Here is a 72,089-nt window from a genome sequence, read left to right on the forward strand (position 1 = left end):
TTTCTTAGCTAATTCCTTAGCTAATTGTTCAGTTTTGGAATAAGGAGAGGTGCAAGTTGCAAATTTACACAACTTTCATTGTATTGCTCCGTGAAGTTAAAAAACCGACAGTGTTATCTATGCATCTAAGACACTCTGAGCATGCTTGTTGGACCAATAAATGATTATACAATACAATATGATATTCTCTCCCTTTTCTGTGCAAAATTGTGAAATATTGGCTTTGAAATACAAGTGTTACTTTTTTCTCAGTGTGAACAAGTCAGAATTACTTCCCTGTCTCCAGTTTTAGGGAGTTTTATTTGAGCAAAATTCAAGCAAGAATTAGATACCTTCCCTTTTGCCTCTCCTTTTAGTTCTGAAACTATAGAACAGAGGCAAGAAACCAAATACAGAGGCACACATTGCTTAAGTGTCACTTCAGCAGCACCCCAGCCAGATGCAAACAATTGAAGACATAATAAGACTGAGGACAGTAAACATTAGAGGCATGCTGTGGATGTTTATTCCCTCTGCCATCATTTATATTTCTGTAGTGAAGATTCAGGTCAGTCACCATTTAGACAACTCCCTGTAAACAATACTCACAATTAATGCTGCACCAGGATCACAGGAATTCCTTTGGTGAGCTCCAAGAGATTGGTAACAATACCTCCTAAAGGGCCACGTTGCTAGGTAACAGCTTGTTTCCTTGGTCAGAGCGAATCCATGGAAGACCCCCAAAAGTGGACAGCTCTCCTATCCCCTCCTGGGAATGTGATGAAAAACGTCTTCAGAAAAATAGCCTTATCAGAGCGAGAGGAAAGTTTTTTCACCAGCAAGACATGTCTGAAAGGTAAGAAAATGAGATTAAAAGTAACCTTAGTCTTTATTTGACAGAGAGGGGGAAAGGGGCCAAAGAAACGTAGATAGTATTACCAGATTAAATTTCATTTAAAGATGTCAAGTCATAGGACATGTATTACCAATGAAGGCTGCTTGACAGAGAAACAAACCTAAACATAACCTCTCTCCTTATACTATGCAGATGGCTACAAACACAATGCAGTTTTTTGTACTAAAGAGAGGTGGGCTTGCTCTCCTAATGATGGTGTGTCTATAGATACACAGGACTCCTTAAAATAGTCTATATAAATTTCAGGGGGGAAATAGACAAGACTCATAAATGCAGTATCTATTAATGTTAGCTAGACAGGTTTAAATGAAACTACTACTACCACAAGAAAAGACACAGCTCATTAAAGCCACAGAGCAGATTAAGAGGCCAAAACCTAATCTTACATTTCATAGCTGTCCCATAAGTGTTTCTCAAAGCATGCTGATAAACAGCATATAATCATGGGGTTTGTGGGCTCCTTGAATTTGGAGGGGGCTACTTTATATTGCTGTGTAACCTGGCACTTATCTTTTAAAAAATAAGATTTGTACCTTTCATTTTTAAGAGTAAGTATACCACAGCTTCATAAAAGTATAAAACTTACTTGTAGTTTTCCATTTACTGCCTATAGTTAAGAGAAAAATTATGCTTAGGGAGGGGATTGAGGCCAAAGGAGTGTTAAAAGTTCTATTTTTGTTAGCCAACCGTGTATTTCTCAAGCAATGTCCAAATATTATGTTGATGTTAATGTTAAAATCTAAATGGGTCATAATTTGAGAAGTCTCCATGTAATATATTACTTTTTAGTGAGTAGGAGTTCTGTGCAGAATTATGAAATTCATTTTTGCCTAGTTGCTAAAACCTTTTAATACACTACACAAGAGGAGGTTTATTTGTGAGCTCTGTATAAAATGATTTTTTACTATTAGTATTGCTATCAACCAGCAAACCTATATAAAACAGTTTAGAGACAGTGTGCAAGGTGATACAACTTAAATCTCACTCTTCAAATTTTGAAAGGGAAAGAAAGAAAATAGGAAGGGAATGGTGAAGGAGAAAGAAAAAGAGGGAGCAAAGAAAGGAAAAGAAAGAAAACTAAAAAGCTTTCTCTGCACCAGTATTTTACTAATAACATTGCTGAGTATTGTGAAACAAGAATCTCATTCATTCAACCTTCCTAGAATACAGTTGGAACTTTATAGGTGTATCTTTGTTCACAAGGCCTAAAGCACATATTTTCTTTTAGTGTCTATATTCTTCTCTATTGCAGTGTAGTATGCAGTTAAATGTTCAAAGTTTTAACAATACAGGGAGTAGCACAGGTTCCTCCAGTATTTATTAAAAACCTAAGTAGCAGCTATGTGCATTGTTACAATTAAGTTGTATAAATTTCTACATATAATTCCTATAGGGAACATAGAGATACTCAGCTCCTCTGTCTTCATTGTTTTGGTATTTGGATATGACTTTTGCTTTTATAAATGTCAGTGAACTCAGTAATAGACGTGAAAGCTTACTAACCTCTTTTGGAGAAGGATTATACTTGTTGTTTTACTTTTTTTGTACTTTAATTTGTGACCTTTTGGTGTTTATAAGACTGAGCATAGGGCTAGGGTAATGAGCACATGCAAATTTTATAAAAGTAAAAAGTGGGTCACATAAAATTAAAATCTGACTCACTCAGATTAAAGTACAAAAAAATCTAATTGCAGTTGTATATTTTTCAAAATTAAAATTTATTGTATGGTAGCAATCTAATTTAAGGCTTATCTGTTAAAATCCTACACTTTATGATAATTGACATATTTTTGGAATTTCTTCAAAACACTTTTTCAGAAGAAAATGTGACCCGGTTTCTTTTATACGAGAAACTCAAAATATAAATAAAGACCAAAGTAAAAGATAGATAATGGGCAGTAGGGAGATAGATCATTCTCAAGGGGAAAAGAATCAAGACATAGGGAGGGTTGGGGGATGAAAAAAGTAATTAAGATGAGTTATGTACTTGTACATGTCCCCACAAGGAATGGAAACAGTACGTACTGCAAATGTGTACCAAAGGAAAAAACCTAAAGAGATCAGGAGATGGGGAGGTGAGAAGGGAAGGGCCTGGAAGAAGGAATTAAGATGTATTATATACCTGTGCCAACTCCCCACCAGGACTGTAAACATTATGGACTACACACATGTACTAATAAAAAATTACTTTCCTAGAAAGAAATTCATTGATTAATTATTATTTATTTAATTTAAGGTTTTATTTCTAGAAAATTTAGAACTGTCAGAAAGTAATCATAATATTCAAATTAAAACCCCAGTATATTTTATTTGCTATTTGAGCAATTAATAACTTACATTATCAAATTTCTTCTTGATTCTATGACAGCTCAGTTGAGAAAAGTTTCTGTTATTTCATTACCATCTGCAGCATATAGATCACACAATCATTATGAGTTTACAAATAAATAAAATAGAAGCATAGAGAGGACAGAAATTCTTAAAAATGATCTATAAATAAATAAATAGAAGAGGCCAAATTTATATCTCCTTTCACTCAAATGTAATGCTTTAGAGGTAACAGTAATTTTCTGCTACTCTAAGTCTCAGAATTGCCTAGTCTTAGCACTGGATTTGAAAACCTCGCTTGATATTCTTTCAGAGGAGAAGAGGTGTTTGAAAGCTCAGGAAGAATGCCCTTTGCTAAGACAAAAATAAAATTGAACCTCATTTCTTTCCTTCTTTCTTAAATACAAAGCTCTTATGACAAAGCAATGAATATGCATAGCACAGTTAAAAACTGAGTCATATTTGGGATTGTTTTGCTGACCCTGCATGACTCACAGGAGCCCACTGGCCTGCTGTATGATGTGTGCCCAGCACACCTTCCTCCCACTCAAGAGCCCGGTTCACCTTGGAAACTAGGCCATCTGCCACTTCCTCCTTCCCTCACATTACAAAGTTACATAATCACCAACTTGACATTTTAATTAAATAGACAGCACCCCTTGCTGCAGACAATTTATGAGGCTTATAAATTTGTGATTGTAAAAGGACATTGCAATCTTCTGATGAAAGGTTCTCATGAATTGATGTTATATTATTGTTCCTTTTTTATCCAGCAATCTCAACTCACCTGATTCCTTCTTGTTAGTCATTCTACCTTAAAAAAAAAAAAAAAAGAATAGATAGCCAATTCAGATAACACCACCTATTTTAAAGACCCTGTAAATCATGGCTGATGAATGCTGTACAGTTTTAACCATTGCACCTTCTCCGTGGCAGCTTTATATTAGAACATTAATAAAAGTAATTCCTCTTTCATAAAAGCTCAGATTTGTAATTTATGATAACTGTTTGTTCACTGCAGGCAGAAAGATTAAAAATGTGTAAGCCAATATACCAATTAAACTGCGTGTGCCTGGTTTTATTGGGGGTGTGGGGAGTTAGAAGAGGTTTTTAAAACTAGTATGATATTATCTAGGATAGTATTCTTCATAGATTCAACTACTGAAGGTGTAATTTTTTGTTTTCAGTAAATAAGAACTGCTCAGATTTACAGGTTCTCTTCACCAGTGAAATTATTTCTACTTGGTTAAGTGGAGCAATAAGAATAAGAAAATCAGTACTAGTAGTTGTCCCTAATAGCAACTCCATCTTAGAGCTTATAGTTATTTAAAGCACCACAGTACCTTATCTGAATCTTATTTGAATCCTAGTGATTAACACATGGTCATTTGCCTGTGTCTTGAGTAAGTTACCCTACCTCTCTGTACCTCAGCTTCCTCATCCACTTCATCAAGTGAATGGCATGGTAAATGAGTTCCATGTAAAGCTCTTAGTATAGTGTCTAGCATATGGTGTGTGCTCAATAAATGTTAGCTATAATTATTATGCTAGTAATAGTAGTAGCAAGAATGTTACACAACAAAAGAAAAATCTATCACTCAGAGTTTACACTATCTTCTAAATATCAAAGATAAAAAAACCAGTGATCAGAGGTTCTCACTATTTTGTCCAGTATCATAGCAGATTCTAATCCTCTTCCTAAGCAAATATTACAATTTTGCCCTCAGTGTTGTGCACATTAAAATAGTGGTAGATGCAGCAAAGGTTTGGGTTAATTATGTTACTGGAAGATCCTTTTCTTTTAACTTACGTTTTTTAACTAGAGAATCAGAGTTTACTTATTTTGGTGAGATTTCTCAAAAAAAAAAAAGCAAAATGAAGAAAAATTCCATCAGTGGTTCCGCCACCTGCCTCGCAAGCGCAAAGACCCGATTTTGATCCCCGGTACCAAAAAAAAAAAAAAAAAAAAAAATGGAATTGGCAATAGAAGTAACTAACATAGACTTTGAGAATATCTCGAGGTTTTACCAGGATTGTTCCAGCACCCCGCCCCTTGTCATTGCTCCCTGACATGGTGCCCAGGAGTAACAGAAGATTGTGAAGGCAGAAAGCCAGAGATTTCACACAAAGAAAAACTAGTCATCTACTAGTTAGCATCTCCTTAGCTAAAACTCTTGACTATTCTTCATTTGATTCTTTTAAAAAGATAGAAAGAGAAATGAAGGAGAATGTGAGCTGTGTACTTAATTATATTGCCAAAATTTTAATTGCTTTCTAATATTAATAAATACCTACGTATTATCAGATGTTATCACAAAAAGTTCTAGTTTGAACCAGGAAAAACATAGCTAGGAACATAGCTTAGTGTAAAAGCACATGCTTAACATGGCCAACATCCTGCATCTGTTCCACAAATAAATAAATTACTTAATAAAGCAGAGAAAAACCTAATGTAAGGTAAGACAATAACTTTCACTCACTCTGAAACACTCTTACTTTGTAACTGTTGTACATGGTCTTGTAGAATTACACAAGAAGATGTGATGTAAACTCACTCAACTGGATCTTCTTACCAGATCTTTTATGTATGTGAACTCTTTTTTCTATATCTTACTGTGGTGAGATTATGTAAGTAGAGCATTTCTCATACTTTAGATTTAAAAAATAGAGACTTCTAGGGTATTAACTCAGTCCCTAATTGTGTAACCATCACTGGAGTGAAAAATCTCAAGACAACTCTCAAGACACAATTTGCCATGTTCATTATCCTTGTTTTAATCTGATTTTGTATTGGAAGAAAATAGCTACTATACTTTAATAAAGACAAGTCAGTTAAAAAGCCATTTAACTATCCCCTGCGCATCTCCCAAAATATTATTCTATTAATTTTAAATTTTTCTTAAAGTTGTTGACTAAAATTTTGCTTATAGATAGCAGAATTAATTCACTTTAGGAATAATACAATTTAAGGAATTTAATATTTTACTTCTAAAATTGTTAATTTTTAACAAAAATTTAGTCTTTAGTAATATCAAGAAGCAATATCCAAACTAATCAAATGGAAGCAATATGAAAACATATATTTTCTGAATTTTTTACATAATTAAGAAACAATTTTTGACTTTTAAATTTAGTGGCAGATGGAGAAATAATTTTTTTCTTGATAATAAAGTGTGGTTTTGTTTTATTTTTAATGATATGGTAATGCTATTTTTATACTAGGAAATTATTTTTAGAATATAATGTAATTTAGAAAATAATGGCTGTGTAGACTTATGATATCAGCTCAGTCTTTAAGTAAAAAATGAAAGACATCTCAGTACTTTATTTCATGAATGTGAGCTCAATATACAACAATTACATATTTCCTTGTTAGAAAAGCTTCTACAGAGGTTTAGTAACTGTACTATAAAATATATAATGCTATTTAAGAATCTTGAAGCCTAAAAAAATCTATCAAGAGAAAAAAAGAGGACAGAAAGAGTACCATGATTTCTAGGTTTACTAAAGACAAATCATCTTTAGATATTGTTTTTAAATTATTGGCTTAAAATCATGCATAGCTTCAATTACAGAAAGAGAAAAATAACTATTGCTGAGGAAGAAGAGAAAATAGTAAGAATAACAATGAATAATAAACCAGAGGTTAGTATAGAAGAGCAAAAAAGACATTTTCTATCTTAGTGTCGTAAAAATGGGAATATAGGAATAACTGAACTGTTGAGAAAAATTGATTAAAGAACCTGGCTTTTTCATTTGTTTGCCACTAAATTTTTAAATTTTTTTTCTTAGCACATGTTTGCCATACATAATGATTACCAATATTTAGAGGAACTCTCAGAAAACATTTAAGGCCCAGATTCATGAGCACCAACAGAGTTTAAGAATGTATATATACCAAATCTCCAGCTATAGCTACACTAGGAATGACATTCCAATATGAGACTGAGCTCCTTAGTATCATATAGGTATGTATGTGGCGGTGTGTGTGTGTGTGTGTGTGTGTGTGTGTGTAGCAGATTAATTTTCCTGTGACACATAGTTCCTGTACAGCCCTTAATAATGCGGGGAATTTGTCTTATATGACTATTAACCGGAAAAAAAATAGTATTATGACAAGATGGGAAAGTCCTTTTAAGATCTAGGTAATCCTACAGTATAATTTATTTCTCTTCCAAATGGAAAAGTTTGTGCTTATAATTTATTGTTATTTTTAAACAAAGGCATTGACAATCAAAGACTTTAGAAGAGATGCATCAACACTATAAGCATTTTATTTGATTCAGCTCCTCAGATCAAAACACAAGTAGTCAAGAGATTTGTCCATCTAATTCAGCATACTACTCTGATCCAAGTGAGACTCATATTCTGTCAGCTCTGTCAAGGAACCGAAGAACGTTATATTCACTTTCAGATTCTGGAATATCATCCTCGGTAAATAGTTTTCATTATCCCTTTACCTAAACATGTTATCTTATATTTAATATTTTAAAATAACACCCGATATACATCTCTTCCTCTTTCCCATCATCTGTAATTGTTCACTTATCCCACTGGCTTAAGATGAGTTATTCATATATCTGCTTTGAAAATTACAGAAAGTTGGTTTCGAAGCAAAATTAGCACATTTTATTCCTAATGTCTTACACAGCTCACAGATCTCATAGCTAGGGTACAATACATATTTTTGAATGAATGAATGCATTGAAATGAAGCATATTGTTGGCCGTATACAAACAAATCAACCAGAATATATGTTTTGAAAAATTCAGAGCTAATGAGACTCTAGATTAGTTAACTGGATCATTAAAATCAAGAAGGGAAAAAGAATAGGGCAAAACACAAGTATTCATTATTCCTTTAGAAAGAAACAATAGTCATACAACATTCAAAACCTTGCATAGAAATTAAACAAAGATGCGCAGTGTCTTATTTTCCTACAATGCCAGAAGCTCTAAATTAACCATGTAACTCCTTTTATAAAGAGGTTTTCTGTACAAAATTAGATGTTGTGTAAAAAAATGAAAGCTTTACTCTCAAATACAGCTTTAACTTAGATTTGTTTCTTTTTCCAGTATGAGTCTCATAACATAGTACAAAGAAGCAAAGGGATGTAGCAGACCCAGGGAACTTAACTTGCAAAAAATGTTTATTTTGTAATAGAAGTGAGAAAAGAAAAATTCTAAGAACACATTATGATAGGAAAGAAGCTTCTATAAACAGGAAAGTTAATCAACAATAGACCTGTTCACTATATTTTGTAGTAATCAAAATATATTTTTGTTTATTGGTTGTTGTAAAAAACAGGTCACAAGGATAAGTTAATTATTTGAAAGCCCATTAGCAAATTCTCAGACTATCTCAAGAAAATTTATTAAATTTTAGAGTTATTGTTAATAAGCCAGGGAGCTTCTCTTGCTAGCTCTACTTTTATAGTGGGATATTAATTGGAACAATCAATGTCATTTAATAACTATTACAGTTAAAAGTTAATAAGTACTACAATTAAGTATACCTTTTTCCCATTTACTTTGTGGCAGCCTTTTCCCATTTCTATTCTATGGTATGCTCTAGTCACATGTATTGCACCAAGAATAAAAGTTTTTATGATCCAAATATCTGGAAGAATACTTGAAAGCATGGACTAACAATGTATATCACCATACTAAAGGTCCTGAGACATCCTTCCTGAAAGAAAATTGTTTAACTTTCTTAATTAAAGAAAGGTTTCATCCAGAGCCTCATAGGCTTATCTAATGACGGAAATAGTTTCAGTGTTTTTATGAGTGAGACAAATTTACAGGTGAAAGAAAACATAATCTACATGAAAAACTAGTCAATAAGATGAAGATAACTGTTTCAAATATGTTAATGATATTTCATTTAATATTCCAGGTTGGTGTGCTTATATATGTGTACAACACTGGTTAACAGAGGAATGAATCTATGTCATATGTATGTATTTAACATACTATTCTTTTCAAGAAATATGACTAATGTTTATGTTAACCTCTAAAGCATCATAGGCTCTATAAAATACTGGGGACTTTGAGCAACTAAAACTTTACTGTTAGGAAACAGTATAAAAGTGCCCCAAATGTGATCTCAGCACATGTTTTGAGAGATAATATACTGTCCAGAACAAGAAAAACAGCCAGGTCAGAAGTATTTAATTCAGTACTGCCCACACATTTTGAAGAATGTTTATAAATTGGGACTTTCCCCAGGAAGAATCACTAGGATATTTACTAATTTATAAACCATGATCTGTGAGTAATAATTGAATGACTTCGGGAGATGACAAATATTACCAAACCTATGTTTGCACATCCATGTTTATAGAAGCACAGTTCATTATAGCTGCGTTTTGGAAGTACCTTACATGTCCTTCAACAGATGAGTGGATAAAGAAAATGTAGTTTTTAAACACTACTACTGTGTCATACTACTGTGCCATAAAGAAATATAAATTTGAATCATTTGTAGGAAAATGGATGTAACTTGAGACCGTAATGATAAATGCAATAAATTAGACACATAAGCTTAAATATCACATTGTTTCTCTTACATGAGAAATCCAAATTATAAATAAAGAGCAAAATAAAAGATAACAGGAAATAGGGAGATAGATCTTTCTCAAATGGGAAGAGGTTAAGAGATGAAGGGCAAGAGGAAAGGAGAGTAGGAAAAGGGGATGGAAAAAGGAATTAAAATGTGTTATATATATGTATCAACTCAAAATATAGTGAATACAAGCATTATGTACTGTACTGCAAGCATGTACTAACAAAAAATAAAAATAAATAAAATAGTAGTCCATATAGAGGGATTCTTTTACGTAACTTGCAAGGGCAGTCATGAACAATTGGAGCAAGACAGATGAATTATAATAATGAAAAAGACTTGCATAATGAAGACATCTTAATTAGAACCATTCTAAATTGGAATGAGATGCCTCATGAAATATTCAATAAATATTAAAGGATGATTTATCAGGGCTGGTGTAAGTGGAATAATGAGGCAGACATTTATTTAGTTATGTCATTTGCCATCAAACATAAATCAGTTGCAGGTGTTGTGAATACAGTGTTGAATAGGAACATATAATTTAGAATGGACTAAAATGACTTCCACAAGGACATCATTGGATATTTGGAATCCAATTTGCCTGAATTCTTAGCATGGATTTGTACTACTTTTACTCAAAGAATAATAAATAAATTATATATTGCCAGATGATATTTCTCTTCTTTCTTATTTAAAGCTTCCATCAGATTCTTGCAAGTACCTCACTTGGCACAAGATAGAACAACATGACATTCAAGGAAGTCAACTGCATTGCCCAAGAGTAAGAGAAGGTAAAATAATCAATGTATATATTCTTTGTGTACATACTCTGAGAAGTTATTTTATTTTATGGATTAAAACACAATACTTAAAGGTAGAAAATATTCCTTTTTCAATACCATGGAACTGGTAGAGTAAAATCACCTTATAAGGAATATTCTTGAAACTGATTACATAATTACATAAACAATATATTGTGTGAAATATTGAAAAAATAGAAAGATAAAGAGAAACCTGTAAACCAACTATTTAAAATAGCCACTGTGAATTTTAGTTCCACAGTCATTTATTATAAAATATTCATACCCCATCCATATACTTCAATGTCAACATAATTGCCTGATCCATTAGAAGGATCCTATCCTTGTGAGACTTACAAAGCAAATAGGACTGTTAGACACTAACGCATTGCACTGGGTCAAAATACACTAATCACCAACAGAGAGGTAACAGGAAAACTTGTATTTTAAAACCCATCTGAGAATATATTCAACACTTCACAACCACCCAATATCCTAGAACACACTATCAGGAGAAGGCTGTTCCAGAGAAAGGCCCTTATAAAAAAATAGGCAAGATATCCAATCTAAATATGTTCAACTTTCAGCATAGAAATAAAGGAAATGTGAAAAAACAAAGAAACATGAGTCCTTCAAAAATTTATAATTCTCTAGTTACTGACTTCAATGATATTGAAGTAGATGAAAATTCAGATAAAGAATTAAAAGAATAATTCTTTAAAAGATCAATGAATTTTAAGAGCATGAAGAAAAATATCTGAATGAATTAAGGAAGACAATGTAGGGTAGGAATGAAAAAATTCCATAAAGCGATAGAGATTGTGAAAAATAATGAAGCAGAAATCTTGCAAAGGAAAATCTCAATGAGTCAAATAAAAATCTCAGTGGAAAGTCTCACTAATAGACTAGATTAAATGGGAGAAATATTTCAGGGCTTGAAAAGAATTGATTTATTCAGATAGTAATAAAAAATAAGAAATTATGCACATAATATGCAAGAACATTGGCTCACAATTAAAATACCGTATCATGAATTTTTGGAACCAATGGATGTCAATAAAGTCAGAAAATCTATTTAGTGAAATAATAAAAAATTTCCCAAATCTTGAGAAAGTTGCAGACACCTAAGTACAGGAGGCTTCTAGAGCCTCAGATAGATATGACTAGAAAATAACATCCCCACATCATAGTATAGTTAAAAGGCTAAGAATACAAAACCAAGAGCAATTACATTGCAAGCTTCAAGATGGAAACACCAAGTTATCTCTGAAGACAAACTCATCAGAATAACAGCAAATTACTTAGGACACACTGTAAATGTCAGAAGGGCATGGAATGATGCATGTCAAGACCTTAAAACAAATAACTCCACCCTAGATTACTATATCTAGAAAACCTCTCCTTCAAAATGAAGGAGAAATAAACACCTTCCAAGTAAGCAAGAAGTAATTTATGCCCACTAAGCCAGCATTGCAGAAGATATATAAAGGAATGCTATGTACATAAGAGGAAGAATGGATAAGCAAATGAGAATTAGGAAAGAATCAAACATAAAGGCCAACAAACTGACAATAATTAGCATATGCCTTTCTACTATAACCCTGTATAAAAATGGTCTTCATTTTCCGATTAAAAGACACAGACTGCAAGAAACATACCTCCGTAACAAAGACACAGATAGACTGAAAGTGAAAGGATGCCAAATGGTATTTCACGCAATTGAAATAAAAAAAAAAAACAACAATCAGGAATAGCTATATTCATATCCAACAGAGCAGACTTCAAGGTAAATTTGGTCAGAAAAGACAGAGAAGGTAACTATATATGGGTAAAGGAAAAAATCCACCTAGAAAATATAATGATTGAAAAAATATTTACACCAAAATTGGCACACTGAATTTCATTAAAAAAAACTATTCTGCAAAAGGGAAAGATAATCCCCAATACCACAATAGTAAATGATTTCAATTCCCCACTCTCACAAACAAATAAATAAGACCAAAAAAATCAACAAAGAGGTTTGTTTGAGTGAATTGGAAAGGAGACAGCAGCCATGTTGGGGGAGCTGCTCCGAAGTTCCACCTCACAAGGGCTCCCCCTTTCCTCGCCCCCTCCCCCGACCCTTTTCCCTTCCCGGGCCCACCATTCGCCCAGCTCCCCGAGGAGCAGAGCACCAGAGTTCCTCTTGTTTTATAGTCAACAAGTACAATGTTCTAAGCACATTTTGTCCTCAGTAAAAGAGGGCCCTTGGACAAAATTTGGCTGGCGCCCCATTGGGATAAGAAGCTAACCAAAGCCCATGTGTTTGAATGTAACTTAGAGAGCAGTGTGGAGAGTATCATCTCACCAAACGTGAAGATGGCGCTGCGAACATCAGGACATCTCTTACTGGAAGTAGTGTGAATCTATCACAAGAAAGCCAATACCTTCTCACAGACTGTAATAAAGCATTCATTAAGATAAAGATGGCCTTTTGGCCAGGTGTTGTTGACCTGCCTGAGGAAAATCGAGAAGCAACCTATAATGCCATCACAGTACCTGAAGAATTTCATGACTTTGATCAGCCACTGCCTGACTTAGATGACATTGATGTAGCCCAGCAGTTCAGCCTGAACCAGAGTAGAGTGGAAGAGATAACCATGAGAGAAGTTGGGAACATCAGTATCCTGCAGGGAAATGACTTCGGTGACTTTGGAATGGATGATCATGAGATCATGAGAGAAGGCAGTGCTTTTGACGATGATGGCTTGTTAGTCAGCACTAGTGCGTCTAACCTTCTCCTGGAGCCCGAACAGAGCACCAGCAATCTGAATGAGAAAATCAAAATGGGCTCGTCGACAATGTCATTCTGCTGATGCTCCTGCAGCTGGTCTTCTCTGAGAATTTCTGGGTTTTCAAATTCTCTGAGGACCTCATCCAGGTTGTCTGCCTCGCCTCCTTTCCTCCTTTTCTTAAGATCTTCTGGTACATGTGGTGTAAGACAGCAGCTGCTGGATTGATTTCTCATGGTCCCTTACAATTTTAAAGCTATTTTCTTTTCCTGGTCACTAATTGCAATCTTATCTTCTTATATCTGAAATTCTGTCCTCATATTGGCTCATTCTGCTGCTTAGACTTTCAGTGGAGTTTTTAACCTCCTGGAAATCTGTTTGCATCTGTTTTATGAATTCCATTTGTTTCCTATGTTAGGATTCCATTGAATTCCTGAGCTCCTCTCTACATTTATTAATCATGTCTTGCACCATGAGCACAGTCTCTGCTGTTATCTAAGAAATTATTTCGGATTTCATTTTTTCCAGATCCTCTTTTGTTGCCAGTTCAGAGAGTCCAGGTAGTTGAGAATCAGATTGTTCCATCTCATTTCCCTTTAGGGTTGCTGTAGGTGATTGGGAAGTCTGGTTCTGAGACTTGTTTACGTGTCTTCTCATTTTGATGGGGTTGGGGGTGCTGCTGGCACCTGTGCAGCTCACCTCCTGTGTGCTGGTGGGGGTGGTATGGTGGCCAAGAACCCTTCTCTTGTGCACTGGGAGTGGCTCACCTCCTGTGTGCTCTACAATCTACCAAAATTAAATCAAGGATATGAAAAAACAAATATCAACATGAAATTAGTTTGAGGCAGTAATAATAGTGTCTCCCAACAAATAAAAACATTGGATTGGGTTGATTAACTGCTACATTTTGCCAGACCTTCAAAGAAGAGCTAATAGCAGTGCTCTCCAAACTATTCTATGAAATAGAAAGAGAAGGAGTGTTTCTAAACTTATATACAAAGCAAGTGTCACCGTGATAGCAAAACTGGCCACAACAAAAACATTATAGGCCAATATCCTTGATGAACATAGACACAAAAATCCTCAATACTGCAAACTAAATGGACAAACATATTAAAAGGATTATATACCATGATCAAGTAAGTTTAATTCCAGGAAAAAAGGATGATTTGATATACCCAAATTGATAAATGTAATACAGCATATAAATGGAGGATAAAAATCAAATGATTATCTCATTTGAGGCAGAAAATTTTTTTGAAAAATTCAATATCGCTGTCCTAAAAACCCTGAAGAAATTACATATAGAAACAGCTTACCTTGACATAATAAAGGCTATATATGACATAACCATGGCCAACATCATGCTGAATAGAGAAAATTTAATGATTCTTAAAATCAGGAATGAGACAAGGATAAACACTCTGACGACTCTTCTTTAAAATAGTCCTTGAAATTTAAGCCAGAATAATTAGGTAAATAAAAGAAATAAAAGACACACCAATTAGAAAGTATAAAGTTCAATTACCTGTGTTTACTGGTGATATGATCCTATATTAAAAGACTCTAAATCTAAAGACTCTTCTAGAAAAGTTTTAGTTCTGATAGACAAAATCAGCAAAGTAGCAAATTATAAAATCAACATAAAAGTCAATAACTTCTAAATGAAACTATTGATAAAGAAATCAGCAAAAACAATTCAATTAACAGCTTTTAAAAGTAACTAGAAACAAACCTAATCAAGGAAGTGAAATATCTCTATAATACAAGTTATAGAACTCTGAAGAAATAATTTGAAGAAGACACTAGAAGATGAAAAAATTGCCCAAGTTCATGTGTCTGGGGAATTAATACTGTTAGAATGATCATGTTACTGAAAGTGATCTATAGACATAGTGCAACCCTCACAAAAATGATCATGATATTCTTCACTGAACTAGGAAAAAGAACCTTAAAATTCATATGGGAACACAAAAGACCAAGAACAGACAAGAAATCCTCAGCAGAAAGAGCAAAGCTGAAAGTATCACAATACCTGAATTCGATATATACTACAGAGAAGTAGGATAGCTTGTATATCAGTAAGATAGCATGGTACTGACGTCAAAACACATACTTATAGCCTAGGTGTTCATCAGTGGACGAATAGATACAAAAATGTGGTATATGTGCACAAGAATGAAATCATGTCATTTGCAGGAAAATAGATAGAACTGGGAATCATCATGTAAAGCAAAAAAAGCTAGACTCAGAAAGATAAATACCATATATTTCTATATTATATGTGGAATCTAGAGGAAAAACAAAAGATGACATAAAAGTACAGTGATACTATTAGAGAAGAGGAAGAGGAACAAGGAGGGGTAAGAAAAAGGTGGATAATGAATGTAGATATGCTGAAAATATGTAATGTACATTTGAAAATACTAAAATGTAGTCCATTATCAGTATAATTAATATGCAATAAGAAAAAGAAATTTAGTTTATTTACTATTTTTCATGGCTATGAATTACAGTGTCACTTCAACTGATGATTTCAGGCTGATTTATCTATTTTTTAAAATCCTTAGGAGAAAATCTTAAATATATTCATCAAACTTCTCCAAAGAAACAAAACCAATAGACTAGTTATTATCTCTATAATACTGATAATTGGCTCACACAATTATGGAGAATGAAAATCCCACAATATGCTATCAGATTATGCCATCAAAAATTGGTGGTATAATTCAGTTGGAGTCTGAAGGCCTAAGATCCAGAGGAGTGGATGATGTAATTCTCAGTATAAGGCCAGAGGCTAAACAACCCAGGAGTCTACTTGTATATGTCCTGCCTCTAAAAGCCAGGGCCCCTGCAGTTCTGATTTTCAAAGGCAGCAGGAGATGGGTGCCCCAGCTCCAAAAGAGAGAGTGAATTCACCCTACACCTTTTTTTTCCTCTCTGAGCCCTCCACATATTAGATGATGCCAGTCTACATGGGGTAACAAAAAACATTTTTTTTTCTTAAATTCTTTTATTGATACATTTTATGTATGCAGTATGTTTACACTTATCATTGGGTACTGGTACCCGTACATGATGCATCTTGGTTCTTATTTATTCCCCATTCCCTGTATTCCCTTCACTCCCTCCACCCTTCCCTATGTACAAAGGCTTTGAATTTTTTTCTTTTCTCATAAATGTTCCTTTCCATTCTTTTCTTTCCCCTTCCTCTCCCACATCCCCTACTCCTTTGGATCTTTTCTTCCTATTTCAAAATATCAATTATTCATTTTAATCATTTTAATCTCTGTTTATATTTTCAGTTTCTCACACCAGACAAACTATTCGGTATTTACACGTGTGTCCTATTTACTTCACCTAAGAGTATGTCCTAAATATGCGTCCTTATAGTTATAAATGTCTCTAGTTTCTCATTCTTTATGGCTGAGTAGTACTCCACTTTATTAAAAAAATACATCTTCTTTATCCAGTTTCCAGTTTATGGGCACTTGGGCTGTTTCCAAGCTTTCACTATTACAAACTGTGCTGCTATAAACATGGGTGCACATATATCGCTGTGCTATGATCCTTTTAATTCTTTTGGGAAAATACCCAGCAGGGAAAAAGCTGGGTCAAATGGTACCTCTAGTCCTAGTTCTTTGAGGTACCTCCATAGTGATTTCCACAGTGGTTGCATCAGTCTGCACTCCCACCAACAATGGAGAAGGGTTCCTTTCTCTCCACACCCCTGCCAGCATTTGTTATTGTTTGATTTCTGGATAGCAGCCATTCTTTCTGGAGTGAGGTGGAATCTTAGTGTTGTTTTCATCTGCATCTCTCGAATGACCAGTGATGTTGAGCATTTTTCATATGTTTATTTGCTGCTTTTACTTCTTTGTCTGAGAAATGCCTGTTCATTTCAGATGCCCATTTTTGAATTGGATCTTCTAATTTTTGGGGGGTCTGATTTTTTTAAGTTCTTTATATATTCTAGATAGTAGTCCTTTGTCTGAGGTATGGCTGGTAACAATTTTTCCCCACATTGTAGGTTGTCTCTTAGCTCTGTTGGCAGTTTCACTTGCACTGCAGAAGCTTTTTAATAAGATGAAATGCCAGTTGTTGATTCTTTTTGCTAGTTCCTGTGCTACTGAGGTTTTATTCATAAAGTCTTTTCCTATGCCAATGTCTTCAAGATTTCTACCTGACTTATCTTCCAGTAAGTTTAGTGTTTCCATTTTAGTATTTAGATCTTTAATCCACTTTGATCTTAGTTTAGTGCATGGTGATAGATATGGGTCTAGTTTTAATCCTTGGCACATTGAAATCCAGTTTTTCCAACACCATTTATTAAAGAGGCTATCTTTCCTCCAGTGAGGGTAGTTGGCTCCTTTGTCAAAGATGAGGTGGCTGAGTATGTCTGTAATTGTTTCTGCATCTTCTAATCTATTCCACTGATCCTCTGGTCTGTTTCTTTGCAATTACCATGCTGTTTTTATCACCATGGCTTTGTAGTATAGTTTCAAGTTGGGGATTGTGATATCTCCTGCCATGTCTCTGTTGCCTAGAATTGCTTTTACTATTACAGGTCTCTTCTAGTCCCAAATGAATTTTTGTATTGTTTTCTCCAGTTCTGTGAAATATATTGGAATTTCAATTGGCATTGCATTAAATCTATATAGCAGATTTGGAAGAATGACCATTTTCACTATATTGGTTTTTCCTACCCAGGAGCAAAGGATGTCTTTCCATTTTCTCATATCCTCTGTGATCTTTTTTTTCAGAGTGATGTAGTTTTCAGTGTAGAGGTCTTTTGCTTCCTTTGTTAGATTGATTCCTAGATATCTCACTTTTTTGGATGCTATTGTAAAAGGAATTGTTTCTCTAATTTCTCTCTCAATGAGTCTGTTATTTGTGTATAAGAAGGCTATTGTGTTTTGACTGTTGACCTTGAATCCAGCTATTCTACTGAATCTTTCAATTAAGTCTAAAGTCTTTTGGCAGAGTTTTTTGGGTCTTCTATGTAAAGTATCATATCGTCAGCAAATAATGACAGTTTAACTTCTTCCTTTCCTATCTTTACTCCTTTTATTTCTTTCCCTTGTCTAATTGCTGTGGCTAATATTTATGGAACTATATTGAACAGGAGTGGCGAGAGTGGGCATCCTTGTCTTGTTTCTTATTTTAGCATTAAAGTTTTCAGTTTTTGACCATTTAGTATGATATTGGGTGGGTTTTTTTCATAGATAGCTTTAATCAGGTTGAGATAAAGACCTTCTATTCCAATTTTCTCTAGGATTTTTATCATAAATGGGTGTTGGATTTTGTTGAACGCTTTTTCTGCATCTATGGAGATGATCATATGGTTTTTGCCCTTGGCTCTATTAATACAGTGTATTATATTTATTGATTTAGGTATGTTGAATCATCCTTGCATCCTTGGGATAAATCTGACTTGGTCAGGCTGTATGATCTTCTTGATGACCCTCTGTATTTTGTTTGCCAGTATCTTATTCAGGATTTTTGCATCTATGTTTGTTAGGAAGATTGGCCTGTAGTTGTCTTTTTTCGTTGAGTTTTTCCCTGGTTTTGAAATAAAAATAACACTTGCTTCCAGGAATGAATTTGGAAGTATTGCTTCCCTTTCAATTTCATTGATTAGTTTAAAGAGTAATGTTAGTAATTCTTCTTTAAATGTCTTGTAAATTCAGCAGTGAAGCCATCAGGACCTGGGCTTTTCTTTGTTGGTAAATTTTTTATTACATTTTCAATTTCATTCATTGTAATTGGAGTGTTTAGAATTTTTATATCTTCTTCATTTAACTTGGGCAATTTGTATGTATCTAGGAATCTGCCCATTTCTTCTATGTTTTCCATTTTGTAAGAGTACAGGTTCTTGAAGTAGGTATTGATGATCCTCTGGATTTTTGCTGGAACTGTTGTGATTTCACCTTTTTCATTCTTAATTCCATGGATTTGAGACTTTTCTTTCCTTTTTTTTTGATAAGATCAGCTAAAGGTTTATTGATTTTCTTTATTCTTTTGAAAAAACAACTCTTTGATTCATTGATTTTTGTATCATTCTTATAGTGTCCACTCCATTGATTTTTGCTCTGATCTTTATGATTTCCTCTCTTGTATCAGCTTTGGGTTTGTCATGCTCTTCTTTTTCTAGGAGCTTTAGCTTCAGCATTAGGTTGTTTATTTGAGCTCTCTCTGTTCTCCTAATATGGGCATTCACTGCTATGAATTTCCCTCGTAGAACTGCTTTCATTGTGTCCCATAGATTCCTGTATGTTATACTGGCATTATCATTTTCTTGTAGAAACTGTCTAGTTTTCTTTTTTTAATTTCCTCTGTGACCCATTGGTTGTTCAGGAGAGTGTTATTCAATTTCCATATGTTTATGTGGGTTTTGTAGTTTCTTATGCTATTGATCTCCAATTTTATTGCATTATGGTGTGATAACATACATGGGGCAACTTCACTTCTTTTACATTTACTTAAACATGTCCTATGAGCTAGCATGTGGTCTATTTTGGAGAACGACCCGTGTGCAGCCAAAAAGAATGTATATTCTGATTTTGTGGGGTGGAACACTCTGTAGGCATCTATTAAGTCCATTTGTTCAAAAGCTTGGTTCAGTTCTAGAATTTTGTTGTTGATTTTTTGTCTAGATGACTTGTGTATTTGTGACAGTGGAGTATTGAGGTTCCCCACTACAACTGTAATTAGTGCTTATTTGGTTTTTCAAGTCCATTAATATTTGTTTTGTATAGTTGGGGGCATTTGTATTTGGTGCATATATATTTAGGATTGTCATCTCTTCCTCTTGGATTGTTCCCTTCACAAGGATGTAGTAACCATCTTTGTCTCTGTTAATTAATTTTGGTTTGAAATCTACTTTGTCTGCAAATAAGATTGCTACCCCCACTTTTTTTTCAGGGTTCCTGTCACATGTAGAACTGTTTTCCATCCTTTTACTTTCATTCTGTGAATGTCTTTTTTAATTAGGTGTCTTTCTTGTATACAGCATATTGTTGGATTTTGCTTCTTTTTCTTCTTAATCCATTCTGCCAATCTGTTTCTTTTGGTTTGTGAATTGAGGCCATTAACATTGATGGTTATAATTGATAAATATTGACTCATCCTTGTCATGATGTTTTACTGTTGTTGGCTCTTTTATTTTTTATTTTTCCCCTTTTCCTTTAGTTTCTTGTCTTGCCTGGTCGCTTCACTCTGTTGAGCCTCATGGAGTTGTGACCTTCATTGTCTTTTTCTAGGATATTGTTTAGAATTGTTTGGAGTGCTGAAATTTCTCAGGTGTTCTTTGTTATGAAAGTATCTAATTTCCCCATCAATTTTGAAAGATAATTTTGCAAAATACAACAGACTAGGTTGGAAGTTATTTTCTTTTAGGGCTTGAAATGCTTTATTCCAGGCTCTCCTTAACTTGAGGGTTTGTGTTGAGGAGTCTGCTGTGACTCTGATGGGCTTTTCTTTGTATTTGATTTGTTTCTTTTCCCTAACTACTTGTAGGATTTTGTTCTTCTGTTGCATTTCTGGGATCTTGACTACTATATGTGTAGGTATAGCTTTTTTTTGATTGTGGCTAGTTGGAGTTCTATATGCCTCACTTATCTGTATGTCAAATTCTCTACCTCTGGGAACTTTTCTACTGTTACTTCTGTGAACAGTTTTTTAATGTCATTTGTACTTTCTTCTTCTTTTTTTTTTTTTACTCCTATCAGTCTTATGTTATTCTTCTTTGCATCATCTAGCAGCTGCTGGATTGATTTCATGTAATCCCTTATTATTTTTAAGAAATCTCTGTTTTCATGGTCCTTAACTGCGATCCTGTCTTCTATATGTGATATTCTATCTTCACAATTGCTCAATATGCTGTGAATACTTTCAATGGAGTTTTTAATCTCCTGGATATCTGTTTGAATCTGTTTCATAGATTCCATTTCTTTCTTATGTTGGGCAATCATGGTTTCCATTTCTTTCTTATGCTGAGTATTCATGGCTTCCAGCATGGTTTTGAGCTCATCTATTTTTTTATCTGTTTCTGTTCTAGAGCCTCTAATCATGTGTTTCACTCTGCTCATCATCTCTGTAGTTATCTGAAAGATTATTTCTGCTTTGAATTTTTCTAGAGCCTCATTCATCAGTTTTGTGACTTCCTGTGCTATCAGTTCAGGGTGTCCAGGTGGTTGATTATCAGACTTTTCCACCTTGTCTCTCCCAGAATTTATCCTTGGTGGGGTGGAAGTCCGAGTTTGTGCCTTGCTTAAATGTCTTTTCATTTTTGTTTTTGGTACTGTCCTTGGTTTAATCCCTAGGTTGACACTTCAGAATTGCTTATTGTACGTATCTTTGTTGCTTGTATCTAGAACCCTTACGGAATGATTGCTTTTCAGAGGTCTTTTCCAGATATAGCTGGTCTTTAGGTTTTGAGTCTCTAATGGCTCTAAGGCTATCTCATTTTCATTATACCAGAAAGGACAACTGATTAGATCAATCACAACACCTTGGCCCAAGTGATACAATCAGCAACCCAATAGCATCAATTACCTCTTAGAAAATGACAATTTGTGGTAGCTATTAATCTATCACCTACAACTGTGTGAATTAGATCAAGATCAAGGACCAAGCAAACATATGTTTATAGTGAATAAACTCTTCAATATAGCAACTTTACCCTTCAGGATGGGGAGTTAAAAGGAGCTGGGCAGGGAGGGATAGATAGGTAGAAGGACAGGGAAAGGTTAGCAGTGAGGCCAGAGGACACAGGAAGATAATGCAAACTCTAAGAAACTGTTGAAGGCAAGAGGAAAAGACAGAATGAAAGAACAAAGATGAGAACAGAGCAACCTAAGAGCAATAGGGAGGCTAGAAACTGTATTTACTTTCCTTTCTAACTGATGACAATCAAGAGAAGAAAAAAGAGAAGAAAAGAAAAATAAAGAAGAAAGCCGAATTAGGGATCAGAACAGAAACAAAAAGGGAGATGAAGAACAATGTGGGACAGCAAGAGAAAGAGTGAGAAAGACCAAGAAAGAAAAGAGAAAAAAAGAAAAGAAAAATAAAAATTTGAAGAGTAGAAAAAAAGTAAAAATTAAAAATAAGAGCAAAAATTTTTTTGCAAAGAATAAGTAAAAAGTAAAAATGAAGGGCCTCCTTCAGGGTATTCTCTGCTGTCACAATAGACAACATGGGCAGCAGTGTGCAGATATAAGTCAATGAGTCTCAGCAAGCCAGTAGCAGACCCATGAGATTCAGGCAGATTTCTGGCTACAATTCCCAAGCTGAGCTCCCTATCCTCCTGCAGGGTTGAACTCTGCAAGGTTCTACTGCAAGTTCCAGATGCCCTTCCCCTGAAGATAGTCTAGGTTCCAATGGGAGGTGATGATCCCTTCAATTTACCAAGTGTAGTGGTCTTGGTGTGCCTTTATTGCAGAGATTCACCTCACTTTTCCAGTGGGCTTCAGTTTTCATCAAGGAACCTGAGAGATGCCCTCTTTCTGTTGTTCACTTCTGCTCTATCTTCTGGAGCTCAGGACAATGTCCTTTATGACCCCCTGTGCCTCTCTAGTATGGAATCAGGTAGCAACACAGCCAGAAGGCCCAGAGGTGTTGGGGTGGGCAGGCTAAACTGGTCATTAGGGGGCAGGGGGCAGGACTGAGTGGGGCTCCAAGTGCCCGAGGTCCTCATTGTATGCTGGCTGCCACAAATCTTTATTTGACCTGCTGAATCAAAAGCTAAGTAAGGAAGACCTTCCCTCACCTTGTGTATGTGGCACCATCTAGTTGGTTGAGGCCCCAGATAGAACAAGAACACAGATTAAAGGTGAATTGGCTCATTTTGTAGCCAGAATAATCACCTTTTCCTTGACTTTGACATGAACACTTTAGTTTCTAAGGTCTTTGACCTCATATTTTCAGTAGATTATAAACTCTTAGAACATGGAGAAATCATTTAGGTCTTTTCTGTATCTCCAAAAGCCAGTGAAATAAGATGACACAATTTCTGCTTAGTTATAAAATATGAAATACCTTGGCACTCTTTCATCCAGTATTTGAAGGTTTGCAATAATACTATAGCTTGTATAATCACAATATTGATTTATAAAATATCAGTTTAGATATATTCATCTGCCCATTTTTCTCTCTCAGTGGCATTACCTAAATCAGACCTGTCTTCCTTTGATCAAAGTCATTGAGCAAAAGAGGATTGAAATAACATGATTTTCTTAAATTTTGAGTAAAATATGTTCTTATGTTTAACTCAACTCTATGAGCAGCTAAGCACTGATACTTATTTTTAAAATGTTAGTAAATAGTACTAACAGAGATAAGTTAGAATTGTCCTTTTCTGACCTTAGAGGCAGTATTTTTTCAAAGAGGGAAGAGTTTTATGATATTCAGAAGGAAATACACCAGAGAACTAGAAGCCAGATGTGTAACATTTGTAAGGAATTCTTCATCAAAAGGAAGAAAAGCTATATTATGGGCTAAAATGATGGGTTTCAATTTGGTTCTTAAAGAGTAGGCATGTGAAAAATTCAGATTCCAAGTCCATGCAAGCAAAGAATCTGAGGTAGTTAGTAGAAGATAGGGCTCCAGAACATGCATTTTTGGGAAATATTGCAGAAAAGTTTTTTGCAGATGAGGGCTATACTAGGAGAGATGCTAATTTAAGTGAGTTAAGGAAAAGAAAAAGAATATGAATTGACTGCCACAGGAGTGATAAAATAAGGATGCTGGTGTATGTGTATGTGTGTGGGGCATGTGATGGGGAGAAAAGAAATTGTACGCTGAGTACACGAGGAGGGTTGAGGCTAGAGCATTGGTGGCAAACCTATGGCATGTGTGGTGTTTTTCTTTTAAGACAAAAGATGTTAATGTATGAGTTGTTGTTGCTAAATAGAAGCCCAATATTCAAGTTTAATTGCAGTGTTGGTACTTTGGAATAAATAAGTGGGTTTTGGGTGGCAGTTCGGGCACTCATCCCTAGGAGGTTTGCCATCACTTAGGGTGATAATATGTATATATACAGAAACTACAGAAACTGGAGATGATGAGAATAAAATGTAAGGGTAAGCTGAAAATTAGCAGTGTGAAGAGGGTCCACTGGTTTCCCCCACACTTTATTTAAGTGGCCAGATCATGTGCTATGGTTATCTCTCAGCAAAACTGCTCCCACACAATGACCACCGTGACCATTCATACAGAGGGCATCATTGTGCTGTGGCGAGAATGGAACATTTCCCTTGCATAGATGATTAGCAGTGACCAATCTCTCCTAAGCAACTCATCATAAAAGGAACAGAGCATGATCTATGAGAAGGAAAACACTAGAAAATCCTATCACCTTAAACTATAGAGAAAATAGATGTCCCATCTTCATTGAACTTAATTTAGTTTAGTTTGTTATGAGATGAAAAACAAGTGCTTTGGAAAGCATTCTGATAAGAATCATCCTCCTTCTAGATTAGATCCTGTAGCACTCATGAAAACTATTTCCGTTGCTCTCAATTTCCAAATTGTACTTACAGATGGAGTTTGTAAGAAAGGGAAGGTGATCTTGTGTGTGATAAACAGCAATTTCCCAAGGGTTTGATTGCCTGATTAAGACCAGTTTAGCTACTCTCAATTAAATGAGCAAAAGAGCAAATTGGTGGCAGAATTCTTTTAAAGGATACATTATTCGTTTGAAAAACTTACAGCAAATTAATTCAGTGACTGCTGTTACAAGTTATAAATCCAGCCAGGGGACAAAGAATAAGCTCAGATGTAGCAGGTGAAACCCCAAAACCCTGGACTGTCAAGTATTACAGTCTGTAGTTCTTAATTCCTAAGCTATATTTCCAACTAAGCCTGGGCAAAAATACAAATCCAATTTAATATAACTTCCCACAGCGGAAGTGACCTTCGGCTTGCAACATCAAATAAATCTCTGAAAGCTATGGTAAAGAAAAATAATTAAAAGTGCAAAGAATCAATGGCACTCAAACAAACGATACAGGACAGGTTTAATAACACTGAGGTATCTCACACGCAGAGAAAGCTACTAAATTGGGAGTGAGGGTAAGTTAAAGACAATACATCTCAAAAGTATCCCTAGCCAATTAGATGATTGCTCTACTTTTCCCCTTCATGATTTTTAACTCAACTCATCTTCATCTATAAGGAATTTTTCCTATTTGAGGATATTTTATTTGTAAATTGGTTGACCCTGTCACACTGACGGTCAAAGGATTTCGGATGGCAACAATGTAGTTCATTATGAGAAAAATCCTTTAATAGTAGGTAACAGCTTGGCCTCCACTGCCCCCTGGTGAAAAACCTAATGTTTGTAACAAAATAATGAAATACTGGACTGTTCTCTTACTGCTTTCCTTAAATTATTCACAAATGTACTCGTTATTTCCTATCATAGTCCAGACATGCAGACCACAAAAGCAAAGTTTGTTCTTAAGTGTTGTTTCTCTGTATTTTTTTGTATGTGTGTTCTTTACCTGTTAAATGAGGGGAGTCGTACATACCAGAAAATTACAGTGAGGAAAATGAATACAAATATATCAGGTATGGCACTTACACATAAAATATGTTGGTGTTGGAAGGGAATTAAAATAATTTATTGCAAGATTATTTTCATAGACCTGGTTGAGAATATGAGACAGTGAAGTTTGCCTTGGGTAGCACAATAAAGATTGTAGGGCCTGCGGCAATATGAATTTATATGCTGGCCTAAAAGTAGTAGAAATCACTGTTTTTATAAGTCCCCAAATTCAGCTCATATTGGGTCCTTCTTTCATCCCTTCTCTGTATTTTGCACAAGTGAAAAACGGAAACTCAGAAAATTACAATTAGTCATCTGTAGCTGTACAATTGTTTTACATCCAACTCTAGACTAGAAGCTGCAGTATTTCCTAATGCTGGCAATTTTGAATAAAACTTATCTGGAGGATAAGGTTGGAAAATGGTCAGAAAAGAGTTTGAAAATGGAGATTGGGATAGATGGACGGTCTTGCTTGACCAATAGGATTTGTAGGCAGTAAGACATTTCTGAGATGTTGTATGCATGTGAGGCCTGTAATAGAAGCTCTTTTAGGAAGGCCAGGTGGCAACTTGCATCGTTTAAATTGGAGGAGAGAAGCATGCTGGGAGGGAGATCCCATAGACAGCAATTGCAGTTCATGTAGAAGATGTGAGGCTCTGAACATTGGAAAGGAAGGGTCAGCTTCTCAAGGTGAAAACTGAAGGATTAGGGAACTCATTGAATTAAAGGGCAATAGAGAGAGAAAATCAGGAGTGACTTCACAACTTTACAAAAAGGATTACCTGAAGATTAAAGTTACTGTATTCACGAATTTTCTCATTTGCCTGGGCTACATAACTCACATTGGGTTAAAAGTTAATTCTACATGCTGTTTTTTCCCTGCTGTTAACAGAAATAACCCTTTTCTCCTTTTACAAGTTCTGGAAAATTTGTCAAATTATCTGTAAACTTCAAAATATAAGCCCAGAGTTTAATAAAATGATAGATAGTACATATTTTAACTAGCACATGCTTCCAGTAATGTGCTAAACTGGATTTTAAAAGGCACAGATAAGTAAGATTTGTTTTTTTGTATTTGCACTGGTTAGGATTTGACACAGAGCTTTCTGCATGCTAGACAAGTGCTGTACTACTGAGCTACACACCTACCTAGACTATATAGGCGAAAATTTAACCCAAAACTAAATCTCAATTATCTACAGATGACCATTGACAACACAAACATGAATAATTTAAATACCCTGCTAATCTTTTAATAACTGTATTCACTTTCCTCTAAACTTCTTGAAAAACAAAACACATGAAACAGAAATGAAGTTGCTGATCTGATTAATATTTCCTGTCTTGCGTAAATCATCTTGTGATGAGAGAGTACACCCATCAAACAAAGCTTCTGCAATACTGGGAGAAACAAGGAAACTAGGTGGTTTAAATACTTATTATTACACCTGTGAATTAGATTTAGTATATCCAAACCAAAGGCCCATTCTTGGTCTTCCCTATCCATCTACAAATTCAACCAAGAAGTATAGAACTTGCAGATACAGAGTGCTGACTGTATTTAGTTTAGAAGTGATGAGAAGAAAATTATTTAGAAGATTTCAAGAAAAACAATTTTCAACACTTAGAAAGTAGAGAATATGGTGGAAGGCATGGCCTTCCCTGCCCCATACCTCCCTTCCAATGGATTAGAACATTTTGTTACTGCTCACACTATATGGTTTAATATGGGTGAAATCATTCTTTCCTCAAGGGTAACTTCCACAAAACTGGCTAAATACCAAGTGAAGATGCCAGTTCTATACTCCAAACCTACTTCCAAGATTTCACCATGTAATTTTGCCTAGGACCTTCTGAAGAAGAATTGCTTCTCAGACCGGTAAGGTGTACCTTGCCTCCAAAGAGAAGAATCCTTGAAAAAACCAAATGGGAAACATGGCTGCAAGAAAACTGGGAAGACTGCATGGTGAGAACTTTAAAACAAAGCTTATATTCCTCAATGAATAAATCATGACACCACTTTTGTTATGGGGCAGTTATCAGCCTAAGTACCAAAACTTTCAGCATCTTTTCAGAGCTTTCTCTAAAATTCATCATTTGGGTTGCTTCTCTTTTTTAATCTTTCTCTTCATCACAACATATTGTATATACTCTAAATTTTATTTTCTGCAAGTGTTTGCCAAATTTCTTGGGAAAAAGTGTAAAATAATTGAGAATGGATTTGTTCCTTTAGATTTAAAAAAATAAGTCAAATTTTGGACAGTAATCTATATGAACAAGCTTATGATGCAATCTAGAATCCCTTGAATAATGTCTCAGGGCAAAAGTTTTGATCACGTAGGCCAGCCACCCTGATCGGAACAGAACTACCTTGCAACAAATCAAATTTGTGCTGAAAACCATCAAGCCCGCTGAGCCACTGGCATTGAAACAGTTGGCCTGCCCACTGTGAGGCAGTGGGGCTGTGACCACCAGGCTGCTAGCTCTAGCTAGGTTAAGTCATGTTTGGAGAGAAGATCAAAGATACAACTGAGAAAGATAAGAATTGGTAGAAGTAAACGAATAGCGCAACTTCTTCACAAAACGGAGTGGAGTGATCAAATCATAATTGAAAATGGGTTTGAGAGCTCCCTTTAGGATATCTTTGTCCCTCCTTTGCCACACAGAATGATCTTGTATGTCATAAATTATAAAACTAGGGATTCAGGAGGAGCTTCAGAGAGGATCCTTTTAAAGAGGAAAAGGAAGTCTAGAAAGAAATAATTTGCCCAAGGTTACACAAGTTGTTAGAAGAAGATATGAAAGTAGAATATCTTGTCCTAGTACAGTGCTTTCTTTTTTAAAAAACTAAATTAATTTATTTATATATAATAAATGGATACATATTACTCTTTAAAATTTTTTATCATACACCTGCTATTTTAAAAATATGAACACTACACATAAAGCCTTGTCCTCCATCCCCATGACTCTCCTTACTGGGAGTCATTTTGATATTTACATTCATTTTATTTATTTTTTATAGCTTCATTTTAAAGCATACCATAAAAGCCAATGGAGCCTTGCTAATAAAGAAAACTTAACCTTGCATTAGCTATACTCTAAGAGAATGGATAAACAAACACTAAACTATCATAGAAGACTTAATTGTGAAATAATGGTAAATAAAAAAAGTCTGAGGAGGTGACATTTAATGTATGTATGATAGATATAAATTTACCATTTCTTAAGTTTTATTTTAAAATGAAGACCTTTTATAATTTTGGAAGTGGAATTTGAAGTATCAAATTTTTATACTGTGGAAAAATATCAATACCTCAGTCTTTCTAAAAATAAAGTTATCTTTATTTCTTTTAATAGCAAACTATTTTGCCTCAAAATCTTTAAAAGAAGATTGTCATTCTATTCATAGTTTCTACTGGCTGCAATTGGTGGTAAAATATGAGGAAGAAAGTCCAGCTGACCTTTAGGAATAGTATTTTCAAGAGCAATGTCACTGCTAAGAGTCATTTTAATTTTCTTTGCATCAAGTTGACTAATATTAAAAGTAAAAATAAATTATCTACTGTGTTGGAAATATGCAAATGCATTTTTAGGTATGTATTGCTAGTTGCTCTAAAACAAAATAGTTTTCATCTTTTAAAAACTTTTAAATAGTTTTCATCTTTTAAATAATGCTACTTACTCTGAAATTTTTATAGATAAGAATTCTGAGTATTTCTGAGAGGTTAATGATAACTGATCAGTGAAGCTAGCGAGTCTCAAAGAGAAATGTTCCCCTTCCACTGTGTACCACTAGAGAATGCCAGAATAAGTTTGAGGGTCTTGTCCTTTTCCCCTTCATGTCCATCTGAAAACTTTTTGTACCAGTAAGTAAATCTGAACCAGACCTTTACCTCCTCATACATTGAGAATCCCTGCAACATAACTGTGAGTTTTTGGGTGAATGTGTATCATGAATTGCAAAAAAAGAAAGAGATGAAAACCACTGGCTGAAAGAATATATACAATGCATTTTAAATTAATAGTTACTTTCAATAATTGACAAAAGCAGACTTTTAAAATTTGTATTTGTTTTTACCTTTAGAATTTGAACATTTCATTTCAAGATTTGGGGGACCCTTATCAAGTTGAAAATTTTAGAAGGATTCTTAGAAGATTAATTCGAGTGGAAACACTCTGGTTAATTGTCAATTCACTGGTGGATTTAAGTACCATAAGATTCCCAAGGTATCTAGTTACCATGTTAAAGTTAAAACTTTGCTATCTGAATATATGTGACCATTGTCTATACATACTGTGTATCATATTATGGGGTCAGGTCTTACAAGTGATGCCTTTGCCAAAGGGGCATAGATGGCAAGACAGTAAAAATAAAGTTATATTTACAAATGTCACATCATAGAGGGAAAAATCTATTACTTTCCAAATTAATATTTTTATCACTGATTGTTAGAGAGTAATTGTGATCATGGAAACTATGAACAGAAAATTTTGTCATTTTTCTTGTGTTATACACTGGAAAATGCAACTGCATTACATATATTATTATAGTTGTAAGATAGTAATTTTTAGCTAACTGTACTTACAGCACACCTATGAGCAAAGACTCAACAAGGTAGTCAACAAGAGTATTAGCTTCAGGGTCCCATTCTAATGTGGGAGTGAAGGTAGTGATCGGGTTAGTAATAAAACTAAAAGTTTTAAAATTATCCTAGACCCATTCATTGATCAGTCAAAGATGCCAAATTGCTACTATTAAAGATACTCAGCTTTTCTGCTCAGGTCTGTGGCAGAACACTTTTTGTGGTGAGCTTCTGTCTGCCTCACAAGGCAGAACTGGTAGGTAGAGTGAGCTTTAAAAGCAGTGAAAGACAGTGAGGTCCTCAGTAGTGGATTAGGAGATGACAGAAATGGAGGCTAGACAAAATGGGAAGGGAAATTCTAGAGCAATAATACAGTATCTCTGATCTAGGGCTACAGAAAGAGACAGAAGGGGGATCTCAGGTAGACAAACAGAGGGTGTACCAGAATATGAAGTGCATCTGGTGAAACTCACCAGATGCATCCATCTGGCATCTAGGCCCACTTTTTACATTTGCAAAGTCCTTTTGAAACTTTAAATTACTTGTACAGCATGTGAATTTACTTCTGATCTTTTGAAATAATTAATTTTAAAATACCTAAACAAAACATTTCAAAGGAAACTTTAAGGCCAGGCATGATGGTACATACCTGTAATCCTAGCACTTAAGAAGCTGAGGCAGGATTGCCAAATTCAAGGTCAGCCTGGACTACATATAAGAAACTACCAAAAATGAAAGAGAGAAATAAAAGGAGGGGGTGGAAGAGAAAGGAAAAGAAAGAGACATTATATCACCATAAATTCTTTAAAAATCAGTATCACTTGATGTCAACTTATCTAGAGAATTTTTGGGAGAGATGGTTCTCTTTTTAGTTACATACTGAAGATGTGTACCTAGGTTTTTCTAACACACATTGAAATGAATGTACAGCTGAAATATTTTGGTGATAGTATACGTCCATAGCATAATTTAGAAACAATGAACTAGATCATTTACTTGGAGTATTTGAATTTGACTTGATTCAGATTAACAGACTTTTGAAATCTTTATCATTTTATTAAAAAAAAACAACCTCTCAGTCATGAAAAGACTTGGTTTCAATGTTCTCTAGATGGATACTCTTGGTTTTTATTTGCTTTTGAAATAGGACATACAATATAAAATTACACAACTCCAATTCAAATGTTACAGTTTCCAAGTCAGTATCTTCAGGAAGAAAAACAATTAATATGTCTTCATAGTCTCCTCTCCTCACCCAGAAAATTTGTGTCAGAGCCCAGCAGGTAGTTAGGTCCATGCCTGTCTCCCATCATATCCTACTGCCTGGGTCCATCTGTGATGGAGTGATTCTGAGAAACTGAAAGAATAACAGGACATACATTAAAAAGTGACCGCATGATTGATAAAAAAGAAAACAGATTTCAGAAGTGAGTAGAGAGAGGGCACACCAGCAGTAACTAGTTGGGCTGTGTTTCCAATTAAAAATTGTCTTAGGACAAAAATGTTCCTAAATATTGTATTTTATAACGTGAAAAATAGCAAAAGTCAAAATTATCAAGGATATGATTAGAACTGTATCAAATGTACATTTGGAGAGGGACAAGAAGGAAACAAGGAAAATGAAAATAATGCATGTGAAAAAATGGGAATGAAATCTGGGTAGGTTCAGACTGAACCTGTTTTTCTGATGCCTCTGTGCTTCAGTCTCTCTAGAGGTAGCCTCATGTTATCGTTAGCAATTATTATTTACCACATGTCATTGTGTAACCCAAGGCCCCTAAAGAAGTACCCTATGTTTCTCTTATGGGATTAAATTCTAAGTTATATATAAAGAAATTTTTTCTTATGGCATGGTGCCAGTGATAAATTTTGAATTATTTTCTCCATTTGCAATCTTGTACAATTATGATTTTAAGGCAAAAATTTTGAGAAGCATTATCTATCAGGAAAATGTATTGAACTTAATTTGCCTAATACACATTTCTTCTCCGAAGGGTACTTCTTAGTTTTCCTTTATATAAAAGAGCCTTTTTAGATTTAAAATACTATATTTTAAGTCAGATATATAGAACTCAATATAGAAAATTTTGAACATAGAAAAGGTAGAAAGGAAAATAACAATAATTTAATTACTTATTAATTAATTATTTAATTACTTTCAATAATTGATTAGAGTTCACCCATGGACTCCTTTTCTGGCCTACCCAGGGCTTCCTTTGAAATCCGGGTGGGTTTCCCTAACCCTGCAACTCTTGTATTCTCCATGCCAATAAAACCAGCATCATGTGGACAATGTCACAGTTAGCTACCAAATGGAGCAGTAGATAGACCTCATTGAGCATAACTGCAATGGTTTCTGAGTACTTGGCTAGCTGAGCACAGTGAAATGAATCACAGGAAAACAGTTCCTTGGGAGGCCCTTCTCAAGCAAGCATCCAAGGGACTCTCATCTCAAATGAAACATTTAGGGCCGGGGATGTAGCTCAGTGGTGCTGTGCCTGCCTGCCAAGTGCAAGGTCCTGAGTTTGATTCCTAGCACACGCACACACACAAAAAATCAAATAAAAGGGTTACACTTTTGCATCCACGAGCCTATCATGCCGGCAAAGCATCTTTCTTCTTGCCCCTATACCAAGTACTTATTTTCTTTTTAATAACACTAATCTCTCTAGGAACCATACTTCCTTTGGCCTCAATTTATACGTGGTTCTATTTGGGCCCAAATTTAAGTTTTTCAAGTTTTTTTATTCTGATTTTTGTCCCCAGTTCTCACTATAAATCTGACTAAAAGCAGCCAACCATACCCATATCACAGCCTGAACACTGGGCTGAACATTTGGCTACCTTGAAATTTTCTGTCAGATTAATTACTCTATTGCTCTTTGTCTTCAAAACTCTTAGAACATGGAGAAAATATAGACAAATTTTTTTGCCAGAGTGTAACATGCAGGACCTCTAGTCCAATTCTCAATAGAGTTCTCATCCAGCTGAATCCTCTTGAACCTGCTTTTACTGTTTATATTCCTATCACAATTTCATTATTTTGAGATCTGACCAGAGTTTCCCATTAAGCTCTTCTTACGGCATTCTAGGGCTTCTCCAGCCCACATCTCCAAAGTTTTCCAAATTCCTCCTGCAAACCAGTTCCAAATGCTTCTGAAACACAAGATCAGTTATGCTCTCAGAAATGACCTATATACTTAGGTACTGTATCAGTTTTCTGTATCAGTCAGCTATACCATTGCTGGATATTTTGTTCCAGCAATGGTATCTTGGGTTCATGGTTTAGGAGGATTCAGTCCCTGGTCACAGGTTTCAAAGCAGAAACATCATAGCCAAAGAGCACGGTGGAGCAAACCTGCTGAGTTCATGTTGCTTGGGAAGCAGAACAGTGGAAGAGTGTCAGAGAGAATAAACCAGGTCCTATGTATAGTATCCAATGTCATGCCTCTATAATCTACTCAGATACACCCAGAAGTGTGCTTTTCTAATCCACTAGGCATTTTAATTCAATCAAAGATTGAATCAGGATTAGTAGTTATATACACCTATTTATCTATAGCTAATTTTCAGCATCATTATTAGTGTAGTTAAAGTAATTAAAAGGACCAAAACAAGCCACTAAGTTCTAAACTTTTATTTCCTCCCATGACTTCAGGTCATTTCATCTCAGATAACCATATCTTACAAAGAAAGAGTCAGATCATCTCTAGGGTCAGCCTATTTTCACTCTTATTTTAGTCCTTTGTCTACATGCAGTTTCAATAAAAAGACATCGTTTTTGGCACCTTTCTTCCTCACATTGGCATTTTCCCATGATAGCAACTATATTCAAGAGGCTTATATAATATTACCATTTTCAACTATTGATGTACAATGAAAAATTGCCCAAATAAAACCTCTAATCTCTGTTTTACTGTATAAATCTCATCACTGTTGTTGTCTCCCCTATGACTGTAGTATGAAAGCTACATTTCATGTCTGTGAACATAAATTCTCAAATTATTTTTTATACAATAGTGAAAACTGGTGGCAGAATTGCTTTAATATTGAACTAATATTTAACCATGGTAAAATTTTGAAGTTTAAAAGTATATTTCCTGCAGTCAGAGAAGGCTTACATTTCAACATCATTCATAAGAAAGTACATTCCTAGACATAAGGAAAATTTAAAAGTATTGTATTTCAATTTTATTAATTTATATGAGGGTTTTTATAAATTATTTTGACTCCAGCTCAGTCACTTGCCTCCTTTCAAAGAATGCCTTACAACAATAGTGTTAAGATTGTCTGAAATTTGATATGCCTTGTGGTCTCGCAATAATTCTGTCTTCAGAATTCATGATGTGGTATAAAGTTATGTACAGATGAGGGGTATAATGAGTTTCTCCTCTTTTTCCAGTATTAACTCCACTGGATCATGTCCAAGATGGATATATACTGGCTTTTAAACTATAAAGACCCAGGTTATGTTGACTTAGGTAGTGTAGAATTGCTTTGAAGTAATTTTAAAGCATGAGGAAAAGACTTAAGCACCCACTCATGCTGGGAAGCTAGGCTGAAGTTCAAAGTACATCCTAAGTTGGGTTCAGTTACCAAGACAATAACCCACTCTTTGAAGGCTGGGACAGAATTCATTTTGTTACTGGGTATCAGTACTGAGGATTTGGACCAGACCTACAATGATCCTTTATGCCACACTCAGAATCATGTTAAATATAGTTTTTCTTGATCATTGTCATCTAGAATTGTAACTGCTTTTTTCTTCCTCCTTTGTGTCAGATCCTCTAATAAGGAAATAGCACAATTTAGAAGAGAAAGGACTTAATGATAGAACTTGTAGTGTAAGTCCCAGTGTGTAATGAAGGTAGCCACAATTCCTGGGACACCCACAGGAAAAATTCTCTGGTCATTTTCTAGAAATCAGTTTGATATTGTATCACCATGGCTTGATGTTTTAAAAACAAAAATGATGAGTAACTAAGAGTTCCTGCTAGCTACACATAAATCTGGACACTGGAGCAGGAGAATTGAGATTTTCATCTTTACTCTTCCCCTACAGGCTTTATGATTTTGGATAAGTTACTTAAAATAGGGAATAGTAGTTGACCTCATAGGGTTGTTGTGTGGATTAAGGTAATGTGCAGCAAGCATTTAGCTTTTAGAAAATCAGCCAGAAATGGAAATTTTTAAGGTGGTCAGGACTGATCGTTATTAGCTGACTTAACATGTCTACTGAAAAGTTTCAATCTCATCCATCCAGCAAATTTGAACGCCAGATTCCTCTGGCCTGAGCCGTCAGAATTCTCAAATCTAAGAAAACTGTCCCCTTGAAAGTCAATGCTGCTTTATAAGACTGCTATGTATTAGGCACTGTTTAAATGAAGCCACCTGACAGATCTCTTTCTGAACCTGGAAATAGCTAAATGTGGAACATGAGCTTCAAAAGTGCTTTCTGTCCAGAGAAAATAACTCAGCACAATATTATTTTCTTCATCTTCTTTTGTACCTCCAGCTATCACTAAAAAATACGGACTTTCTTTGCTTTCTCCATTTCTCTTTCAAAACTTTTAACTTTATAATGGGTAGATTTGTCATGATCTTTCTTTTAGGGTTAGTTGGCTAAATCCATGCATTGATTTTTTTTTCCTTATAAGCTTATAAAAACTGAATTAAATTCTCTCATAAAAGCAGATTGTATACAGTCTTCTCTGATCAATACAGACCATCTGCTGAAAGACCTGTTAATGCCTGAGAGGACAAACCACAGTAGGGTCATCAGCTCAGTGAACACCCATAATATTTTTTATTTTAACTTCACTGAAAAGAATAAAGTGAGAGCCACTCATCTTTCTTGTAAAAATAGGCAAAGGCCAGTAATTTATGAAGAATAAGTGAAATAAAATGCTTTTTTCAATGCAGTTACTTATTTTTTTATATTTTTGCTTTAGAGTGTTCTCCTGCTTGCCAAACTTAAAGATGCTGGATGGGATCTTGAAGCTACCAGAAGACTGTGCATCACCAAAACCCAATATTTTTTCAAAAATATGTATTATATCCTAATGCAATGTGTATACAAAGAAAGCAATCACCATTATTGCTAAAAGCTAATAGATGCAGTAAATGCATGATTAAATATTGCAGTTTTAATCAAAGTAGGAAAATACTTTCTATAAAGGACCAGAGAGTAAGTAAACACTGTAGGTTTTGTTGGCCATATAGTCATTGTCATAAAGTCTTCCCTCAGGCATTGTAGCACAAAACAGCCATAGAAGATATGTAAATGTATAGGTGTGGCTATGTCCCAATAAAATTTTACTTGTAAAAATATGGCAGAGTGCAGTTTGCTAATCTCTGCTTTAAATTTTAAGGTCATGTGGCTGATTGCATTACTCTTTACCAATATCTACTTGCCTTCTCTGAAAGAGTTGTATATGCAGTATCCCCTACTCCTTGAGTCAGATATGTCAAACAACTTGCTTTGATCAGCAAAATATAGGTGAATTTGATTTAGGTCCCTTGCAGTCAGATATTTTGAGAACCTGTTTGTATTTTGTCACATTTTCTCTCCTCGTGTCTCAGCAGTGGGAAAGCTTCCCAAATAAAGGTGCCCCACTGGTATAGGGCCTGCAGTGACTATTATGAGGAGAAGAGCCAGTTGTCCTCCAGAAGATATATAGTGAGAAAGAGGAAAGCTGTGTTATTGGTCTTTGGAATTTCATGTTGTTATACCATAGCCTCACCTCCCAAATCAACACTGTAAATGTAGGGACTGCAACAAGCCTTATTTAATGACATGCCTTCCTCTTCCAGAATTAACATAGTAAAACAAAAAAATAGTGAGTAGATGGATAAATGGCTATTGTAGGAAACCATTAATGGTTGGCAGAATTACCAGGAAGAATATATCTACTAGAGTTTATGAAATTTTCCAAAAACCCTAATTAGGGTAATAGAATTGGAAAGAGAAGTTAAGAGGGCATGAAAAATTGGGGAGTTATGACAGCCAATAAGGGTTTTATTGTATAAGCTAGTTTAAATTTGGTTTTCTGTTACTTGCAGGCAAAAACATTCTGACAAGAAAAATCATGAGTTTCATATACAGAGGATTAGAAATGCTGGGTTGCTGCACTTAACTCCGAGAAAGAATGGCTATGCTCACTAATAAGTCTTGCTGTGTACATAAATATTCCTCAGAGGCAGCCTGTGCCAATGTTACAGTCTCATACTCTATTCTGAACAAGTACAGGTTCTCAGACAGTGTAGCCAAAAGGGGTTGACTTAAGTTGCTGATGCTTCTCTATACCAAAGGGCAACTTAATAGAGGAAGGTCTATGAACTGAATAACATCAGACCTAAAATTTAGTCTTCCCCACTCATTGGAGTGGTGGGAGTTTCAGCAGTCAATAGCGGTGACATGTTCAATAATGGCATTGCTGTGATTTCAAAGTATATCTACTCACTTGATTTTTGCCATTTTTGTTACCTATGCTTAAAATTTCCATAAATATAGCTTTATTGCTGACAAAAATCACTGCATTATTTCTCAACAGTGTATTACTACAGGTATACTAAGGCCACAATAAAGAATGGCTCAGATCTCAAGGCATTTTCTCCCTCACAGTTGATTTAAATAATATTAAGAATGGTAGGGAAAATGCATAATGCAGATAACTCCACTATTAGAAAATAATTCCATTGAGAAAAGCTCATTTAGCGGACAGAGAAAACATATATCTTGTAGTCTAGCTCCTCACTGACCCCAACGAATGCTTGTTATCAACTTTACAATATGCAGTACAGAATTCTCCCATTCACATTGGAATATATTGAACTGTTAGAAAACCTCAAAATCCTTATCTTTAGGAAGTTCTTCTTTATATTGAGTTGATAATATCCCTTCTGCAACTTTCATGTAATTTTTCAAATTTATCAAATTATTATAATTAATCCCATCTTGTAAAGAATTTTCCTCAGTTTCCAGATTCTTGAAAGTACCCTGATATTTTTTATTTTATTACATTGGAAATGGAAAACTATCATTCTCTGAGGTGAGGGGAGTGAAGGAAGGGTAGGGAAAAGCTAACTAAAATAAAACCAAAGCAAGAAAAATAATTTTATTTTTATATCCTTTATTCATCAAAAGCAGGTGCCTAAAATGAATGTGTCACCAAATTTTAAAAATTGAGTTAGCCAATTTATTTTTCAATTCTTTGAGAAATCATCTATTTTCAATTATTTCTATCCAGAATAGAATAATTATAACTAATTGCTTGTCATTATACTATCAAACTGTGTTAATGGATGGCCATCTTTCTGAAGGCCAATTGCAGTCATGAAACAGAATTTCTAATTAGTTTTAGTGCTTTGGAACAGATGCATCAATATTTGAACCATGCAGGTGTATGTTTGCTTATCTGCTCTTTTTCTGTCATCAGTGGAAGTATTATGTGAGTTTTATTTAAAATTTCTCAAAGATCACACAGAACCTATAATGGTACTTTATATAAAAATCATACTCAAATCTGTTGCTAAAAATTTTTTATTTTTTCCAAAATCTCAGTGTCCTTGAACCACTTACTATAAAGTTATACATTTGCGTACGTTGTTTAAAACTTACTTCTCATATTATTATATATAATCTTCATAACTTGCCCATAAAGTAATATTATTCTTCATATATGATTCAGGAAACTGAGATTTTGAGAATTTGGTGTATTCTCTGAGATCCTACAGCTACTAAATCTTGCATGGAGCTGATTCCCAACCAGATCTTAAGGCCACTAAACATATGATTTGCTATATCATCCACATTCTTTACAGTTTTCAGTACACCATGTCTTCATTTATAGACATTTTCTAGAAACTCAAAGTACCTTACATCAATTATAATGGAACCCACAATGGGCCTTACAGGCAATTGGTCACTTGCTGCCCAGTTGTCAAGACTGATGGCCAATATAGTCTCTTTCATTCTATCTGATACCTAGATCTGAAACTCATCATAATCATCCAGGTTATGTATGCAAAGACCAGTCACTGCTATTCCCTGCTGGTGTCATGTCAAGAACTCTTATGACTACAAAAGTGCAAATGCATGACAAATGTGTTTCATGTTAGAGAGAAGAGAAGGAGGTAGGAAAGAAAGGACAACTGTGTGTGGTGCTGACTCAAGATGAAATGTGGAGCTAAAACTTGTTATTCTGTAATTTAGAGAACTGAACAAAAACATGTAACTATGAGCTGTTTCAAAATCTCTAAACATATGGCACTATATATCTGAGCTAATCATCAGAATAAGTCACTGTTCATTTTCTTCGCCAAGACAGTGGGGATTAGAAAGAACCAAATTTGTTGATGTAAATCCTTTGCAGGTTTGCATAGGTTTATTAAATTGGTAAGTGAATCAGATTAGTTTTTTCCCTGGAAGTTTTGTGTTGGAGAATTTAAAAAGTAAAGAGTAGATATCTGGGGTAATAATTTGTACAGAACTGTAGTTTTTGATACCCAGAACATCTTTTCCCACTAAAATGCCATTTAAAAGCTTGCCATTATACCAAGACTCTCAAAAGACTAAAAGTGTCACTTTCGGTGACAAAGAGTCAAATGGTCACTTGAATATAAAATGTACTTTGCCAGGAGGACAAAAGAGACACATGTTTTATATCTTTAAATTATAGTGATCTAAAGAAATATCATTAACAATCACCACCACCACCGTTATCACCACTGCTGCCACCGCTGCCGCTGCCCCCATTGTTTATCTAACACAGATGAAAAAAGAAAGGAATTACCAAAAGGGGAGAATGCCAGGAAAGGAATGATTTTAGCAAAGAACAACAGTAAATTTAACTTAAACTACACATTTTTGTACTATCATTATCTTTGTAGAACTTAAGCAAGGGAAGCCAAGTAAAGTGGAACAAAGAACAAAGTTAAACAGAGAAACTGATTCCTTATGTGATCTACTACTTGCCATATCCTAAAGCAAAACACCCTTACTTTCTACTTCCAAAAATTGCCTGTAGAAGTTTAATCTAGTTTATATGCCTCATCAAGATCATTACCTACATCATACATAATTGCTCAATTGTGAAGACAGGCTATCACAATCTATAGAAAATGTTCTTCAAAGGTTGTAACTTCCATTTTGCTCTTTGATCTTATCTTCTATTGGAAAATATATTGAATCCTTCCTTGCATGATATGTTAGTCAGCTATGCATTTCTGTGACCAAAACATTAGAGAAAAACATCTTAACTGTGAAAAAGTTTATTAGGGTTTACAGTTTCAGAGGTTCCAGTAAGCTGGCTCTACTGCTTTTAAGCCTGTAGTGAGGCAGAAACATCACAGCAGAAGGATATATGGAGGAAAGCTTTTTACTTCATAGCATGAGAGAGAGAGAGAGAGAGAGAGAGAGAGAGAGAGAGAGAGAGAGAAGGATACATCTTTCAACCCATTGACCTACTTCCTCCATCCCCCCACCTCAGCCCATGAGCCCAATGGACTAACCCATCCATGAGTCAGAGCCTTCATGATCCAGTCCTTCTTTAGGCCCCACCTCTGAACACTGCTGCAGTGGGGAGTGAGCCTTTGACATGTGAGTCTTTGGGGGACACTTCACATGTAAATTATAAAACACAAAGATCCTCTTGTCAAAGACCTGTAATAGTTGAAACTGAACTGATTCCCAACATCATAGAAATATTGAGTTTTCTCCCTAACTCAGACATTCTTGACAGAATGTTCCCCCTCAGTAATCATGTCAGCATGGCTATTTGCTTATGATCGCGTCCTTATTATCATATACTAGAGAGAATAATCCCAAATTAAATGTATTTACTTTTGTGCAATACATTTTTTACTCTTTGCATCACAATTCATTTCAGCTGACTTTTTCCCTCTAGAAAAGATTTTGCAATATTGAAATCAGTAAGTAGATTTACATTCTGGGGTAAACACCTTAATCTGAGTTGCTATTTGATATTATTTTCCTGTCATTACACAATGACATCAAAATTTATTTCCATACTAAACTTAAACCAGGAACCAGGAACCACTTTTGTTGACAGAATAATCATCATCATGTTCAAATCAAACATGCATAAAAGAATTGCCATGAAGGAATATCTGTATATTTGTCAAGTTGTAATATAAAACACTTTGTTATCTGTATTTCTTCTGACTTGACTTTCCATATTATTCACCAGTTCTTGAATGTCAATCTATGATGTCATTGGTAGTTAAGTTACCCTTCTGTCTCAGAGCCATCCAACATTTCCAAGCAAAAATCTTTAATATATTCTTAGGCTTCAGCAGTTGTATATAGTGTGACATTATACACAATCTATAAAATACTAGTGCCCAAGCCTGTGACTGCTCCAAACATGAGCCTGCTGATTGATCCAAACCCACGTCTACTGATTCAAGCTTACTTGTTTGCTCAAATTTAGGCCTGTTGCTGTCAGGTCAGTCATTTCCCAGACAGGGTGGAGGTGTATGGGACAGTTCCAAGTGTCATGGAAGTTGAGGGGATATGGAAGAAGCACCACTTCTCCATGAAAAGGGCAGAGCTAAAATTGGAACTGCCACTCTTTGGGGAGAATCTCTAGAAGTAGCATGTGTTAATCAGGGTTTATGGAGGTGTAGGGATGTTGTAGATGTTAACAATGGACCAGCATCCCTCCTTAATCCTTCCTTTTAGGTGTAGTCTTCTTGCTACTTCTTAAGAAAGGCAGCAGCAGCTCCTGAGCAGTGGGGACAGAGGAGAGGCACCACCTGTGCCTCCTGTCAAAGCTGCCTGGAGAGCAGCAGTGAAGTAACCTCAAGGGTGGCCAGGTGACAGTGAGGCAGTTTGCCCTGTCCATTCTCAAGAGTCCAACTAGGAGTGAAGGAACAATGGGGAAAGGTATGACAGCTGCCAGTTGAACCATGCTCCTTCCTGCTGTCACAGGAAATAGGAAAACTCAGGCTCTTTCTCTTCTGTCTTATGGTGACTAGATATAAACAATAGATATAGTTTAAAAAGCTAGAAGAAACTATATTGCAGTTATTCATCCTAGAGAAATGATAAATGTTTGAGGAGATAGGCATTTGTAACCTGATTTAAGTATTATCTAATGTATACATGGTCAAAAACAGCACACGTCGCTCCATTAAGAAGTACTTTTGTTTTTGTTTTGTATGATATATTTATTCAATAAATTTAATTTAAATTTGAAAAGATGTAGGTATGATATTTAAAAAATATTTCTCATTTGCACATCATTTAGCATATTTTTCAGTTTAAATACTTAGCTACCATTTTTTCGTTTAAAATACATTTAATTTCATGCTAAAATATGTGGTTTTCTGTTACAATTTACACTTTGTCCTTATCACCTCTTATTCTATGGTCTTATAAAAACTCTGTATTTATCAGATTTGTTCAGCAATTTTCATTATTAAAATCTTGTACACTTTTATTTTAGGTAGTGTGACTTGTAGTCCCTATCATATCTTACAACCTTCTTATAGTACAAACAGGAAGCTCGTTTATTACAAAATATTTTTGAAGAAAAAATGGCTCTTTTGTTATCTCTTTTTCCCATCTTGATGAAAATGACCAATATTAACTCCTTAAATGCTTTTAAATGAAATCATGAAGAATTCTTTCAAACAAGGAAAAGTTGGTGGTAGCACTTGATCCCCTGGATTTAATATAGAAAATTATTTGAGGGAGTTTTGTGAGAGTTAGGAGTCCATGTCCCATTCGCTTGCAGCAACCATGGAAGGTAGTAAGATTACAGAAAGCATAATGCCATGGTTAACCTAGAGAGCCTGGACCCAAAACAACAAGGATCTAAACCTAGGCAAACTCTACACTCAAACATTGGCAGAAATGCAGAGAGGAGATTACTCTCAAGACAAAATTCAAGTACATCAGTGATCATTAAAGGGAAAAGAAACCAGAGGGCCCTTGACTGAAGTTATGGACCTCATTAGACATTCATGACCATTACACAACCCTGGTATAGAAGAAATAGATCCCGTGATGAATAATACTGAGTTTCTTACCATTTTGGTAGTTTAGAGCAGAAATATCACGGAAGTAAAATTAAGCTATTAAAAATTTTAAATTAATATTTACCACACATTTCTACATAAAAGCAACCAGATAAAAAGTTTTACATTTAGAAGATTTATAAACATTTTTATACTATTGGCTTTGTGATGAACAATTTCAATACATTCAATTCCTAGACAGGGCTTCATAGTTTTTATTCAATTATTCATTTATTCACCAACAGTAAATTGAGTTTCTTCTCAAGGTGTTGTGGTATAAGTCCAGTAGATTGAAGGCTGAGAACATGGTGTTTTGATATCCAAAAATCAGGAAAAGATGGATATCCCTAACTTCGGGGGGGGGGGAGAGACAGAGAAAGTTTGCCTTTTCTCTCCTTTTTAGTTTGATCTGGGTCCTCAACCACTGGATGTTAAACACCCACACTAGATGAGGTGGCTATTCCTTACACAGTTCACTGATTTAGATGTCAATTTTTCTGGAAATATACTCACAGGCATACCCAGAAATAATGTTTTCCCAGCTAATTGAATAACTATTAACCCTGTCAAGTTGACATCTAAATTTAATTAGCACAGTTTCTCAAACTTACAAGAATATCAGGAAATTGTAGGGAGGTTGAGAATATAAGTAACATCAACCATGCTATGCTCAAGAACATCTGTAAGTTGACTTAGTCTTTGCCATTGGGCCAACCTTGTACATCCAATTTTCCTATTTATCTCCTATGAGGCACTTCATTCCTTCTACAGTTTTCTGCTGGTGCAGTCCCATTTGTCCTCTAGATATACTTGGTCATACTTTGGAGATATATATATTTAGACTGCCCTAGGATCAGCAGTTGCCAAACAGAAGTTCTAGAAACAAGGATGACTTCAGTCTAAGTCAGAAGTTCTGATAGGCAGAAATGATGTAAGTTTCAGTCCAAATCCAAATTGAAAGGCAGGGCAAGACCCAACTCAAGCACACTTAGGCAGAGTGACTTTTCTGTCACTGTACACTTTATTGGATTCATGCTTTCCACAGACTTGACGAGGCTCACCCACGTGGGTGGTCATTCTGGTTCACTCAGCCTTTCAACTCCAGTGTTGATCTCATCCAGAAACATCCTTCCAGATACACCAAGAAATAATGTTTAATTAAATAACTGAGCATCTCATGGCCCAGTCAATTTAATACATAAAATTAGTCAAATGGGTGTGTGTTTTAGCAAGTAACAATTTTAAAAATTCAATATGATTCCTGGAACATGAAGAAATCTCATAGGATATTACTTAAAAAGAAAGAGGAGGGCTGGGGATTTAGCTCAGTGGCAGCATGCCTGCCTGGCAAGTACAAGGTCCTGAGTTCAATTCCCAGGACCCCCCCCCCAAAAAAAAGGAATAGAAGGAAATTATGAGAGAATGAACACTGGAGTATTAGTATAAGAAGTCTAATATCCAAGATAATAATTTTCAGAAACAGAAAGTACAACATAAAATTTCCAGATACAATCTGTTTTCTGTGTATTCAACATCGTAAAGAAATGAGTCACAGACAAGAAATTCCAGAACACCAGGAATAAAAAAGTAAGCATATAAGTCCCAAAGGGGAAAATATTTTATTTAAAATATTAGACATAAACATGCCATTGATCTTATTAATAAAATATAAGAAGGTAGAATAAAAAGGAAAATAGCTGTTAAAATTTTCAAGAGAAAAAATATTCAATTTAAGAGTTTATACTCACTCAAACTTAACCAGTGTGAAGGTGAAATAAACTCTCAAATATGAAGTCTCAAAAATTGTACTGTCCATATTCACTTCCCCAGAAAGGTATTAGAGAATTTGATGATGAACTCTACCAAAATGAGGGTATAAACCAAGAAAAAGGATGATAATGAATATTAATCAGAGTCATAACTCAAAGACATCACACACTCCAAGGGGGTAATTCAGATGAGTTTGAAAAAAGAGATGGGAGTGTAGCCTGTGGGTAAGGACCGGACACAATCTTTAGTCCCAAAAATTTGAGACAGCAATTATCAAAGGCACTAGCTTTCCATGAAAGGCTACCTGGCAGGAGGTTTGGCCTTAGCAGGCAACATGGTCAACCTGTAGTCACTTCTCACAATTCCAGTTGGAATTATAAGCATCTCAAACTTATTCCTCTCTAGGGTGCTGGTTCCAGCCTATGTTCTTCATTGATGGAATCTAGAAACCATCAAGGCTAGTACACTGGGCACCAGAGAAAGATGGAAATAATTTGAAAGTAAATCTAGGGAAACAGAGACAATGTCACATATATGTGTGCATTGGTCAGTGTCCTATTAACCTACTGAAATAATTTAAAGGTTTATTTTGGCTCATGGACCTGGAGGTTTCAGTTCATGACCAAGTGGCTCTATTGCTTTGGGCCTCTGGGGAGGGTGACACATCATTATGTGAGCATGTGGTAGAGCTAACCAAGCACCTCACGAGGAAACAGAGAGATTGAGAGCCCAGGGTACACAATACCTTTAAAGGACATCCCTCCAATGACCATAGAACTTTCTGTTAGGTTCCCCTCTCAGGTGTTTCACCACCTCTCATAGCACCACCATGGGACAAAGCCTTAAACACACGAACATTTCAGGGACACCCATCTAAACGATAAAGAGCATGAACAATGAACTAAACAATAAGGAGCACTGAAAGAACTCTCAGGAATTGCCGAAGAATAGTTCCAGGCAGGTCCACATGAACATTTGTGGGATCTGGGACAAAAGTACATAACAACCCCCCAAGCCTGCACTCATCTCATGTGTCCAATCTCCGTCTAACACCAGCCCATGCATATCGTTGCTACCCCTTGGTTATCCTTAAGAGGATACACACAAATGGTAGACTCCGCCTTCACAAAGATGGACTTGGGGGAAAAAGTTACTCAGCCCACAGACATAAGTATGGGACACCTGATCAAGGATTTATCAAGACCTGCATACTGGAAGCATGTCCTAAAAGGGGCACACAGGCTCTGGGTAGAAATAACCTGTGTGTTAACCCCTAAGAGTCAGAGATTCTTCAAGGAGGGAGGTATTCAAGGATCCTAATTTTCTACATCTAATACTGGTATTGGTCCCGAGAACATAGTGCCATTTCTAGATTTACTCTTGACAAAACACCAGACAAGCCCATACTGACAAGTATCCTATACTCTTCAAAAATATCAACATTATAAAAAAACAAAAAAGTGAAATAAATTACCAGATTAAAAATGATTTGAGTCATTTTAAACAAATACACTACACAATCCTGAGCCACAAAAAAAATTTGTATAAAAGTATTATTAGAAGGTGTTATCCAGACCAACTAGTATTTTCTAGATGAAAAATAAGAAGTAAAAATGTATCTCTTTGTAGATAACATGATCTTTTACATCAAACATAAGAATCTGGCAAAAACTTTTAGAGCAAATGAATTCAGCAAGTTTACAGTATAAAGATCAATATGCAAAAAATCAATTACATTTGTATATATTCACAATAATCAATCTGAAAGTGAAATTAAGAAAACTATTTCATTTATAATGGCATCAGAAAGAACAAAATGAAAACTGTAACACTGCTGAAAGGAATCAAAGAATACCTAACAAACAGAAAGACATCCTGTGTTCATGAAAGACTTACAATCGCAGTACTCTGATATTAATTGATAGATGCAATTCCTATCAAAATCCTAGCTGGTTTCTCTTTTTGCAGGAATTGACAAAGGAAAAATTCATATGTAAATACAAAGGGCTCAAATGGTCAAAACAAACTTGAAAAAGAGGCAAGTTGGAGGATTCATACTTCCCAGTTTCAAAACTCTCTACAAAACTGAAATAATCAAGATTCTGTAGTTCTACCATAAACATACAGCATAGATCAATGGAATAACAGAGTGCAGAAATAAACCCTGATACTAATGGGCAATTGATTTTCAGCAAAGCTGTGAAACAAATTAATGGGGAAAATAACAGTCTTTTCAACATATAGTACTGGGACAACTAAATATCTACATGCCAATAAGTTACAGTTAACCTGACATAATGAACAAAAAATAACTCAAATAGATCATGAATATAATGTCTAAACTATAATACTCTTTGATAGCAAAAATCTTAGACTAAATAATGTTTTCTTAAATAGCACACCTGAAACACATACGGCCAAGAAAAGAAGTAGATAAATTGGACTCTATCAAAATTGTAAAATGTACTTCAAAGACACTAAAAATTCCTGTAAATATTTAGACTTTAATCAGAATATCCATTTTTCCAAAGAAGATACTCAAATTGTTGGTAAGAACATGCAAAGATGTCCAACAACTCTAGTCATTAGGGAAACACAAATCAAAACATTCTCAATGGCATACCCCTTTCCACATACTTTAAAGACTAAGTAAAAATGATATGCAATAAAACAAGTGTTGGTGCAGACGTAGAGAAATTAGAATCCTCATACATTATTTGACAGGAGTGTAAAATTGTACATCTGCTTTGAAAATGGATTCAGTTCCTCAAACTGTTAAACATAGAATTATCATGTGATCCTGAAGTTTCACTACCCCAAAGAAATAAAGACCTATGTCCATACAAAATTTGTAAAACATATTTAGCCAAAAGGTAAATCTAAACAAATGTCTATTAACTGAAAATTGATAATTTGTACATAAAAAGAATGAAGCACCCATAGATGTTATATGGACAAATCTTAAAACATAGTCAGTGAAAGAAGTGAGTCACATATTGTATAATTCCCTCTATATAAATGGTCAGAATTGGCAAATCTATAGAAGGGTTGACTAGTAGATGGCTAAGACTGGTGGAAAATGGAGGAGAAAAACTAATAATGGGTGCAAGGTTTCTCTTGGGATGATGAAAGTAAACTAGAATTAGATTAGTTCAATAATTTTACAACTCTATACTAAAATTCATTGGGTTATATACTTTTAATATGTGAATTTTATGGCATATAAATTATATTGCACTAACACTATTAATAAATAATGTGTAAATATAGAGAAATGATGAGTTTAGAGGCAAAGAAGAGACCAAGGCTAAGAAGAGACCAAGCAAGGAAACTGTAGTTCCATAGTCCCAAGGAAACAGATTCTCCCAATAACGTGAATTAGCTTGAAAGTGGATTCCTCTCCAGAGGCTCCATGTGTGAATGCAGTCGACTTGACACCCTGATGTCAACATTGTGAGATTTGAAAGCCACAGATTTCTGTCTTAGAGCACTGTGAGCTGATACACTTGTTGTTGTTGTTGTTTAATCTGCAAAATTCATGATGATTTGTTATGAAAGGATAGAAAACTATCCAACACAGTATCAGTTGCCTAAAAATGAGAATAATAACACTAACTACTTCATAAGGTAGTGGATTATTTTAAAATACAACAACTATATAAAACACTAGGTAGTCTTTGGTATAGTACGTGCTTATTTTAGATTATCTCATCATTATTATTATTGTTATTGAGGTCAGGTAAATCAAAATCTCAAAAAGAAATTAGCATATCCTTCAGTAGTAAATCCATAAAAAGCTCAATTTATTCATTAATATGCCAGCTAGGATATTTTGGCATGCCTAGATATGAATAGTGTTCTTCATAATACATTGGCTTTTATTCAATATCAAATTCATCTAAATGTTGGCATTTTTTAGTGAAAGATAACATTCTCAGCCTTTAAAGTATTCATCATAGGCCTACCTGTCAAATTTTGATGGTGGGTGGAAAATGATGTAGACAGCAAGGAACACTCTTATAAATGTTTCCTGAATATGGTATTTAAAATCTTATATATTAACTGTAAAACTGAAATGCTGCTGCCAACTGACAGAAAGAAGGTGGCATTTGTGGAACACACAGATGAAGCCACCCAGAATAATGCTGTCCATATAAAATGTACTGGAGAATTTTGTGTCAACTTACCCCAGCTATAGGTTAACACTCAGCCCAGCTGATAACATATTCTGAAACTTACAGATTGTAAATGTGTATTTGTGCCAATGTGAAGCAAAACAGCACTTATTCCCAGGTGGTATTCATCATTAGCAATGAAGCAGAGAAATTGTCAACCTTTGTAATATTAGGTGAGGCTAGCCTTATGTCAGATACTTCATAACTGATGTTTATGTTTCATAATATTGCCAAAATTATCTTACATAATTCTCCTTATTACCAAGTAAGTACTATATCCACTCTTTGATCGTCACAGATTATTGAATTTAAAACAACTTTTGAACATATATATTCAAAAATACTGTATATTCAAAAAATACTATATATATGGTATTTCTTAAATCTTTGGACTTAACAGAAATGTACCATAAACTGATCAGGGCAGTCGAATATGGCATAGCTCCAAACATAGATCCAAAGATCTGTGAAAAAGTAACAAAAACTAAAATGCTACAGCAATGAAAATGGAAGAAGCATTCCTAAAAAAATTAAAGTGACATTAAACTGTGTGACTCTTTTGAGGAGACTAAGATATAATTGTAAGAAAATCATTAACTAGGAGGCATCAGATAGATATCTATGATAAATAACTTGATAATTGGCATTTCTAGTTAAATTAATTTTGCTCCCCAACCTTAAATATATTTAAGGTATCATTTCATATTGCTTTTATATTTTGAATTCTAAGAAAATTCTTATATCTATTGTCCTTGATGTATTGCCGATTTTTGAAGGAAGTTTAACTCATTATCTTTACTCATTATCTTTACAAACACCCTAGCTCACCATCAAAAGGAATAGACTTACAAGTTATTTTATTAATGCATGATTTTCTTAATTATTTACATACCGTATGTATGGACACCACGTTCTTTACCGTATTTGTCAATGAATTATGCACCCCCAAAATTGTCAGAACGAACAGATTATTTCATCATCATCATATATTTAAATAAATATTGAAAAGAGTCCATAAAATGTTAAAAAAAAACCTATCTGACAGTGTTGAAAATTTAAAATACAAACTAACCACCTATAAATCCACCAGTGTATGTACCATTGATACTTGCTGTTTTCTAATTCCATCTCACATTGGGAACCACGTTAAGAGTGTAGGGTGGGGCAAGTCTCTGTAGGTGTTTCCCTAAATTACACAGACATAATTTTAGAGATGGGTGTGCCTGTGTGTGTGCATGTATGAATATGTACAGTATAAAAAGGTACTGAGGTACCATTGAAAAATATGGTGAATGTTTAAATTTTTTTTCGAAAACGTTTTACAGAAAGACACATTACTATTAATCCTCCCCAAAAGAGTTACCCTTGCTTAAGACACACATATCCCATTGTTCTAGGCACTTTCTGAAGCAGTTATGGAAACCCTCTTTAGTGAGGGTCTTTAGTTACATTGTCATAGATGCCTGGATGTCCTGAATTGATTCTAAACTTTCACCTTTCTTGGTCATTTTGACTTTGGGAAACAGCCAGCAGTTACAAGGTGCCAGACCTGATTAATAAGGTGAATAAGGACACAGAGTAATGTTTGCACAAACCATTTAGCAACAACATTCACTGTATTTTTTTATTATCACATCTCATAAAGACCCTCAGACTTCCATTCACTGTAAAATTTGATCCCACCTCCTAAAAAATTTATTTTGTTTTTTGCTTAAAAACATGTTTTCAAGTTTGAACACATTGTCTTGAGCCTTTTTCTCTTGCTAAAAAATAAACTGGGTAAGTTAATAAGCCATTAGTTCATTATCCTTCTAGGTTCACTGATTGTAACCTGACAGTGTGGAAATAGGTAAGAACCCCTGGGATCATTTATATGGGCACAGATCCCATGTTAGGGGCTCCCTCCACCCTCATGACCCAGTCATCTCCAAAGGCTCCGCTTACAAATAATCTCACATTGGTATTTTAGAGAGACATGAATGCTTAGTCTGTAACATTTATGTAACTAAATGTTAGGTTTAAATTGTTACATTTATTTGAAGACTTGAAAAGACAATAGTGGTGGATGGTCAAGCGATCTGACAGACTTTGAAAAAGTATATTGAAAGTCAAGCAGAACAAGCTGAGGGCGAATCAATTATCAACTATAGAAAAAGCATATGCCTAAATAAGAATAAAATATAATGATAGGATGCTACTTGGCTTGTTAATAAACAATATCTAAGCCAGGTATGGTGGTGTACACTTGTAATTCCGACTTCTCAGGAAGCTGTGACAAGAGTATTGCAAATTCAAGGCCAGTCCAGACAACTTTGTAAAATTTTGTCTTGAAATAAAAAATAGAGTTGGTGAAGTAGCTCAATGGTAGAATGTTTGCTCGGCATGTATGAGCCCCTGGGTTCAACTAACCATACCAGAGAAAAACAAAACAAAAACTCATATAAACAATACCTGCATAGTAATGTTGACCAGTCACTTGAGCAAATATTTTATAAAAATATTGGTGAGATAAAGGAAGAGAGGTGAATTGAGTAAAAGAAGAGAAACGCATACCTTCAAGTTAATAACTATATCTAGATATGATAAATCAAGAAAAAAAGATTCATAATTTATGAGAATTAACTAAAGTTATTGAAAATGAAAATCACTATAATGAAACTGGTTATGAATAAACTAAGGAAGCTTCTGAATTTTATTTATAACACTTATTTTTAAAAACAATGTGCACCATCGTGATAAAATCTTATGTATTTTTTAATTTGAAAATTATAGGATATATTCTGTCCAATCTAAGTAGAGAGGGAGTTTGTTAAAGGATATTAAATAACTCATAGTTTCATTAGATGAGCCAATGAAACAGGATAGAGACTGAGCACTCAAGAACAAAGATTTGGCCCATTAAAGAAATTCATCACAGATAATTCTAAAAAAGAGAGAAAGAGAAAATAAGTTATAATTTGAATTGGTAACTTCAGAAACCTATTATGTGTTCAAATATACCTAACCACAATTTTTAAGAGATGTGAGTACAGATTTTTGGTTGAATTATAAGTAAGTAAGTTGGAACAAGAGCTGAGAAGGAATAAGAAACATTTGGTTATGTGGAAATGTACAGAAGGCCATATTCTTTTTATTTATTTATTTATTTTTTTGGTACCAGGGATCGAACTCAGGTCCTTGTGCTTGCAAGGCAGGTGGCGGAACCACTGAGCTAAATCCCCAGCCCAGAAGGCCATATTCTTAAGAACCTAGACATCTTTGGTAAATAGTTATGAATTCTGACATAAGAATGGGTTCCTGCTGAGAAGTTTACCTCTTCTACACACTGTACACTGAAGATTATTTTGCTTTTAGCTGGAAATTAAGCATCTTAAGTATAAATCTTCTGGTTATATTTTTCTTTAGCTAGACTTTCCCTGAACTATCAACAGTGATTATGGTGATAGTCAACTGTTAAGAAATAAACATATTGGAGCCATGCCCCTTCAGCAGAACCTGAGGGCACAGAGGATGGAGCTGGGAAACTGGTCTGAGGGGTGCCACCTTGGGAACATCGCTAGCTGCACAGAGAGCCTGGTGACCACCGCTGCGATTTTGAGGTGTCCTGAAGAAAACTAAAGCTGTTCTGCCCGAGAGGCCTCAAGTCCTTGGTGTTACTTGGCCGTTCACCGTGTCTGCATGAAGCACCCTTCAGGACAACCGTGTGTCTGTATTATTTTGAATTACTGCCAAAAATATACAAGAATCCGGAGACACCGAATCACCCCGCTGCAGACAGGCAGCCACCTGGTTCCACACTACAAAGACGTAGAGGACACCAGACCACCAGACCAAGGTACTGAGTCCTACTGTTCCCGGCCCAGAGGTAGGGGCTTCTGAGCCACCATCCCACTGCTGCTGGTCCAGAGGACTGGGCTTCCCGGTCACCATCCCTCCCGCTGCTCCCAGCCCACAGGAAAGGGCTTTTGAGTCACCATCCCTACCGCTCCTCACGGCCCCTGGCCCACTTCACCCAGCTCAGAGGAGGTAATCCATCCAGGTGCTAACAGCCCCCTGGCCCAGTTGAAATGAGAAAACACGTAAATAAGTCTCAAAACCAGACTTCCAGATCACCTACAGCAACCCCAAAGGGAAATGAGATGGAACACTCTGATACCCAACCACCTGGACCCACTGAACTGGCAACAAAAGGGGATCTGGAAAAAAGGAAATCAGAAATAATTTCTCAGATAACAGGAGAAATTGTGCCCCTAGTGCAAGACATGATTAATAAATCTAGAGAGGAGCTGAGGAACATGATGGAATCCCAACATAAGAAACAAATGGAATCCATAAAACAGATGCAAATAGATTTCCAGGACATGAAAAACTCCACTGAATGTCTGCACAGCAGAATGAGCCAATGTGAGGACAGAATTTCAGATATAGAAGATAACATTGCAATTAGTGACCAGGAAAAGAAAAATTGCTTCAAAATTATAAGGGAACATGAGAAATCAATCCAGCAGCTGCTAGATGATGCAAAAAAGAATAACATAAGACTGATTGGAGTCAATGAAGAAACAGGAGAGAGTGCAGATGACATAAAATATATCTTCATAGAAATAATGGCAGAAAACTTCCCAAGCATGGAAATACAGCTTTACATACAGAGAAGTGAGGCATATAGGACTCCAAATAGCCTTGATCAAAAAAAATCTACACATAGGCATATAATTGTTAAGATTCCAGAAACACAACAGAAGAACAAAGTTCTCCAAGCAGTCAGAGAAAAGAAACAAATCACATACAAAGGAAAGCCCATCAGATTCACAGCAGACTTCTCAACACAAACCATCAAGGCAAGAAGAGCTTGGAGTGACATATTCCAAGCCCTCAAAGAAAACAGCCTCCAACCCAGATTGATGTACCCTGCAAAACTATCTTTCAAAATGGATGGAGAAATAAGATACTTTCTTGACAAAGAGCACCTTAGGAACTTCGTGAATACCAAACCAGCACTCCAAAGAATTTGACACAGTATCCTAGGAACAGACATTGAGGATCACAACCCCAGGAAGCAAAGCAGAATGAACCCATCTGGCAAAACAAGAAATTAAATGTAAAGAGGGAGAGCCCAACAAAAAGAAAAAGTCATGGCAATGACAAGTCAATATGTTTCAGTTATAACCATCAACATTAATGGTCTCAATTCACCAATCAAAAGAGATAGACTGGCAGAATGGGTCAAGAAGCAAAATCCAACAATATGCTGTATGCAAGAAACACTTAATTCAAAAGGAAACTCATAGACTGAAAGTTAAAGGGTGGAAAACAATACTCCATGTGACAGGAACCCAAAAGAAACCAGGAGGAGCTATTCTCTTGGCAGATCAAGTAGATTTCAAACCAACACTGATTAAGACAGATGAAGAAGGACACTACAACCTTGTAAAGGGAAGAACCCAAGAGGAAGAGATGACAATCATAAATACCTATGCACCAAACACTAATGCACCCAACTATATAAAACAAATACTAATGGACATGAAAAGGCATATATGCACTAATACAATTGTAGTGGGGGACCTCAACACCCCACTGTCACAAATAGATAGATCAGCTAGACTAAAAATAAGTAATGAAATACTAGAACTCAATCGAACTCTTGAACAAATGAACTTAACAGATGTTTACAGAGTCTTCAACCCCACAAAATCAGAATACACATTCTTCTCAGCTGCGTATGGGTCATTCTCAAAAACAGACCACATACTCACACATAGAACATGTTTAAGTAAGTGCAAAGGAATTGAAGTCATCCCCTGTATATTATCAGATCATAGTGCAATGAAATTGGAGATCCATACCAAAAGAAACTCAAAAAATTTCATAAACACGTGGAAATTGAACAACACACTTCTGAATAACCAATGAGTCACAGAGGAAATTAAAGAAGAAATCAGACAGTTCCTTCAATTAAATGACAATGACAATACAACATATCAGAATCTATGGGACACAATGAAAGCAGTCTTACGAGGGAATTTCATAGCAGTGAATATGTATATTAGGAAAACATAACGAGCCCAATTAAACAACCTGATGCTGAACCTCAAGCTTCTAGAAAAAGAAGAGCAGGACAACCCCAGAGCTCATATAAGGGAGGAAATTATAAAGATCAGAGGAGAAATCAAGGCAATGGAGACTAACAGAATGATACAAAAAAATCAATGAAGCCAAGAGTTGGTTCTTTGAAAGAATCAACAAAATTGACAAACCCTTAGCCAACCTTGTCAGACAAAGGAAAGAAAAGGCCCAAATCCATGCAATTAGAAATGAAAAGGGTGAAATTACAACAGACCCAGCAGGAATCCAGATGATCATCAATACCTACTTCCAGAACCTATATGCCAATAATTTGGACAACACAGAAGAAATGGACAGATTACTACATATATATGAATTACCAAAGTTGAACGAAGAAGACCTAAAAATTCTGAACAACCCAATATCAACCAATGAAATTGAAAATGTAATTAAAAACTTATCAACTAAGAAAAGCCCGGGCCCTGATGGCTTCACTGCTGAATTCTACAAGACATTTAGAGAGGGACTGCTGCCACTACTGTTTAAACTCTTCAGTGAAATTGAAAGGGAAGCAATACTCCCAAATTCATTCCTGGAAGCAAGCATCACCTTGATCCCCAAAGCAGAGAAAGACCCAACTGAAAAAGAGAACTATAGGCCAATCTCACTAATGAACATAGATGCAAAAATCCTTAATAAGATAATGGCAAACAGAATGCAGAAGATCATCAAGCAGATCATACACCCTGATCAAATGGGATTCATCCCAGGGATGCAGGGATAGTTCGATATACGCAAATCAATCAATGTAATACACTATATCAATTGAGCCAAGGACAAAAACCATTTGATTATCTCCATAGACGCAGAGAAAGCATTTGACAAAATCCAACATGCATTTATGATAAAAACCCTACAAAAAATTGGAATAGATGCTCTCTACCTCAAACTGATAGACGCCATCTATGAAAAACCAACAGCCAATATCATACTAAATGGTCAAAAACTGAAATCCTTCACACTAAAATCAGGAACAAGACAAGGATGTCCACTATCAATACTCTTGTTCAATACAGTTCTGGAAACATTAGCCATGGCAATTAGACAAGAGAAAGAAATAAAAGGAATAAAGATAGGTAATGAAGAAGTCAAATTGTCATTATTTGCAGATGACATGATACTCTATATAGAAGACCCCAAGAACTCCACCAAAAGTCTTCTAGATTTAATAACCCAATTCAGTCAAGTAGCTGGTTACAAGGTCAACACACAAAAATCAATAGCTTTCCTCTACACAAATGACAAACTCACTGAGAGAGAAATAGGGCAAATAATTCCTTTCACAATAGTATCCAAAAAACTGATATACCTAGGAATCAACCTAACGAAAGAAATCAAAGACCTCTTCTCTGAAAACTATGGCACTCTGAAAAGAGAGATTGAAGATGATATCAGAAAACGGACAGACATCCCTTGCTCCTGGGTAGGAAGGATTAATATAGTAAAAATGGCCATACTTCCAAAACTGCTATATAGATTTAATGCAATTCCAATTGAGATCCCAGCAGCATACTTCATAGACCTCGAGAAAGCAATCCAAAAATTCATTTGGAACAAGAAGAGACCTAGTATAGCAAAAGCAATTCTAGGTAACAGAGACATGGCAGGGGGTATCACAATCCCCAACCTGCAACTCTACTACAAAGCTACTGTGATAAAAACAGCATGGTACTGGCAAAGAAACAGACCTGAGGACCAGTGAAACAGATTAGAAGATGCAGAAACAATGCCAGACACACTCAGCCATCTCATCTTTGAAAAAGTAGCTAAACACCCTCACTGGAGGAAAGATAGCCTCTTTAATAAATGGTGCTGGAAAAATTGGGCTTTAACTTGCCAAAGATTAAAACTAGACCTATATCTCTCACCATGCACTAAACTAAAATAGAAATGGATTAAAGATCTAAATATTAAAGTAGAAACTCTGAACCAGTTGGAACAGAGGTTAGGTAGAACCCTTGAAGACATCGGTGTAGGAAAAGATTTTATGAACAAAACCACAGTTGCCTGTGAACTAGCACAAACAATCAACAAATGGGATCTCTTCTTATTAAAAAGCTTCTGCACAGCAAGAGAAACCACCAGCAGTGCGAAGAGACAACCCACAATGTGGGAAAAAATCTTCACCTGCTCTTCCTCAGACAAAGGTCTACTATCTCGGATCTATAAAGAATTTAAAAAGATCAGACTTCCCAAATTTAAAGACCCAATCGAAAAATGGGCAGCTGACATGAACAGACATTTCTCAGATAAAGAAGTAGAAATAGCAAATAAATACATGAAAAAATGTTCAACATCACTGGTCATTCGAGAGATGCAAATGAAAACAAGGCTGAGATTCCACTTCACTCCAGAAAGAGTGGCTGCTATCATGAAATCAACCAATATCAAATGCTGGTGGAGCTGTGGGGAAAGAGGAACCCTGCTCCACTGCTGGTGGGAGTGTAGACTGGTGCAACCACTGTGGAAATCAGTATGGAGATACCTCAAAGAACTAGGACTGGAAGTCCCATTTGACCCCACTATTCCACTGCTGGGTATCTTCCCCAAAGAATTAAAAGAATCATACCACAGTGATATATGTGCACCCAAGTTCATAGCAGCACAGTTTGTAATAGCTAAAACTTGGAAACAGCCCAAATGTCCATCAACTGGAGACTGGATCAAGAAAATGTGGGGTTTTTTTATAAAATGGAGTACTACTCAGCCATAAAAAATAAGAAATTAGAGACATTTATAGCTAAGTGCATGCACATTGAGGCAATACTCTTAAGTGAAATAAATAGGACACACATGTGTAAATACTGAATAGTTTCTCTGGTGTGAGAAACTGAAAATGTAAATAAGGACTAAATGTATAATAGGTAATGTGAAATAAGAAGAAAAGGGGCAAAGGGGAAGGAAGTGGGAGGGCTAGGGGAAAGGATAGAAGGGAATGGGATTAATATGAGAAAATGGAAAAATAGGAACAAAATCTTTGTAAATAGGGAGGACTGGAGGGGTTGAAGGGAGGGCTGGGCAAGGGTGAAAAATAAGAACCAAGAGAGACTATGTAAAGGTGCAAATTTCCAATGATGAATGTCATTATATTGTATACCTAAAATGTACCAATGATTAGAATGAATAATCGATAATGTAAAATAGGAAGAAAAGGTCCAAAGGGGTAGGGGTAGTGGGAGGGGCAGGGGAAAGGAAAGAAGGGAAAGGAAAAAATCATGAGAAATGGAAAAAATGGAAATAAAGTCTTTGTAAATAGGGAAGGGTGGAGGGTATGAAGGGAGGGCTAGGAATGGGGAAAAAGTAGGAACCAAGATGCATTATGTAAAGGTACAATTCCCAATGAGAAATGTAATTGTGTTGTATACCTACAATGTACCAATAAAAGAATTTAATACAAAAAAAGAGAGAAAGAAACATATTGATCTGCTACCAGGGTAAATGTCAACACATAACTGAAAATAGGTAAAAACATAAAGAACACAACAAAACAAGTCCAAATCTATCTTATAATATAGAATAAAAGTTGGAATATTTACTTAATAAGAGTGCTGCTTTCATTTATTAATTTGATTCAAGCTAAGGAATGAGTGTAGCCCAACAACACAAATATATATATATATATATAGTTATATAGTTATATCTATCTATCTATCTATCTATCTATATATATATATATATATAGTAACTCCCAGGAATATTATCACTCCAAAATCCTTCAGACTCACCAACCCTTCAAAGTAAAATCAGAAATCTTAGCTACTTGAGGATACCATCCCACCAATCATTCTTTACCTCTCAGAAACATTATAAATGTGATTGATTCCTACAGTGTACATTAAGGTAATAGATTTTGAGTTGAAATGGGATGTAATGCTCTCATTTCACAGATCAGAAAAACAATAATCTTAGATTTAAAATAATCCTGTATTTATTTTAAATGTGAAAAGAAAAATATAGGGAGTAACAGTAATCACATATGTATGACAGAAAAGATTTTAGAACGTAGATTTATTGATAACAACTGAAAAATAGAGGTATCGTGTCTCTTGACAAAGAAGAAATATGTATGATTAATAAACATGAAAAGTCCAATTCAGTTATAATGAAGGATATTTGAGTTAAAATAACAAGAAGAGATCACATTTCACATAGAGTTGATTCTCATTATTCATGATGGTTATGTTCCACAGAGTCCCTAAGAAGACTGAACCAGCAGATCCTGAGCCATTGCTTCTAAAGGAAATACAGGTTAAGGTCCCTGCAAACTTGGTAACATTTTTTATCAAATGATTGATACATAAATCTAACTATATGCAGTGTCTCTTTGTAATAAATCACTAGCTAAGAAGGGTTTAATATTTTCTTAACCCTGGGTAATGTGACCACAAATTTCCTTAGCTTTCAGCCTCACAACAAATCTGTTCACTGTTCTTTATTTATTGGTGATGATCTCATAAATCCACAAATTTGCTGCTTTTTCGTCTTTTCTACAGCATCCTCATGGACTATACATGTTATTTTAGCACTTTCCATAGGAACTTCACATAGAGATTAGTACATTTTCTTATCTTTTTCTGGATGTACTGTACTGTTGATTGAATAACATTGAATCGATTATATTATAATTTGTGCCTGAAAGAAGCTTATCTGACATGTGTATTTTTTTCCAGAAGGCACATAATAGTTTTCCTACCAGTAGGAATACTGGACAGCACTTCAATACTGTGCTTGGGGTCATTTTAAACAGCAAAACCATCAACAAAATCATACACACACAAATAAAAATGCACACAATGTGGCACCAAATTGACCATGAGAAAATAACTAGTTTGTAGTGTGAGAGGTGTAACAGGTAGGCAGAGCACTGCCTTGTTTGACCATAGCTAGAAAAGTACAACTCAAATGTTTTACCACTCTGTCCATATCCACAAATGACTGAGAAAGTGTCTTTCATATTGATTTTGAGGTTAAAAATACATCCTGATGAGTAGGCCAGTTTATGAATAATAAGAATTGACTATATATTGCTAATGATTTCAAAAATGATGAGCAGAGTTGGCAGGCATTGGGGACTGCACTGCTAAAGTATGCCTTCGATTATATAATTTTAAGAGGCCAACTAGAAAATTTGAATCAGAAATCTCGAAATTGATCATAAGCTGTGGTAGTTAATTTTATGTGTGAATTTGACTGGGTCGTGAGTTGCTCACAGTCAAACATCATTCTGATTGTTTCAATGGGGATATTATAGGGTGAGGTTAATATTTAAATTGTTAGATCGAGTAGACTGCCATCCCCAGTGTAGATGGGCCCCATCTAATCAGTTGAAGTCCTGAACAGAACAAAAAAGCTGACCCTCCCCCTTAGAGAATTCCTCTGTCTGACTGCTTTCAAACTGGGATATCAGTTTTCTCCTGCCTTTGGAACTGAATTGAAACATTCACTTTCCTTGGGTCTCAAGTTTGCCACCCTTCAAACTAGACCTACACATGCTCACCTGGTCCTCAGGGGATTTGACTGGAACTTACACCAGCGGTTGTCCTGGATTTCTAGCTTGTTGACTTACTCTGCAGATATTGACATTTGTCAGCTTTAATAATTATAGAAGCCAAATCCTTTTAATAAATTCTTCTCCAAATATATTGTTGGTACATGCATCACATATGCATATCCATGTATTATTGTAATAAATCTCTCTATGTACACATAATACATTACATATCTTATATTTACATCACATGTATATGCCATATGTGTGTTTATAAAATTGTATGTATGTGTCCTACTTGTTCTGTTTTACAAGAACACTGACTGATACACATGAGTTGTACTTCTAAGAATATATTTTGGAAAATTACTAAAACTGTACACAAAAAGAGAGATATGTAGTAACAAAATACATAATGATGGAATTATGTGAATGTTATTTATAATAGCAACAAAGTGGGAAGAATATAAACATGCATGATAGTTTTTTGTACATAGCATATGCTATTATAGCAAAAACCACTATATAGATATATTTATTTAAGTGGAAGGTGGCTTATAAAATATTAGCAAAATAATTTCTAGGATTGATGCATGTTTGAGTCACATTTTAAAAATGTATATGAATTTAGAAATCTTGAGAAGTTTCTAATGCCTGCAATCCCAGCACTATGGGAGGCTCAAGCACAAGGATATTAATTTCAAGCCTACCCAGGGAATTTAATAATTTAGTAAGCTCTGTCTCAAGATTTTAAAAAATATATCAAAAATGGAGACAGAGTGTGTCTCATTGTAAAGGCCTTGGGTTCAATCCCCAGTACTATAAAAAAAAGAAGTTTCCATAATGAATGTATATTATTGTTCTAAAAACATGGTAGAAAAAGGCAAAAGATTTGTGACATTGTGGAAAAAAACTCTAGATTTGGTGTCAAGTGGCCGGGGTTCTAAACTCAGCTGTCACTAATTTGATATGATGGCTTGACTATTGTGGTCCTCTTTCCTTAACTATAATATCATGTAACTGAACTTTGAGTTCTCCCAGACTCAATTCAATCTTCCTTGAGCTTATGTTTCTTTGGATTCTTTGGTGATGTTTCTAAGTTTCCTCATGATCTAAACTTAGAAACCTAATGAATCACAGCACAAATGATTTCTCTGCACATTGGCTGCTGGGATGTTTCCAAGGTATGCTGTAATCTTAAATTATCTCAATCTTGGTTTTGTGGTGCTATAATGGAGGTGTACAGATCATATGTGGGCTTTGCATTGCCTATTTGTGTTGTCCAAGCTTCCTAGAGAGAGAAAGAGATGGTAACTAATAAAAGGAGCATGGAAGTTATCGTCCAAATTCACATACTAACTAATTTTTCAGAACATTTTACTCACCAGTTTAAAAAAAAAATGACTGTTCTATTTGATAGAGCTCCTTTGAGTTCTACACTCAGCAGGATAGGTAAAATGCCTAATGTAGAACAGTCATGCCAAAACAATAAGCAATTGAATACCTTCCTTCTTCCTTTCGCAAATGATATACTCTATAGTCAAGTTGATTCTGAGCAAAATGGGGGAAAAATGTTTTCCTCATAATTGTCCTAGTAACCAGAGGTAGTTGTGTTCTACCTAGCTATTATTTTAGACTGCTTATAAATTATAACTAACAATGAATATGCTGTCAAAGAAGTAAAAAAAAAAAAGCAAGTTAAGCAATACGAGACAGGAAACAAAGATTTAATATTGGGATTCAATTTGGAACACAATTAAGGTGATATAGGAATCTAATATTTCATTCATCTAATAAAATATTTCTAGGCTTACTAGTGATTAGATGCAGAATCATTTCCTGTCCCCTCTAATAGATAATAACTCTGACACTGTGTCCTTTAACAAAGTGCCAAAGAACCATCTCAATGGTTTTCCAAGAGGAAAACAAATGACACCTTGTCAGAACTACATGATTCTTGGATTCTGTACACTATGTAGTGACGTAGTTGAATCTTTTTTTAAATTATCTTCAGAATTCTGACACAACCTTTGGATAAGAGATTATTATCATGAAAACTAATTATATTCTTTAGAAAGGAAGGTACACAAACTCATGTTAAGGCATAACTGGAAACAAATTATAAGACTGCTTATGAATTCGATGTATCTTAGTTTTTTATAGAGAGGGAAACAATTGGTCAATCAAAGAGATAATGTCTTGTTTTCTGTTTCCTTCTCCTGTTTTGATTTCTGATTACCCACAAATTCTGGAAATCTCCAATTAAATGCCAAATCAGATTAAGGTGATACAGAGCATTCATCACTGGGAAAGGATTGTGAGATTTTTATTTTTAGGGGAAATATATAGTAATACATTCTGTCAATTGTCCCATGAATTAATTACAAGCTCAAGATAATTGACAGCTTGTGTAACATTACTTTGGAAGCAATCATATCTCTTAGAAGCTGAATTTTATATAGTTATATAATAAAAAGAAAGGACTTTCTAAAAAATAAACCACAAATAGGAAGTGAAAGGAGTAATGCCCAATCTGGCTCCAAGGTTTGAGAAGTGTAATGCTGTATGAAGGTCCATTGCCATTAGGAAGTAATTGTGATGATTTAAGAATGATATAAAATATTTTTCTTTTAACTTACATCTATTTTCAAATAGCTATTAATTTGCTAAGATATACATAATTATTAAGATTTGGACCTATCTACTTATTTGAATAAACTGTCAGATATTTCTTTTGCCCTACGGATGCTATAGAAAATAAAACCTCACCAAAACCTTGGAGGTCCCATGAAGAAAGTTTGGTATGTGCTGCCTGCAACCTTCTTCCATTTCCACACAGCTGTATTTCCATACATCTCACATCAGTATTTTGTCTTCTCAGGCACAGATATACAATCAACAGCTTGAGGGGGCTGGAGAGGTTGGTATTTCATTTCATTGAAGCAAATAATGGTAAAATAAATTTTAGGTCATTAGGATATTTTCAGCCTACTGTGAAATGCTTGCTATATCTCGTGTTAAATATCTGTCACCTGAGGACAGCCATCTGTTCTTTACAATTCTCATTTGGCCACAGTTTCCTTTCTGCTTGCCAAAAGTATTGGATAGTTGATGGCTTGATTTACAAAATCAGGATGCTTTTGGATTGCCTATTGTGTGTGCTTATTTATAGCAATATTTATTCTATTGAATCTGCTTTCTGCATTTCTCAAAACAAAAGATACTTCTCTCATAAATATGATGCTTAATTTCTAGTCATGTTGCAAGCTGCAAGCACCACAGAATAGTTATTTATCCTCTGTGCTTAAATTGGAAAGCTGGAAAATAAATACTCAAACTTGATCTGTTGCTCATATTAAAAATAAAGCACAGAAATCTCAAATTATAATTGCTCGTGAAAAATCTGCAAGTATTTGTTCCAAGGCTTTTCTCTATATTTACTCCCTGGGATCATTCATCCCACCTCATTGATACCAAAGGATAAAATTTATGTAGGCAGTTTGAATATTCTTTCTTCCCCTCTGTTCTCTCTTAACTACAGTCACACATTCCAAATTGTCTAGATATCCTACAGGTCCCCCAAACAGGCTCAGTGTCTCATTCTCTCACTTGTTTTTATTCTTCCTTTTTCTTTTTTGTATTATAGTGAATTGAACCCAGGGCCTCCACACCTGCATACTGAGATACAACCCCCAGACCTTTATTATTGTAAGACAAGTTCTTGCTAAGTTGCCCAGGCTGGGTTCAAACATGTGATCCTCCAGCATCAGGCTCCCAGAATTCTGAGATTACAGGTACGAGCTACCATGCCCAGCTCCTTCTTTGTTCCACACAACCAGTGCCTTGCCAAGTGTCCGAAATTTATCTCTTCCATTCATTCTCTGTTCCTGCTGCAACTTTTCTGGCTCAGGCCTTTAATTCTTCTTATACCAGTTCAAACTTTACAAAGCAGCTAGAGCGATCTTTGCAAGATTAACACAGGCTCCTGTCAGTTCTATATTTATCATCTCATAGTTTGATTTTGTATGATTTCCCCTCTGTTGGTCTGATATGCTTCATTTCAAGCCTTTTATCATCTCCATTCATAATAGCTCTGGCCTTTTGGCATCTCAACTATCCATAGCCTCTCCACAAGTCAGAGTCTATATAATGCTATTCTCTCTGCCTAAATAACTTCCTATTTGTCTTCTCTTTCCTTTTGCCTTTGAGATACTCTTAGGCTTAAATTGCTTACAGTTTTTCCTCCTTTCCAGGAATTCACAATGTGTGACAATATATATCTGCTGCCACCCACAATTGTCACACTCTGCCTCCAGGACAAAAAACATGCACTCACCTCAGTTTAAATTGTGCTAAAGCTGCCTTCAAATTTGGAGAACAAAATAGCTTAAATATGAACCTGTGGTGGTGCAATGATCTTTGTTAGCTGCAGCAGTGGAAAGCTCAATTTTGTATTGATTGTTATGAAAGAAATTTTAAATGTACTTGAACAAGACATGAGCAAAATCCTGTATTAGAGACAAGATTTTTTGAACCATGAGTTACAACTTAAAAACAAAAGAAGAAAATTTTGACATGCTGTCTTCATAAAATATTTTCTTTCCATATTCTACAGATTCAAGGATCTACCTTTTTACTCACTTTTTTGACAAGTGTTTATTGACTCTATGGTCTATGCATTCTGCTAACTCCAGAGTCAGTCCATCTTCAAGCAAGAGGGGTGACCTTCCTTGTTGTAATATCAGTGATTTGCTCTGGGTTGCTCCAGCATTTGAAGTCCTAAGTACAACCACTCAGAAAAGATGCATCTGGTTTTTCTGGGTAGATATTTAAATAAGGTTCTATCTCTTAGCAGTGGACACTCACAACAGTTTTAAGAAGGATACACTGCACTTGTAAAAGGTATCTGGGATACAATCAGCTTTCACTTCAAAGTGTAAATAAAAGTTGCAATCTTGGAAGTGCACACATTCGACCACTCTGTGGTAGGCATGGGTCTGATTAGCATGTGCATTGTTGTGGGAGTGGACAGGAATGCACAGAACTGGCTTTAACTGTGACACAGTGTGACTACAACAGAAGTAATGGTATCCCCAACTGAAACCAAATTGATCGATCACTTTCAACATCCATCTGTCTTTGAGGAATATGGAAGCAAGACAATCTCCTTGTATTGAGTAAATCTTGGAATTCTTGATTGATTTGGAGAACAGAAGAGATAATGAATCTGTAGGAAACCTTTTACATGAGGGACGATTGCATAAATAATGATGTGACCACACTTGTACCCTTAAGCTATCAAAGAATACTCACCAAGCATGGGCTGGAGAGAAGGAAATTATGGCTAGAGTCAGGAAAAGCCACATACATCTGCTTCTCCCCACTGAGACTAAGAATTAATAATCTTGGTCAGGTAGCAATAAATCAAGTTTTAGGTAGTGTCGATCTCCATGCCTAAGCAACAGTGGAAAGGCACATAAAAAACTTTCTTATTCATTTTCCTACCTAGATAATTCTGTCCATTTGGGTAGGAATTATTTAGAAGGCTGTTTAGTCATGGGTGAATATGTAAACACTTTAATAAAAATAATGTTCAATATTTTCATTATTGAGCTCAAAAACTTTTCAAAATTCTGCTGACACTTGCTTCTATCTTTTCAGCATTAGTAATATTTGAAGCTTGGTGAAGGAATATGTTATTTTCATGGGTCCATTGTTCTTGTTACTACTGCAATGTTTTGCTTTTGATGTTTAAAACATCTGACTATTAAATTACAATTAGTTCAGCATGAATACCTTTCTTTATTTTACTTATCTTTTAATAGAGAATAAATCCACATAGTTTAAAATTCAAAAGTCACAGTGTGATGGTGAAAGATTATGCTAAATTTGGCTTGCCCTGGCTCACAAGAGCCATCGCACACATCAGAGTCTTAAGTGACAGCCACTGGTACATTACACATGGACATTGTAAGAATATTTACATACAGAAATTGATAAATACTATGAATTAAATCTCCTCTTAGCCAAGTAGTTATTTAACATTTACCAGAACCATGTTGGAGAAAGGTCTTAGTCCATTTTCAACTTGGCTTCCTAATTTTGCTCTTCACTTGAAACAAAATTATTTGATATTACTGGTATATACCTTAAAATATAATTTGAGTGCATACAAGCAATATATAAATATGTATATTTTTATTTCTCCCCTTTTACATAATGGTAATTCTGTTTTACTCCTTGATTTTTTGCTTACATTACTTCATAATTGAGGCAAACAGCATATTGTCTCATTCAGTTTTTAGTGACTGAAATATCATCCATTACATGAGCATACCAAAATTTTTATTTAACTCTATGTATGAGCTTGCTGATGGATTTCCAATTTCAAAAGAAGGCAGTGCTCAATGATCAATTTTTTCATTGGTTCTTTTGCATATGAAACAGCATATCTGCAGAATAAATTCCTAGCAATGAAATATTGCATGCAAAGGCATAGGAAGTGTTTTAAATTTTGGTGAAGAATGTCAAATTATCCTTCATGAATATTCCAATTTTCACTTATATAAGTAGTGTATGAAATAAACAATTATAGTTAAATCCAAATTATGTTGTCATGTAGTCAATATAAAGTTGTTTGATGTCAGAGGGAAATAATGTTTTATATTAGTCCTCAATAAACAGAATAAATGCAGGATAATATTGTTTCATTAAATGAAAAGTTTTCTTCAACTACAAATCTCTTCTGTAACTTTATTCTACTTATGATGCTTTGTGCAAAATGGCTCCAGTCAAAACTCAGGAAAAATCATAAGATTTGACACAAGAGAAATCTTTTTTGCATTTACTTCTCCAAATTTTTCTTCTAACTTATTATTGTCACAGTCAGAAAAAAAATGTATGAAATGATGTGGAGAACTTAAATTAGGTAGTGATTTATCAGAAAGACCAAGAGCATGCATTTAAAATATTCACCTTTAAAGAAAAAGAAGAAACAAGCTTTTAAAAATGACTTTACTATTCCAACAAAAGAATCAATATCTGGCTTTTGCAGGAGCAATTGCATAATACAAATAAAATCATTCACCCTTGAAGCTTTAAACAACAAGCTTCTATGCCTAAGGAAAAAAGGGCATTTTTCCAGTGAAGCTTTAAAAAATAATGAGATGTGAAAATTACTCTTGGTCCATTCTTTTAAAAGACTTGTTTCATAAAAATAAAATAATAAATGTGCTACTCCTAATGCCTAAAATCTATAAGTAATTGTTTAAAAGGTAAGAAAGCTACATTTTCATCAAGAAAAATTTTAAAACTGAGTGTATTGCATTTCATATAGTATTATTCATATAGTATTATTTTACTCAAAAACCTCAAGCAGACAAATTGCCGATGGAGTTGTTAGACAGAATAAGCTTTTCAGAGTGACAGGGAGGAAATAAAGAAAAGGTACACAATTTTTAGAAGGAAATAAAGAAAAATACAAAGGGGTAAGTCAGCATTTCATAACCACCAGCAGCCTTTAGGTTTCTGTGATGGTTAAACTTTTTTTAATTTTTATTTTTATCAGTAAGTATTTTAATATATAATTATTACATTCAGTGTGGGAAATCGGTACATGCACACAACACATCTTAAATCCTTTTACACCTCCTTTCCCTCGTTGCCCTCTCCCTTCATCTATCTTTTGGTCCCTTTCCTGCTTGTAAAATATCTATCTCCCTGTTTCCTATAACCTATCTTTTATTTTGCTCTTTATTTATACTTTTGATTTCTTATATAAGAGAAACCATGTCTCAAAGTGCATCTATTTTCCTACAAATGACTCAAATTTATTCTTCTTTATAACATAGTAGTAATCCAGTATGTATAAATTTCACATTTTCTTTATTCATTCATCTATTGATTGACATATGGGCACATTCCAAGATTCAGTTATTATGAATTGTGCTGCTATAAACATGGATATATATATATATCACTGTAATATGATGTCATCAACTCTTTGGGGAAGATACTTAGAAAGGGGATAGCTGGGTCAAATGGACCTTCTAGTTTTATTTTCGTGAAGAATGTCCATATTGATTTACATAGTGGTTGCACTAGTTTACATTCCCACTAACAATATAGGAAGGTTTATTTTTCCCTGCAGCCTTGCCAGCATTTGTAATTATTTGATTTTCTGGATGATGTCCATTCTTTCTTGGAGAAGATGGAATCTCAGTGTTGTTTTAGCTTGTATTTCTCTAATGGCCACTGATTTGAGCATTTCTTTATGGATTTGTTGGCAATTTGTATTTCTTCTGCAAAATATCTATTCATTTTACTTGCCCATTTTATTGGATATTTTATTGGGGAGAGTCTAATTTTTTGAGTTCCTTATATATTCTGGATATTAGTCCACTCCTTGGGGTGTAGCTGGCAAAAAATTTTTCCCATTCTATAGGTTGTCTCCTCTCTATTGGTTGTTTCCTTTGCTATACAGAAGCTTTTTAAATTTGGTTATTGATGTTATTTCTTATGCAATTTGGGTTTTGTTCAGAAAGTCCTTGTATGCATCTATGACTTCAAAAGTTTTCCCTATTGTATCTTCTAGAAGATTAGATATTTCTGTTTTAATATTTAGGTCTTTGATCCATTTTGATTTTACCTTAGAACATGAGAGATATGGATCTTGCTTTGATCTTCTGTATGTGGATAGGCAGTTTTCCCAGGATATTTTCCTAAAGAGAATATCATTTTTCTAGCATGATTTTGGCCCCTTTGTGACCTCAGTAACCCACTTTCACAAATCAACTCAACAAAAAATTAACAAAGAAATGTCAGAGTTGAACCACACTTTCAAACAAATGGACTTAATAAATAACTATATAGGGTTCTACCTTACTACAACTGAATACATAATATTCTCAGCAGCACAGAGAGCTTCCTCAAAATAGACCACATATTAGCCCATAAAGACTACTTAAATAAGCATAAAATAATTGAAATTATTCTATGTATACAATTAGATCATAGTGCACTTAAACTAGAAATCAATCTCAAAAAACCCCACAGAAGATCCCAGTGAGCAGTGGTATGGACCAGAGTGGCATGGCTGCAGGCAGATCCAGCCGGGGCCCCACCCTGACCCCAGCTGCTTGGCCACACAGGCCCAAGCCACAGCCTTACCAATAAAACAGCTGCACAGGTGCACAAGCATCAGCCAGAGGCCCACCCAGATTCCATCAGTAAGTGCATGGAGACCTTAGCCAGAATCCTGCTCAGACACCAGGGATTGGAGTGCACAGCCCCCAGTCAAAGGCCCTCCCAGACAACAGCTAAATAGGGGGGAAGACCCTAGCAAGAGGCACACCATCCCAAGTGTGCAGAGGACCCAGCCAGAAGTCCATGCAGACAACAGGTCAGCTCTGAGATCCAGAAGGCAACCATTCTGAACCTAGAAATTGATGTACTGGTGAGCGGCAGAGAAAAGACCATTTGGTGTGTTGCTGAGAATTGAAGACCACTGGGCGAGAAAAAAGTTGCCTCAAAAAAGGCACAGCAGGCTGCATCTGGTGAAATGAGAAGACATGTAAACAAGTTTTAAAATCAGACTTCCAGATCGCCTACAGCAACCCCAAAGGGAAATGAGATGGAACACTGATACTCAACCACCTGGACTCCCTGAACTGGCAACAAAAGAGGATCTAGAAAAAATGAAATCAGAAATAATTTCTCAGATAACACCAGAGATTGTGCCCATAGTGCAAGACATGATTAATAAATTTACTGCAGACAGATTTAAAAAATAGAGAAGCTGAGGAACATGATAGAATCCCAGCATAGGAAACAAAAGGAATCCATAAAACAAATGCAAACAGATTTCCAGGAGAGTAAAAACTTGATTGAAAGTTTACACAGCAGAATAAGCCAATTTGAGGACAGAATTTCAGATACAGAGATAGGATTGCAATTAGTGACCAGGAAAAGAAAAATTTCTTAAAAATAGTAAGGGACCATAAGAAAGCAATCCAGCAGCTGCTAGACAATGCAAAAAAGAATAACATAAGACTGACTGGAGTCAATGAAGAAACAGGAGAGAGTGCAGATGAAATAAAAAATCTGTTCACAGGAGTGATGGCAGAAAACTTCCCAAGCAGGAGAAAAAAACTTGACATACAGATAAGTGAGCCATATAGGACTCTAACAAGCTATGATCAAAAAAAGTCTACACATAGGCATATAATAGTTAAGATTCCAGAAACCCAACAGAAAAACAAAATTCTACAAGCAGTTAGAGAAAAAAAATCACATACAAAAGAAAGTCCATCAGAATCACAGCAGACTTCTCAACACAACCCCTCAAGGCAAAAAGAACTTAGAGTGATGTATTTCAAGCCCTAAAAGAAAACAACCTCCAAACCAGATTGATGTACTCTAAAATATATCTTTTAAATTTGATGGACAAATAAGATACTTTCATGACAAACAGCACCTGAGGAACTTCATTAATACCAAACCATTACTCCAAAAAATTTTAGGCAATATCTTAGGAAAAGACAATGGTGATCACAACCCCAGGAAGTCCAGCAGAATGAATCCATCAGGTATGACAAGAAATTAAATGCAACAGGGGAGAATCTAACAATAAAAAAATCATGACAAGGGTAAGTCAATATATATCAGTTATAACCATCAATATTAATGTCCTTAATTCACCAATCAAAAGAAATAGACTGGCAGGATGGATCAAGAAGCAAGATCCAACAGTATGCTGCATACAAGAAACACATTTAATTCAAAAAGAAATTTATAGACTGAAAGTTAAAGGGTAGAAAACAATACTCCATGCAACAGGAACCCGAAAAAAATCAAGAGTAGCTATCCTCTTTGCAGATCAAATGGATTTCAAACCAACACTGATTAAGAGAGACAAAGAAGGATACTACATTCTTGTAAAGGGAACAATCCAAGAGGAAGAGATGACAATCATGAATGTATATGCACCAA

At 35.2% G+C, this 72,089-nt stretch overlaps 1 protein-coding gene across 2 annotated transcripts; it reads left to right on the forward strand.

Annotated features, from left to right (window-relative positions):
- Positions 1-258: 258 nt before the first annotated feature.
- Positions 259-38,346, forward strand: LOC101716644 (uncharacterized). 2 transcript variants are annotated; one of them, XM_087185969.1, is made up of 7 exons: positions 259-835; positions 7,447-7,657; positions 9,119-9,178; positions 10,488-10,581; positions 27,756-27,874; positions 29,996-30,138; positions 36,446-38,346. In XM_087185969.1, the coding sequence occupies exons 3-7, from the start codon at positions 9,170-9,172 to the stop codon at positions 36,555-36,557; spliced, it is 477 nt and encodes a 158-aa protein (XP_087042095.1). In that variant the 5' UTR covers positions 259-835; positions 7,447-7,657; positions 9,119-9,169; the 3' UTR covers positions 36,558-38,346. The 2 variants fall into 2 exon arrangements, with proteins under 2 accessions (XP_087042095.1, XP_087042096.1); XM_087185970.1 differs by having other exon boundaries at positions 7,510-7,657.
- Positions 38,347-72,089: the final 33,743 nt, after the last annotated feature.

Source organism: Heterocephalus glaber, unplaced genomic scaffold, assembly GCF_053883595.1.
Source record: "Heterocephalus glaber isolate CG9 unplaced genomic scaffold, H.glaber_assembly_v1.0 deba00001504, whole genome shotgun sequence".
NCBI classification, from domain to species: domain Eukaryota; kingdom Metazoa; phylum Chordata; class Mammalia; order Rodentia; family Bathyergidae; genus Heterocephalus; species Heterocephalus glaber.

Bases quoted from the DNA above. Each gene is read 5' to 3' on its own strand.
- LOC101716644 (XM_087185969.1), top strand. The intron at 10,582-27,755 runs GTAAAATAATCA...AATTTTGCCTAG, and splicing joins TTGCCCAAGAGTAAGAGAAG to GACCTTCTGAAGAAGAATTG. The intron at 30,139-36,445 runs GTATCTAGTTAC...TTTTTGCTTTAG, and splicing joins AGTACCATAAGATTCCCAAG to AGTGTTCTCCTGCTTGCCAA.